The following is a 56973-nucleotide window of genomic DNA, read 5'->3' as shown; positions in this document are numbered from 1 at the left end:
TGGTATTTTTCAAAAATCCAATATGGCGGCCAAGGTCACGTGACCGCATGCGATTTTATTGGCAAATTTAAAAGACCTTAGGCCATGCTTGCTATACAAAAAATTTCAAATCGACTAGACCCCTAGGTATTCTGGAGAAGCCATTTTTAGATTTTTGGAAAATCCAATATGGCCGCCAGGTCATGTGACCAATCAAAATTTGTATACCCAGGTGCACGAGATCTCATAGGTACCTATTAGCCCCGCAAGTTTCAGAAGTTTGCGGTAAGCGGTGTTTGAGTTCTAGGTCGACAAAAAAAGAGCGGAAGAAAAAGAAGAAGAAGAAAGTTGAATTCCTACGAAAACAATAGGGGCCCAGCCGGTAGGCTTGGGCCCCTAATTAAAGCTGCAAGCAGCGTTTGCGGGGCCCAAGCGGTTGCCATTGTTGAAATTACTTGACACTGAAGGTAATACAGGGTTCTCAAAAATTTCTGAAGTGGGCGGAAATTTTAGAAAAGTAGGCGGTTAGCTTCAGTGTAGAACCAGATTCCCTGGGGGGGGGGTGTTTAGTATTTTTTTAAATTTGAAGACATTTCTGAGCAATTTCATGCATTTTGATACAGTGTATAAAAGTCTATTCTAACATACACACAGGGGGAGGGTTTCAGGAAGGGGGTCCCCCTCCCTGCGTGCAAGAATTTTTCTAAAATTTGAAGACATTTTGGTGTAATTTTATGCATTGTAGTGTATGAAAGACCATTTCAGCATAAGAGTGTTAAAGATATCTTTAAATGTGAAGACGTTTCTGAGTAATTTTATGCATTCTTATACAGTGTATAAAAGGCTATTTCAACATACACACAGGGGGAGGGTTTCAGCGATGGGGGACGGAAAGAAAGTTTTAAATTTTGAAGACATTTTGGAGTAATTTCATGCATTCTTGTACAGTATTAAAGACCATTTCAGCATACAGAATAATTATTATGATTGTCAATTACAGCATGTTTTCAAGGGATACAGTTTAAATAAAAAGTCCGAAAAATTAATTTGATATAACTCGGGCCTGTCGACTGCATTCAGTTGACAAGGATAATAGCAAAATTTCACCAGACTGTGTAGAATTATGTTTAGCTCATGGCTTGAACAAACATTTTGAAATACATCATAGAATAGGGGTTTTCAGAACCCAGAAAACGATCCGCTAGAATCCTGACCAGCCTGGCTATATAAAGTTTTTTACTGATTTAAATAAACTTGATAGAAAATACAAGAAAATGAGCTCTGCATGGCAGGGCTGTTAACACACAGCACTGGCATGAAGAGCTACAGTAAAATCAAAGTTTATCCAATTTGCATGAATTATAGGAGCACAATTTTCAGTGATTTTAATTCACTGTACTAATTTAACAATAAAATGAATCAGCGAGCTGATTATTGATTTTTTGGTAATGTTGAATATACTAGTAATTGAAAAGATAGCTAAATTTCAGTGTTTATGTTTGATAAAATCCCAAACTAACAACACCAAATGCCAGCCTGTACTACACTGTATGTCACAGCACCGGCAGTCAACTGTAACACAACAGTACACAGAATGCGATATTGGTCGACCTTACATTTGACACTGTGATCAACTTAGCGTTTCAAACGTATGAAAAGTGAATTTTTTGTTTATTTAGATTTGATCTAAAACCTCTCAAAACCAACAGAGAAAGTCCTACTCTTACGCAGGAAATCAAAGTTTTCACTTTTATGATGCACACAACCACGGCCCCCTCCACAAAACGTGGCGTTTCAAAAGTATGTAAAATGAGAGTCAGTATCTTTTGGTTGCTTTAGATTTGATCAAAAACCTACCAAACATATCAGACAAGGCCCTACACTTATGCAGAAAACAAAGCTCTCAAGTGTTGACTTTCTCTTCCGGGCTTGAGCGAAAGAAATTTTAAAGTCGGCTTCATTTGGAAATGGTTGGCTATTCGCAGGCATAACGTAATTGTATGTCTGTCAAATATTTTCAGCTATACCTGATGTGAACGTTGGAATAATTAAGCCTGTGATTGGCAAGGAAGGTTGACCTTGAGAACGATTCCCAGTATAGTACAACACGTTCACTGATCGCGGTACTACAGTGATAGCAACAAGTTTATGTGTAAATTGCTAGACTACATATAGCCGGCCACATTGACACTACTGAACTATTAGGCCTATCTCCGGCTGGCAAGACCACCAAAAAAATCAAAATATTGTTATCAAAACCAGAATTTCCGGGCCTGAGAGCGAAACAGTGGTGAAAAGTTGTCAGCCAAAATACGAAAGTAGCTGGCCAATTTGGCCGGCATCCGGCTAAAAATGAACACGCTGGTACTATGTGCAAATTTTGACTTTATTGCTTGGTAGCATGTAGGAAAGCAATCTGTCAATGTTAACACAAACAGAAACCATATAACTTGAAGGTACACAATAGATGCTCAGTGGCATATGGAACAAAGTAAACTGTGTTGCATTGAAATGATAAGGAAACGAATTGTCATGGTAAATAAAACAGTAAAAATGTAACTGGAAAAATACAGAGTGAATGCTCAATGGCATAAAGAACAATTTTAAGTATTCTCTGTTGTGTTGTAGTGTTACGGAAACAATCTGTCATGCTAGAAATGAACAAGTTATTGACAATGACATAGTCCCCACTTATAATAGTAGTATTAGTCTTGATTGGGCAGGGAAATGTGGTCATTAAGAAGTATCACTGGAGTGTATATGTTGAGATCTATGGGCACGTAGGTCTATGTCGTTGTTCCCAATTTGAAAAACATGAGGCATGTCTAAGTTATGGTTCTAAATTGTGAAAAAAAATCAGACCTCTAGCTGTATTGGCCAGCCAAGAAATACATATGCGCACAATGAGGTACAAGATGTGACGTGTTCAGGTCTAATATCCTATCGGAATTGGAGGGTATAGAACTTGTGGTTACTGAGTTATGCATATATATATGTATAATCAAGGTCAAAGGTCATGAAGGTCACGTGACATTTTGAAAAGAAATGGATTGCTAATTAATGCCTATATGCGAAAAACCAGACCTCCAGCCCTATTTGCTTGCCCAGAATTAAATATGTGCATAAGTAATGAGGTAAAGCATGTGTTGTCATAAGGTGCATGTCTATGTTATGGTTCTAAATCAGGAAAAAAAATCAGACCTCTAGCTGTATTGGCCAGCCAAGAAATACATATGCGCACAATAAATGAGTACAAGTTGTGACATCTTAAGGTCTAATATCCTATCAAAACTGGAGAGTAGAACTTGTGGTTACTGAGTTATGCATATATATGTACAATCAAGGTGAAAGGTAATCAAGGTCATGTGAGATTTTGAAAAAAATTGTATTGCTAATTAATGCGCATATGCCAAAAACCAGACTTCTAGCTCTATTCGCTTTCCCAGATTTAGATATGTGCATAATTAATGAGGTAAAGCCTGTGTTGTCATAAGGTCTCCCATCTTACTAAATAAAAAGGTCATAGCACTTATCGCTATCTAGTTATTGACATACACGTATATTTTAGGTAAAAGGTCAACAAGGTCAGATGACATTTGGTCAAAAAAATTTTATCCTATAGTTACCCCTATATAGCAAAAATCAGACATCCAACTCTATTGGCTTGCTCAGAATTAGATATCTGGATAATTAATGAAGTACAGTATGTGGCGTCATAAGGTCTTCTATCATACCAAATATGAAGGGTGTAGCACTTGTGGTTACTGAGTTATGGACATATATGTATATTTGAGGTCAAAGGTCATCCAGGTCACATGACATTTTGTGCAAAAAATTATACCACATGCTTATCCCCATATACCAAAAATCAGACCTCTAGCTCTATTGGCTTCCCCAGAATTAGATATGTTCATATTTAATGAGGTACAATATGTGGCGTCATAAGGTGTCCCATCATTCCATATACGAAGGGTGTGGCAGTTGTGGTTACTGAGTAATGGACAAATATGTATATTTGAGGTCAAAGGTGATTGAGGTCACGTGACATTTTGTGAAAAAAATTGCTAAGTTATCCCTATATACCAAAAATCAGACCTCTATTGGCACGCTCAAAATTAGATATGCAAATAATTAATGAGGTACAATATGTGGTGTCATAAGGTGTCGCATCATACTGTGTATGAAGGGTGTGGCACTTGTGGTTACAGAGTTATGGACAAATATGTATATTTGAGGTCAAAGGTCACCAAGGTCACGTGACATTTTGTCAAAATATCTGAGATATCTGCGTGACCGGATGGATATGACCCAATCTATAAGCCCCTGGACTTCATCCATGGGGCTAAAAACTGTGGCAGTGCATCGTTCTTTTTTGCAATATGAATACGATGAGAAAGTACATTTTTATTTTATTTGGCCTCATACATGGGATTTTATGCAGAACTGACTTATAAATGGGAGTCTATGGAGAAGTGCCTTATACATGGGAGTCTATAGAGGTGTAAACTAAAAAGTCCTCTAACATGGCCAAATTTGATTGCAGTGTGTAACAAATTGACGTACATCTGTATGGGGTAGGGTACTATCCTTGTGCAAAGTTTGAAAGAAATTGACCAGGGCATGTCTGAGATATCTGCGTGAACGGACGGACGGACATGACCCAATCTATCAAGTTGACAATTGCTTCTCAATGGTGAAAGTACAATGTGTATACTATGTAGTACCTGGTAGTATTTAGAAAAAGACTATCTATCAATCTAATATAAAAGTTAAAAACTGTTAAATGGAACTAACATTGTTTTGCATTAAATTGAGGAAAACAATGTCATGGCAACACAAACAGTAAAAAGTCAACTGGAAATCACACAGTAGCTGCGTCATGGCATAAAGAACAATTTAAAGTACGGTAATGTGTGTTATGTTGTAGAGTTTCACAAACAATTTGTCATGCTAGTAGAATGGAAAAGTGCACAATTGCTGTCTCTCTTTCTTTATGTCTGTGTATTTGCAACCCTCTGACCCTGTCTGTCCCTGTTGCTCTCTCAAGTCCGACCAAACAACAAAGCTGTGGGACTAAAAAGTTGACAACTGCTTCTGATGGTGAAAGTACAATGTGTATACTCTGTAGTACCTGGTAGTATTTAGAAAAAACAATCTATCAATCTAATATAAAAGTTAAAAACTGTTAAATGGAAATAACATAGTGTGAAATTGAGGAAAACAATGTCATGGCAACACAAACAGTAAAGAGTCCACTGGAAATCACACAGTAGATGCGCCAAGGCATAAAGAACAATTTAAAGTAATGTGTATTGTGTTGTAGAGTTTCACAAACAATGTCATGCTAGTAGAAATGGACAAGTGCACAATTGCTGATGTCTCTCTTTCTTTATGTCTGTGTATTTGCAACCCTCTGACCCTGTCTGTCCCTGTCTCTCTCTCAAATATGACCAAACAACAAAGCACAAGTAGTGTTTGATAGCATGTAGTTGCCAGGAAGTAAATCATCACGTTTACCTGAGATGAAATATAAACATCGATTGTTTTTAAAGTCTCCACAAATAAATGCTATGATATATGTCGATGCAAGACAAGTATTACAAAATAATAAAGCAGCAATCAACAAAATGATGGTAAACGATTCTTCAAAGGTCACATGACAGTAGGGGCATGATTTGGCAGTATCAGACTCACTTAGCGGTTAGCCTCTGGCTTCCTAAGCTGCCTTTACTACATCCAAGAAGACACAAACCAATAAGTAAGCTGGTAAGTTGGAGTTGGTTAAACGCCATGTCGTTAAATATGGAAGAGTTTTGTACTGGAAAATGTCAACGGGGTTTTGAATGTGGATATTTTAGCCGGAAAAGGTAGCAGTTCGGCATCCATATGGCGGTGGTTTCTAGAAAAGGAATGCAAGTGTAACTTATGCTGTCGTTTTTGTACCCGTCCTGAGGCAAAGTGAATAGTACATCTATATGAGTGAAACATTGCAGGATTATTTTGCCTTAATAATCTGCCCCTAATTGCAAGAATATAGATACTTTTCACCAGGTGTTGTATTTAGACATCATAAATTACATGTGTAGTATCTATATCTGAATTGACGAAAGTTTTATGGTAAATTGATGAAAGCCGAGTAATTATGGTTTTTGATAGCGTGTGACGAAGGCATCTTCTAAACAATCCTTCACTTATATCTTAAAGGGATACAGTTGTATTTCTTAGAGTTTCTCTGGCTACTCATGATGTGGTTTAGGTCTTGGGTGGTGGTGGTAATGTTATCGAGGTGACATTGAAGGTGGGTGTGTGCTCCAACAGGAGGTTTGAAACATTGATGAGGAAGTAGTCTTCCAAATCCTCAGCATCAGTTAGGAGGTTTTCCTTTTTATTGGTTTGCAAGAACTCATGTATAACGTGGTGTGATATGGTGAATGTATTACTACATCCTGTGATCTGCAAGGTTACTTGCATATTTTTTGACAGTGATGTTGATGCCTGTTTCATGTCGCAGGCAGTGCATCTGACTATTTGAGAGTGGAGAGGTTCCACTGGTCTTTTACGAATTTGTGCTTGCACATCACAATGGCTTTTTTATTGTGAGTGGAACATCAGAATGGCTTTTATTGAGCGAACATTTCCTGTACTTCTTTCAGTGACAGGTTGTTCATTTTGGATCTCAACAATTTCCCCAATGTCGTCAATAGGAGTGATGATAGTACGGGAACCTATTTGTACATTTTTGCTCTCAGCAAATGACTTAGTAATGACATATTCAAAGAGGTATGACTGGTGACGTTTTAGATTTGTTTCTCCCCAGGTATTTGCTTCAATGGACCCAGTTTTGTCTGACACCATGTACTTCGTCAGCGTTAGTTGGGTACCATCTCGTGCTGTTTTGAGTTCAGCAACTGCATTAGAGGTGACTTTGGCTCTGATAGTAACCTGTAAAGAAAGAGAACGTAAAAAATGAACAGTTGCTGATTACATGTTTAAGGTTTCTCTAGAGTGGAAGGTGACATAGGCACTGCATGCATATCATCAAGCTGAAAATTATATCAATTCATGTATAGAACTGGCCACTTCCATACAAGGGGATTGGTAACTTTGTAGGAAGGACAGTAAACTGTGTCAGTACATTGCAATTTGGTAGGAAGGAGGGTAAACAATAAACATATTGGAAATTGTATATTGACTGTCACTTGCAGCAATGTGTGCACTAATGGTAACAGCAATCTGACAAGAAAGTTACAAGAAACAGATTTTTGATCAAAAATGACAAGAGTACAGATGTTGAGATTTTAGGATATTTTGAATATTTCTTAGTAAGATTATGCATAGGGAGTGTACATCAAATATCAATGCAAACTGGAGAAAATTATTTTGTGACTGTAAGGCAAAAATAAAAAATATGTGATGTTGTGATTACCTGACCTACCCCAATTTCATCCCCCCGACCCTAGACTTTTTAGAGCTTCGTAAACCCGGAAGTAAAAATAATGATATGAAAAAACGTGAAACGCATGAAATTACAGCTAATTTTCAATCGGGTTCGAACCCACAACATACAGCATCAGTCGCCTAGCATGAAACTAATGTTAGTTCGATTTTGATACTTGTATCTACTTCAATAAAATGTTGTTGAAACAATACCACGCGTAAATTTCCGTACGCTGACTTTGCATATGAAAGCCTATCAGCAAGTTGAGAGTTACGTTCACAAAAGTTCGTTGCCCTAGCCCGATAAGGTTTCTGTGTCACATCATCTCTGCACGATCGAGAAAAGGAGACAAACTGAAGGTTTTATGCATTATAAGAATGTCCATAACATTGAAAATAATTCTGATCGCAAAATTGACACGAAACATTGGACTTAATATTGGACTTGAATGGTACAGAAACGTGCTCAGTGCAGACTGAACAAGCATTGAAGCAAGCTGTGGTGTCAATGGGCACTGTGGGCCCGGTTTTTTAATTCAGTGAACAGACACTGACTCATTTTTCAGAGCAAATAAACCCTAAAATTAACTGTCGGTGACAACCAACCTTTCTGTTTGTTATTTTCCCCATTCTAAAATGACTGAAAAAAGCAACTGGAGCAAATCTGACATCGAGAAAAACTCAACTCCGCATTCAAGTCAAAACAAGGGATCTGACCCTCTAAGTTGTTCGTTTTAGCTCTACTGAGTCTGCGCACAAAACTACAAGACCAGCTAGGTCACTACAAAAACACAGCTCACTGGTTTGCAAAGGGCAATGTTGATCCAAACTTACAGTAGTGAGGGTCCGAGGGATGATATACGTACAGTAAAAACGTGACAAACAAGCACATTATTTTTTTTCAGAAGATACAAAACATTCTTTTATAAGTACAATAGATTTTTTCTTGGCTTGTGTAATGCAGACAGTGCAGTAAAAAATGAAAAAATCCCTTGAAGGTACAGTGGGAATGGCTGGCTGTTGTTAATTTTGATGTTTGAATGTACATTAAGCCCTATGAAAGCAAACTTACAGAATATGTGCAAACAAACATACAGAATATTTAAGCTTGAGGGAATATGCTACCATTTTTAGGGATATTAAAACTTATGAATATTAATGAGCCGTCCGCCACTCTTGGAAGCCCTATACATTCACAACAGTGACACCCAAATTTGTTGACTTTGAAAAAATCTTATAGAGGATTATGTTTGGAGCCAGCAGCTTGGATTGTGTAAGCAAGTGATTTATGGCTTGTAGAATATATATCACAAGTGACATCACTGCATCATTAAAACTTACATAAGATGTCCTCAAATGTTTCAGTTAAATCCCCCCAAAATTTTAAAATCCCCCTGAAAAATTCCAGGAGAGGGGGACCAATCCCCCCTGGTATAGTATCCTAGATGAAACACTGCATTGATGACAGTAAAATATTCTGTTGTGTCAGTTCTTACAAGTCAGACTTACCTGTGGATAAAGAGTTCACTCCTGTCAAATAATTGTAATTTAGCCATATCAATGTCTGTGGCAGTCTAATAAACCACAAATTTCAATTCTACTGATGAATATTTTATTTTAATAAATTGGTATTCAATTTGAGTGCGTTTCATGAGGAAATTGTTCACTGTTAGTTTGTTTGAACGCGTACAAAATGCACACTGAGAAATAAAAAAAAAAATGAAAAAAAAATTTCCCTACCTACCTACCCTATTTTTGAAAACCATGTAATCGGAACAGCACAATTTTTTTTTTTTGGCCTAATATATATACTTACAGCTTGGTCTGTGAGTGATGTACTCAGTACGTCTTTGATAGTTACTTCTTGCAGTGATGGTGGTTGTCTGTGTTGGAATTGGAGTGTTTTCTTATTGACTGGAAGAATGCTTGCCTTCCTGTTGATTTTAACATCGAACTGTTCGTTTTCAGAAGAAGTTGTAGTTTGAGCTGAAGTGGAAAATGAAATATTGTTATAGTAGTGGTAATAAGGCTAATGTGAGTGGTCACCTCTCCAATTCTAATTATGTCATACCAGTATAATGATGGTGCAAATACAGCGATCTGATTGGTCGAGATGCGAAAAGAACTGTTGTATATTCTCAGCTTAAGCAAAACTCTGTTTATGACGTTCAACGCCAGAATTTCAATATAGTGTTATGATTAGCAATAAACCACACCCAGCGATGGTATACCACTTGTTTTGACCACTTCACTTCACATATGCAGTCACTATCGCTTGTGCATATATGTTGTGAACTGGTCTAAATCTTGTGGTATACCATCACTGGGTGTGGTTTATTGCTTAAACATAAACTGGTTGCAGTGATGCTAAATATCATCTGAGTTTGTGTGTAGAAGTTGAAAGGTTTTTATTATGTAACACCACTGACATAGTGTATTGAGAATTGTCCAAGTTGTGTGAAGGAAAAATAGAGGTGACAAGATAGTCCCTGTCTAGAAAAGGTAGAAATGTCTAGAAAAGGTAGAAAAAGGGTGGAAATTTGATGAATTTTGTACAGATATTTGACCGTGGTATGTGTGTAATATTGGAAAAGCTGTTGATAAGGGTGTGATAGCAATGTGTAATTTGGATGGAAATTTTTCAAAATATCGTCAATCAAACTGGCATAAATGTTACTTCAAGGCAAATGTGGATATGTGTGTATGGAGGTTGTCATAGCAGTTGTGGAGGGTTAAAAAGTGTAAAAGTCAAAGGCAGCTCATGAAAAGTGGTGGAAAAAGTAGCTATAGAAACACAGCTAGTGTAATAGCTGCTCAAAGCACTGATTGCTAACATGACACTCACAAACAGCATTACTGGTTTACAGGGCTGTGTCAGGTAAAGAATTGTTTGAAAGAAAAGAGAAAAACACAGATGAATGAATCAGACTAATTTAGCCATGGAATTTGTTTAGTTGGATTGTCACATAACAAATACAGGTTTGAAGATGGGGGAAAATTGTCAAATGTAATTCAGTGAGACATGAGTCTGGATTCCCTGCGGGTTGTGAAAATTTTAGTAAAGTTTGTAATTGGATGCCAAAATATTTCGAAAATTTTGAAGACGGCTTTCATGTCCGAAGGTGACCCAAACTTGTGCACTACCAGTGCTGATAAATAATTATGCATAATACAAGATGATTGACTGGTTGAAGCTTTTGGATGATGTCATTTTAGTAAAGGGCTGTATTGGTGTTCTGTCGCATGTACTAAATCCATGAAGTTTCTGGTCCAGGTTCTTGTTAACAACTTGGCAAAATGAAAGGTTTAGTGGGAAAACAATGTTTACAATTGTTAAAAAAACTGTGTGAAAGTTTTCTTGCATTCTCTAAATGTTGAGAGAAAAAAACAGTGGATTGTGCTTTTTTTGCTACAAGGAAAATAGGGCAGGTTGCGGTTGATTGCGGGTGAATAAGTGAATGTCTTGTTTCTCATGAAATGAGCCAGTGATGACTGGAAATTGAGGTTGTAGGCGTACACATGTTTGTCATCCATGTTCGCAGTTCACGAGCGTACATTGCCATTGAGAGCTTGACAATCTAATTGATCGCGCATGAACTCTGTGACGTCTATTTACACGCAATGGACAGTGGGAAATATTCAAAAAAACGCGCCACCAACAGTAACTGTTTAAACCATGCGGAAAACAACAAATCCTCACACTACAACCTTCTCATCCCTATTTATAATTCCATACCCCATTAATCAACGAATCAGCACTCTTAGTGGCAAGGCAAAAGTTCAGATATACTTGCAATGCAAGTCCCATTGAAATCGACCGCGGAAGTCTGAAGATTTCGGAATTTTCACTTGCTCATTAAATATTCAAATGTTAATGGTCTTTGTAATGAAAAATAATATTTTACGTCAAAATGATGATAAATCCTTCAGTATACATGCTTTTTTTTGAACATTTTCATCGTTGAAGTTGGTATGTTTACATTGCAAGCAGTGGCATTCACTTTCTTGTTGGCGGTGACTCTGTCGAGGCCAGAACACATGCTGTCATTATTTATGTTATTGTTCATCGTAATTAAGATGCCCCTGATTGCATGGATGCATCAAAATGACACCATTTAAACGAATTCTCCCATTTTTGAAAGCTTATTTCGGCTGGTTACATTCTTTTTATGTGGTTTTACCCACCAGTATACGTGTCAATACGATCATACGGACTGCTTTGATGTCATCTAGTGGTTGTGATGTTTGACCCTATGATCTGAAGCGATGCATTCTCATTAATATTCATGATATTTTTCTCTGGCCACATCGATTTTTCCTCTCTTGCGACAAAAAACTATACTTAAAGCCCTGACAGTAGCGATTTTGTTAGGTTTCCTGTGTAATTTTTTCTCTGGAAATTTATGGTACACTCGGGGTTGCCTAGATACCTCTGAAACACTTTCGAAAAATACTTTCTACAATATATCTACAGTTCGTAGCGGGAAGGTTACAAGAGCAGACCTCTCAAGTTTACTTGATACCGACTTCTATCAGATATTTAAAAAAAATAAACAAGTTGCCATTTAATGAACATCACAACAACTAAACAAAAACAACCTCATCAACAATTAAAATCCAAAACAACGATGACAACAACACAATCACATCACAACACAGTGGCCAGCAAGGAGGACACAATACATTTGAGTTTACATTTTTATTACAATGAAGTGCTTCATTGCACTCAACAACACAATGAAGTGTCTGTTACTAGCATACTGCACTGGCAGAACTGAGTTTTATGTCATTCTCTTACTCTGAGCTCCTTTTGGTAGAGTTTTGGCAAGATCTGGCAGTCCTGGGTTGCTGAATACATTGTGTGTTTTGACCAGTAACTCATGTCGCTTTGCAGTATTTTGTACAGTTGCATACACCTGTTGAATTTGTTGATGTAACAATGAATACTTTCAGTTGCTTGCTCTGTTTCCATGCCAACAGTTTGCAGATTCCTGACTTTCCCACTATCGCTACAGTCAACACATGAAATTTCCTTGATAGATTAACATTTGGGAAGTTAACAGGAAACCAGTTGCCGAAAATTGAACATCTCATGACAAAGATCTCAACTTCATGTTTGCAAAGTGGTCTGTTTGCCATCATGAGATCATATACTAGACTGAATTTGTAAATTTCATACCATTATGTAGTGTTCTGGACAAAATCTGTCTGATGAAATAACAGTGAAGCGTTTCTCTAAGGGAAATCATGAACAAACTTCCTGTGCAAAACAACTGGATCAGCATTAAACGTGTGTAAAAACTTGCAAGTTGATGTAAAATGTATGACATCAGAAATGTTTAAAAAAAAAGAATTTGGATGATGACATCAGGGCAAAGTGATACCAATGCACCAGCAGAAGCTATACAAGCTATGGTCAACACATTGTTCACAGTCCATATAGTCTCATCGCTAGTTGCCATGCACAAAGAAGGACTTGTACCTCTCGATAGTTTCTGCCTTTTCCCACCAAGCTGTCTACGTCCCTTAGTTCCTCCCTTTTGGCCCTTCGAGTCAAGTAAATGGCGGAAATCTTGGTCACTGTTCTGTCAAAATCTGACTTGTTTTGCCATAGACATGTCATGCCTAAATATCCAGTCGTATAGGCTGCGGCGGCCCCAAACATCCACCAAAATTTTGTGCGTAGGAATCAGCCTTATCAAAAGGCGACGAGGTCTTAGTTTGACAAATACAGCAAGTGTTCTTCATTTTACAATCACTAAGAAGGAATCCTTCTTCGTGCACGTCAACTAGTCTTCTGAAACTAACTTTTCAATCGCGATTGCCCAGGAATCTGTACCCACGAGTTGGAGAACAATGGCGTGGTCGACAATCAAAAACAACTACTGCGCACGCGCAGATAACAAACCGCAATCCTGTTATTTCATTCCTCCAACCATTAGATTGCCGTCCCAAACGCCTGTGAGTTGTATTTTGTATGACATAGTTCGAAAGGCGTACAGTTGTAGTTTGTTTTTTGTTTTTTTGTGGATCTGTATAGCATGAACGATTCGAAGATTCATGTCATTCAAAAATTAAAGCCGAAATTCTAATTTTTGACCCTGTTTGGAAATTTTTTTTCCTATCTTTTGTTCGGTTTTGGATCGACGATACCTGGAAGAGTGTTGAATCCATTGCCAATGTGGAATCTTGTCTGCGTGCATACAAATAGTGTTGGATTATGGGTAAGATTGCGTACTGTGTCTGGAGAAGTTTCATGACTAGAAAGTAAGATAAAAGTTGAGGATACCAAAAGTAAAACATTTGCACACTTACCTACGGCTTTCGCGACTGACAGAAGTGAAACTGGGGTTTTTGTTTGCGCGGCATTGGAAATGGTGTGGTGTTTTTCTGTGACGAAGCACACGGTTTCGTGGTATTCATGTCTACCAGTTTGTAATGTGAAATTGAAATATCGTCCTTTCATTTTGGGACTTTGACGTAATGATGAAACATTGTGTGGATACCCGCGGATGTTAATGTACTCCTCATCTTGTGTTGGAGTCGATGTTGATGGGGTTTGTGTGTTGTCGGAAAATCGGAGCTTCTTGCGTGGCGTGTACATCTTAGTGGAAAAGAAGTTGTATTTGGCAGTCGTGGGAACGTTGACGAACTATATAGTAGTACGACCGGTGTAAGTTATATAAATGCGCAAATAGTACTCGTGTAAACGAGGAAAAATTGTTGTGTGTGCGAGGGCTGGTATGTCTGACTGGAGAAGTCATCCTTGAAATAGTCTTTGCGGTTAAATGTATGTTCTTTATGAAGAAGGCAAATGACAAATAAAAGAACCACCGGATGATGGAGTGGTATCGGAGTGATTTATGATTGTGAGTGGTTGAAATCAGCCGAGAACCACGTGTTCCCACCGAAATCATCGTAACAAGTGAACTACTTGTATCTTGTTGCTGTGGAAAGAAGCGGTGCAGTGCGCATCTTCTTTGAGTTTTGTAATTTTTCCTTTACCGCACTTTGTGAGTGTGTTGTTCAGTAATACAGCATAGTATATAGTATATTGTATTTCATAGCTATTACCGAGATAACATTTGGAAAAAAATGGCAGGGAACGGTAAAAATTATCTTTAATTATGGTCAAATAAGAAACACTTCATATATGTGTCATGTGTAATTTTGGTCATCCTCAACGGTGACGTTGAGAAGTTGTGAAATCTTTAGAGAAAATTGTGGTTAGGTGTGGGTTGTATCACAGGCATTGAACTCAATGCAAGGAAATATTCACTGATGGAGCAAGTAAGAATAAGGCTACGTTCACAAAGAACGATGGGTGGGGTGGAGGAATCGCGATTGAAATCTTTGTACTGTCAGACCCCGTCTATATGATCTAAATTGCGTGTGTTGTGTGCATAAAGACCATATAGTTCGTACGTTAAGTGATAACTAGTATTAGAAATTAAGATATTTCTTCCAGTTGAAGTCAATATGCGCCATATAGAATAATTTTGCGAATGGAAATATAATAATAGGGATAATAAAATGAAAAATATTGAAGATAATAGAGGAGTATGAAGAAATGAGCATTGTGTATCATAAAGTTCGAAAGTAGTGGACGTTTGGTGTTTATCTTTTTGATGAGAAATTATCTGAGGCGTCAATTACCGTCAAATAATTTGCAATTATTGGGATATTGCTGTACAAATAGTGTAGTACAAATTTGGTTGGAAGAATCTTGTGTGAGTTTTCTGTACTTGAAGGATGATTGGACAGGCTTATCATGTAATATCAAACGATGTTTCAAAGTAGTTAACGTCACGGTGAGATAGTAGTTACTGTGATATTGTTAAAAACTGATGTGGAATGCCATTTTGTGCTGTTCGCCAGCTCAGAATGCAACAGGTTGTGAGTGGGAGGAAATTTTCGCTAAAATCCGTTCACTGACATAATTACTGCGATATCGTAGTGGTTGAGCGGCTTGGATGCAGAATGCCAGAGGCAGACCCGTAGCTGGTGCGCCACCAACGGTGATCACGGGAATGCACAGGATGCCGGATGTTTAACGAAATCATAGCCGCCATTTTGATCGAGGTAAGTGGACTGGCACCACAGGTGTCCGGAGTTGCCGTGTACATGCATAGAGAGAATGGGAAGGTTTGACACGATTTTGCCCTCCGGAATCCTGTAGACAATAAAAATCCACGTATATCAACGCATGCAGTCAAAAAACTACCTCCTCCCGACAGATAAATACCTTTGACGTTTAATGTCCAACCCTGAGACGTGTTAATTGTTATTTAGTCTCTCTTTTGGCCTAAATTCCTGGTTACGTACATCCTCAGGCTGTTACGTACGTCAGCCATTTTGAACGGGGCAAATTACCCATGGTTCCAGCGCGCATAAGTGATGAACTCGTGACCTTTGCACGATCAAAACAAACGTAACAATGGTAAACTTTCCCATGACTTGAGTTTGTGCAAAACGCAAAGCTGGACGTTGTGTGCACCAATACTTGTAGCCCGTTTGATAGTGGGTGCGGGGTCACGGGTTCATGTCGAATGCTAATGACCCGCACTGCACTATGGAAAGAATCTGGTTATTAAAATGGCTGCCGTACGTAACAGCCTGATGAACGGGGTTACCAGATAGTTTTGGGCCGATATTGAGACTAAATGCTAGTTTGCCCACTTGAAACTTGAGCATTAAAGGCAAGAGGTATTTCGCTATCGGCGTAGACCTTTTATTTGACTCTAAACTCCTTATTTGTTTGGATTCACAGTCCGGCGGGCAAAATCGTGTCAAACCTTCCCATTCTCTCTATGCATGTACACCGGCAACTCCGGACACCTGTGACTGGCACAAAAGTGGTTTAAGTTTATTGATTTATAGATTGTTTGTTGTCAGCGGCGGAGTCTGATCAGGAATCCCTTCATGCTTGGGAGAGATTAAGGTAGAAGACAGTATGAGTGTTATTGATGTGAACGTACTCCATTCGGATAAATGGACGAAATTGTGGAATCGGTACACATAGCCCTGCCTATAGGCTAATACGGCTGTGTGTTCGCGGTGTTATACGGCCTTCACCACACGAGACCGTATGACCCGGGATGGAAGCACGGTCGACGGTAGCTGCAAAATTGTAGAGCATCGGTGAGGCGGTCGGCGATTTATGGTTTTTGCAACTTCGCTCACCAGTAGCACTACAATGCCGATGGCCCTGTAGAGGTGAAAATAGGCGCACCCCACTGGACTGTTCTGCCATCTATATCCGTTGCCATCTAAACTCCGTTTGACCTTTGACACATACATTTAGTCTGTTGGTTAAACCTTTAAAAGGCTCTAGAAATAGCATTCAGTTGTTTATGGTCTTTGAAATACCTAGTGTCAGGTTCAAATATTTTTTAATAGTGTGTGTATAGGGGAAAAAAAGTTTACCCGAAAATACAAGTTACAAGTGAGATTTTTGATCAAAATATGCTTTTTCGCATGTTTTTCCCGAAAGGAGGGAAATCCATTGAAGTGTGTGATCTTTGATATGTAATGAATGTTTTTCTGCATATTATTTTCTAGATATCAACAACTAATTTTTTGGAATGTGAAATATTGACAAAAAAGTAATTTTTTAACCAAAACTTGAAATTTTGAGATTTTTTCCCCCAAAGTGTAGATATCAGCACAGGTGCATTTTCTTTAACTCAATCACCAATATTTTTTACTGCAATATCTATTTTACTTACTGGCAATATAATCTTGATGACACAGTTTATCATTTTTACAAAAAAATAACTATTTCTAGGTTTGTACCCCAAAATTAAGATACATGTGCCAATGCATTGTGTACTTTTGTCATTGAAAGATATATATGAATGGTCTATTCAAAGTTGTCAGTAGGTAATTTTCTTTTCGGAATAGTATGTATGAACATGTATTTTTGACCAAAAATTGATTTTTCTTGCACACTTAGAAAAATTTACATGATCATGCCAATGCATTCTATGGTGATGCTTATTGAAGGATTTGCCCATACCCGGTATTCAAAATTAACAATAGTTTTTTTACTGTGCAAAATATATGAAATTTTTATTGCTTTCTCTTATGAAGATTTATTTCCTCTTCACTTGCCAGATAATGACCGTAGAATTTTACTAGTTTACATTAATTGAAAATCATCAAAGACGGTATAATTAATATTGAATGTGGTTTCATCTTTCAAAGGCAATCTGTCAGTTCATTCACTGTCACTGTCAATGTCTGAAGCGCTGTCATCTCCTTGTCCATTTTCCTCATCGTTCTGTGAGTTTGAACATGAAACACATTGACATAACTCTGTGCATACCAGGTCCACCTCTCTACAAGAACATCTTGACGAGCATCCTGACTTCTTGCGTTTACAGCTCACAAAGTTGATAACAGAATCTGGTGCAGTGGGAAGTGTCATCCACTGGATTGATACATCTGAGTCTTGCACTATCCATCCTTGTCCATGTGGGCTTGGTGCATCCATTTTGGCTTGCAAACATCACCTGTAGATTGCTGTTTGGTAGTTTGCACGCTGTGTATGCAATTTCAAACTATCTCTGTTAGCAGGGAGGGCACCATCATTTTGTGAACCAAGACAGAAGCAATTGTATCTTGCTTCATTCACATCACTGCACCGATTTTGGCCATACACATCACACACAAATGATTCTATTTGTGTAAACAATTCGTCAGAAAGTGTCCATGCTGCCCCAAGTTATTGGAATGTACTTGTATAGTTATCATTAGCCAGCAACATATTTGCCATCTTCTTCTTACCCTTGCCTTTGAAAGCACTTACACTGTCACAACCTGAGAACACATGAAGACCAACCAGAGCTGTGGCTTTGACAATGTCAAAATGGCAACAGATAGTAGGTTATTTAATAGTTGTTTGTGTGTACGCACTCCAAGAAATTTTCTCCAATACGTCAGAAGAACATGCTCAACTGTTAATGTTTCAAATACAATGTCGTCATCTTTACCCTTTCAATATGACCTGACCTGTCATGCCATTGATTTCAGATTGCTAGCTGGGCTAGCCTGGGGGATGAGGACATGATAGACTTGCCCAAACTGTTTAGGCATATTATGTCTGAAATGACACTGGTAAGTTTTAAAAATAAAAGAGGACAGTGCGATAGTCTATGGTATGAATTGAGTGAGCACTTGGTGGGAGTTAATGCCATGACCTTACCTATGATGTCCTTCATTGATTTTGCTAATGGAATGATTGCTTGATATGAAATTCAATAACTGGCTGGGCCTGCCTCAAGGTTACAGGTTTTATTGTAAATGTTACATCTAAATAGGGGAGTGCATGGAGTGTTCAGGCAATACTCCTGACAACGACTGGTCCGGAGTGATATTTATTTAAAAATAATGGATGGATTGAAGGAACTAGTGCGATGAATTTATGCTAGTAGTTTTGTCTTAGATCATACTATTGTTTGTTCAGTCATGGAAATTGTCATTTTCAAAGTATGTAGACCAATATTTCCAAAATTACAGGTGGTCTCAAAAAATGTCTTTCATGGAACCCAAGATAACTGTCTAAGGTGTAACACTCTGAAATTTGAGGTTTCATAGAGGTTTTATAAAAATTTGCTACACATCTTGGTGAACAATATACATGAAGAGTAAATGTATCCTATATATGTGTGAGTACTACGTAAGTCAAACAGTATTTTCACGCGGTAGGCGACTTACAGTTTGACTGTAGATATCATGTAAGAGAAAAGCTAAATTGCTGTGGTAATGTAAGAATTGCTTCCCTACTGGGAAAATTACCTGAATCATATTTTACATGGTGGAATATTGTCATAATTGTCTGCAAGAGAAAGATTTCCGTGTAGCTCACCCCATTTAATATTGTGTAGCAAAATTTGCTTATAATTATTGATGTCTTCATTTAGTATGAGCCAATAATAAGAAGTTATCATCATAGTTTAACAAACATTAAATATCCTTGAAATTCCAATCTGAGCTATAGTGTACTTCTGATTCTCCATCAATTTGCAAAGACTGTTTAGTACTCACTTCCATATTATCAACCAATGAATCTGTGTCATCATCAACAATTAAATCCTCATTAGTGCCATAAAAAACCTCTTCAAAATTGTCATCATCTTCTTCTGCTTCGTCTAAAGCTAAGTGATATTCATCACTTGTACTGTCAACTGCGGTGGGTTGATTTGGCAAGTGTTCACATGACAGGAAGTTACAGCCAGGTCCACTACATTTCCAGATTTCACAAATGTACAGCACCTCTTGGTACATGTAGATTTTTGTACATTTGCATCCACTTGTCAAAAATTGAACGTTGTTCTTAATTTTTCAAAGTTCTAATTAAAGTCCTAAAGAACTTCTAATTTTTCATTGTCAACTTTCCATCCAAACTCAGTTCTTGGGGGTATTTGTACATCATCTACTTTTGCATTGTCCCATAAACAGGATACTCGACATGACCGTTTCCAGTGATATTTCATTGCCTCATTCGATGGTTAAAATCCAACTTCAGAGTCTATTTTACTCGATATTCTATTTCAAATATCATCAAGCCATTTGTGATGAATGTCTAAAGTTAATTCATTACTGATGAATGATGTAAAATGTGCATTAGGCCTGTCATACCCATGAAAAGCAAATGAATGTTTCTTGTAGAACACACAGCCAACCAACGTATAAAAGACCAATACATGTAGCCTTTGATCCATTGATTCATGTGTATCACTAAGTATACTGGTCATGTGGCAATTTTCTGTTTCTGTTATAAACTCTGCATTCTTAAAAAATGTATCTAAAAGGCTGGCTTGCCATAACCACGAAAGTGAAAGACGTTGTCACATCGACTGTAGAAAAATAAAGTTTGAAAAAACTTGCCCTGCTAGTTGGTGGATTGATGTTAGTGAAAGTTCGTGCTTCATACAGGTCAAAAGTGTAGGCATATGGAGGTAAACATTATCAAATTGTACTGCTCTCAACTGTAGCAAAACATTTTTATCAACAGAATGCAAGGGCAAACCAATATAATCAACATCAGTATCAGTAAAATATATGAGAATACTCTGATACTGTGATCGGAGTGCATTGTACCATACTCTGGAGTCACTCTCTTCGTGGTTGGATTTGTACAGAGAAATTATTGATATGACACCATTTGCATCACTTTGTTTGGTTCTCTCAGTGTCTACTCTATCAAAGCCTCAGCTGTTACGATGTTCTGATGTCTTGAGATGTATGGCTTTGACAATGTCAACATGGTAATTACATAGTAGGTTTACTAATAGTTGTTTTTGTGTACGCACTCCAAAATTTTTCTCCAATTTCTCTGAAGAACATTGCTCAAGCGTTAATGTTTCAAATACCATATCATCGTCTTCACCTCTTTCGATAGCGTTAGGATTAAGGCCATGAAGTTGTGGCTGATCAAAGAAAATGGTATTTCATGGGTGCTCTCTTTACTAAAGTGTGGTTTCACCCACCTACACGGAAATGACACAAAATCCTTGAAGGTGTGATGAAATGCAAGTGGTGATGTGTTTATTAGAAAGAGTCCCTCAAAGACAAACATTGTACTTTAAAAATCCTTGGCAAATCTGAATAAAAAGCAGACGGGTGTCTTCCTTTCAATGTCTTACCTACACTAGTCTTGGTTTTTGTCCCTTTTCTAACAGGCCATCTACAGTGACTGTTGCCGTTGGGAGTTGAATGAACTGGCTGATGTCATGAGATTTTTTTCTGTAGAATAGAGTTGACCAATTTCTGGTCTCTGATTTGCATATTTTGTGTAATGGCGTGGGTTGATAGCAAATGTTTTCAAGTTTTTGCGTTGAACAGGTGCAAAGCTTTGAATTTGGGGAGAAAAGTATCATACAGGAGATGTAATCTTCCATTGATTTTTTTCCCCCAGCCCTGAATGTCAACAAATCTTGTGCATCTTTACCAGATGGTGTTTTCCTTTGAAAAAGATGAGAGACGGAGTCAGGAGAGTTTGAAGTTGTTTCATAAAGGACCACTGATTTTCTCAATTTGTCAATGTATGTTCTCACATGCATTTCTATATTTTTCATTGCAGACACTGACTGATGAACAGATGATGACTGTTTTGCTACTTGGAAGATTTGTTGTTTGATATTCTTTTGTAGTAATGCTCTGTGGGGGAGATAGAGTGTCAGTGTTGAAAGTGCTTCCCTACCCATTGAAAGCATTGCATCTTTGACATCTTTATTAATACACATCTCATGACATTCATTGACAGCAGCACACTTCCATTTTTTACCAGATAGGCTGGTAGCAAAACCACCATAACATAGATTGTTAATGACAGACTTGGGAAATCTCTTTAGATCAGCAAGATGTTGTGGTACAAGCGTGAGGTTATCCATTCTGTGGAAACTGTGAAATAATGGTGTCATTTCTTTCAGAGCAGCTGTACACAACTCAAAATTTCTATTCCTGATAGCTATGTAGAGTGTAATGTAGCTCATGATATGTCTGTGTATGAATCCATGCCAGAATTTCCAGGTACCATTTTTTTTTGTCATCATTTCCGTATATTTTTCAAACTCTTCCTCAAGGACAGAAATGTTAGCTTTCAATTTTGCTCTTATATCAGGAAAACATGATGGATCATCAAGAAGACTGTAATTTCAGGTTCACTCTGCATGCTATTGATACATGCCTCATAAATGTCTGTCTCAGAACTTCAGAATTTCTAATCTATAAATAAATTCCCACCCGTGAACAAGCAATCTATGACTTCTGTCAAAGTTAGTGGCTTGGATAACTGAAGTACATGTCTTGATCATATGGAAAATATTTACAAGGTCTTTCAGCCCCCAGTGTTTTGCCCAGAGTGCGTTCTTGCGTCTTTTGACGCAAAATTAGCAACAATGTCCTGCAAAAATACCAGACATGGGTCACAGGGACGCACTAAAATCAGGGCTAGAATTGTAAGTCCAGCGTCCACAGAAGACTACTTTTTAGCTACCAAATTACACACTTGATAGCCCATACAGTTATTGCTTCTCTATTGAGACAATGAAACATTTAAAATTTAGTCTAGTTTTTCGTCACAGTGTAAACACTATTCGAAAATCAATTAGTCATTACAGTCTACGATTCATGGTATGAGCAAGGAGATGTGTGCGTCCGACCACTGGGCCGTGCAGCCTTTGGGACAGAGTCAAATACCGGGCCACATATGATCCCAATAACCGGACAATGATTTCTGAAGCGAAAGGCTTGTAAAAAGAACCATGAACTTTTCACAAAGCAAATTTTATTGACCACCAACTTTGAATGAAACGTTTGCTTGTAAAGATATGCTAGTACAGTGAAGTACAGAGAATCAAATTTTCAGTCACTATAGTAGCCCGGGTACATGGCATCAAACGGAATTGACTGCACGTGTATTTCATATACCGGAAGCTCATGACTTCACCTAAAAATATCATCAACCCAACAATTTTGTTGAAACACTATATCTCTGACTTTCAAAGTAGTAATTTGCCTTAAATTTCCCCAGAAGGAGTTTCATAGAACTCTCTGATTGTCTGCAAGCCAGAGAGATCAAGGTCACCATGCTGAAATTCGTTATATAGTCAAGACCGCCTAGCTCGATTGTAGCTGATCTTAACAAGAACCACCTAGCTTGTCAAAACAGTGTTATTGCAATGTGCTATTGCTATCATGACGATCAAGCAGTTCTCTCAGATATGTGTGTTTTCAAACTATATTTTTGCAATTTTTAGGGAAATGTGTCAGTCATTGGAGCAATTATAAAAAAGAAGAGAACTTTATAGCAGTAATGAAAAAAACCAGGTTACAATGTGCAAAATTATTGTCTTCAACCACTTCTAGTTCTGAAGTCAAAGGGTATTGAAACATCTTCTTTATTTCTGTTAAACACATGTAATGCAGTAACTGGCAAGAATCCTCATAAAAGATAAATGTTCATGACATTGATTTTATCATGATGATGTCTTTTTTTACAATTCAAAATTGTAAATACAACCAGTTAAAATGACTTTGTCACAAACCATTATAGGAGACGTCCAGCAATTAAATTTTGAAATGAATGTATGTATTCATGATATCAAATTTTCCATGGAAAACAACAGCCATACATGTTTACAATACCTTTCTGCCCCGGTGACTTGACTGTGCTTTGCATTCTTTGCTCACACATTGACCCCCTATTGTAACTCAGTGTCTCCCTATTTTAACAATCATGGGACACTGTGTCCTAATTTTACTATTTCTGGGCAAAACACTGAGCCCCACACGAAGAGAGGTCTTTCATTGGTATGGACTGAAAGTTTTTCAATATATGCCAATCACCAGGATATGATAGAAGCCAAAAGAACGTTATTGCATATTGTTTCTTGAATTTTAACAAGTAATGGTATGTTTTGCCATTTCCAACAACAACTAAATAGTTGATGTACCGGTACTTGCCAACACCAAACTGAACATAAACCTTACTGAGGACAGCTTTTATGATTTCAATGTCATGTGCAGGCAAGGGAATTACGTCAGAATATACAGTATTTGATGCTTTGGTGTCATCTGTCACAAACATAGACATTCTGTGTTTCAGACTGGGAATGTACATGTCAAGGTTTACCTGATGGAGGGGATGTTTTTTGAGGGTATAGAGAAAGCACTCTAACTTTGTCAAATCTATTTCCCCTCAGTTGAAACGTGGAAATCCTGTAAAGAAAGATTATGTTGACCGCTTTCTTCATCAAACCCTGTAAAAGTAGTATTATAGTATTTTTCAATCAGTACTGGAGTAATTTTGTGATGAGAAGATGTGTGAGTGCTCTTATGGGCTATCACTGTACATGTCGGACAAAGAAGTTCATTGAGTTAAATATCATTCTCACTTGCTTGATTCATTTCTTTCCAGGAAGGCAGATTATTGTCTTCATTGAGGAATGTTGTAGAATCATAGAAGACACTTTCATTTAGCAATCGTCTATATACCTGTGCATCCTCATGATACAGAACTAAAAGATTAATTGGATCAGAGTTAGATAATAAATCAGCCCATATTTGCAGACCTCAAGGTACTAACCATCACTCTCCTTGTATATTGTTACAGGTCACGATAAGAAAAAACACAAAGATTAAATTTCTGGAACACCTGCACAATCAGCACTTTGTCTAATTTCATCATATCTGTGTTAAAAATCAATATACTTATCACAGCCATTGCTTTTCAGGAGAAATGATTCATAGTAGAGGAGTTGAGAAGTTCAACATCTTGTGTGTTTTTTTTCAAGGTTGTCCACAATTATCATTTGTCACTCTAAACATAACCTTGTTTTCAAGAGTCAGTAATTCTGCTGACATGGGTTTTCCAGCCTCATCACGATGACAATGTCTTAGAGAGTAATTTCCCTGTACTACAATAGCCCTATAGAAGGAGTCCTTATAGATAGTTGGAACAACAGTCAAGTATTCACCTAAAGTAGTCTGTAGTGACTGTCATCAAAATGGCGTAATGTCTTCATCAGTAAGAATTAATGAAGGCTTAATCTCTACTGTCGAAATAGATTTTCCATTGAACCCTCTTCCCATCTGATTAGATTTGACTGTAGCATATGAACCGAGTTCATCAACTTTATCGATGGATACTGTAGTGAAACACTGATTGCAAAGTTTGGGTCCTTCCTTCATAGTCTTTTCACATATGGCAACTTTGTATGTTTGGAGACTTTCACAAGTATGAAGTTTATTATTTTTTAGATATTAAGTAAAGAGCAAGCAGTCCTCCAAAGATGAACCACAGTGCCTGAATATTGTCCCAAGTTTTCTGTATGGAGGATTTGAATATGACACCATGGAATCTTCAAATACGCTTTGAAGTTTGACCATAAGCCACCTCATAGATTTTTTCAGTGTATCAAATGTTTCGCTTGACTACCTGTAATTATGATATTGTTTTTGCAATGTTGTCAAGTATATACATCATAAACTGTGGAGAACATTACTGCCCTCTCCTCCTCAAACTCATAGGCTACAGTTAGTACAGCAGATGCCTCAGCATGATCTGATGCAGTGTTTGTGGTTACACACTCAACATCCTTGTAACTACTGCAAATTGCACAGATAACTGGAGTGTTACCTATGACAAATTTGTAAAAGTTCACAGTAGTGTTGATGGCATAGGGGCATACTGTCAGGCAATCTATCAAAACTTGCTGCCATTTTGTGACAATTGAATAGTTGTTCATATGTGCCAATGCCACAGCCTTTAAAATCAGCCTTAGAAGAACACAAATTATAATTCAGTAAAACACATAGAACTATTTCAAATAACAGTCATGTTTGTTATTTGTAGTCAGAATTTTTTGTTTTTATCATTTTGCATTGTCAGGGCAAATTTGGCTAGTTTTGGTGAAACAATTTGTTTATGGAAACCTACTCTTCTCAAGTCGGAGATAATGAGCTAACCTGACCTGACCCGTGATGTACTTCATTGATTTCGCTAATGGAATGATTGCGTGATATATAACTGTCGAAGTAATTCAGGGCATTCTCGGCAGTGCATGGAATGTTCAGACAATACTTCTAATGATGACCAGAGTGATGTTTCAAAAAACTGTCCTGCTATGGTGGCAGCTTTCCTGTGAAGTTTTACCCATTGCACAACAGATTACTAGACATTGTTAAAATAAAATACTTTTCTTCTGAAGAGCAGATATAAAGCATTTTCCTTATCCAAAGAAAGAATACCAAGAGAAAGATTTATTTGATAATGAAAATAATTGCAATTTATGATTAAATGAGTAATATCAGAAATCTGTCTGCCTGGAACAACATAACTTTGAGTATGTATATCAAAGTTATCCAGGCAGACAGATTTTTAGCTTCTCAGTTTTATATACTGAGGAGCTATTGGAATTGCAAACCAGTATGGCGGCGTCAACTTTTACTTCCTTCTGTCAAGATTTGGCCAGTTCTATCTGGCAGCGTCAACTTTTACTTCCTTGTGTCAAGTGTGTCCATGTGTCATGTGATAAACTGATGGGGGCCAATTAACTGGCTGTCAACTTCAATGTGTTTGTGGTACATAGGGATAACTATGGGAGCAAAGTTTTTTGACAAAATGTCACATGGCCAGCCACTTCCTGTGTTAATTATGCACATACCTAATTCTGGGCTTAATGTTAGAGTTAGAGATCTGATTTGATGAAACTTGCTATATGTATTTGGAGCTACTATGATACAACATTTTTGAGAGTCTTTAAGCATTTTTACTTCTGCCAATTCCGAATTTGCATATTTCATGAACTTTCCCAATTAGGATATATATCTGAATTAACTTGATTGTAGTTGTTGAAACTTGCTATATACATCAAAGATACTGTAATATAACATTATTGAAAGTCAAAAGACATTTTTACTTCAGCCAATTTCTAATTTGCATATTAAATGAATTTTCATAATTAGGGATATTTATCTGAATTGACTGGATCAAAATTGATGAAACTTGCTATGTACATTAAAGACACTGAATACAATATTATTGAAAGTTATCAAGCATTTTCTCTTCAGCAAATTGCTAATTTGCATATTTAATGAACTTTCCTAATTAGAGATATATATCTGAATTAGCTTGACCAAAGTTGACAAAATTTGCTACATATATTGCAGATACCATGATACACCATTATTGACAATCATCCAGTATTTTTACTTAAGTCAATTGCTAATTTACATATTTAATGAACTGTGCTTATTAGGGATATATACTGGGATTTACTTGATCAAAGTTGGCAAAATATGCTATGTACATTGATGATTATACCTGGTTAAAACAATATGGAAAGTCATCTCACATTTTCATGTCAGCTATTTTATAATTTGCATACATAATGAGCTTTCACAGCTCGGCATATATGGCTTGAAGGACTTGGCCAACAGTAATTACACTTGCTGTATAAAATGGTGATAAAATGACAGCAGTCAAACAACTGTAATAGTTTTATTTGAGCTAATTACATATTTGTATACTTCATGACCTTTTAGAATTAATCAGCAGTGATTATTTTTCATTATGTTGATCATAATACTGTCAATGAAGTTGCAAACATGTGCCAAAGGTTCAAATTTACATATAACTGCAATATGTAATGAAACACGTGAGCATTTTCAGTTCATATCTGGTTGCTATATAGGGATAACTATGGGATACAATTTATTTCACACAATGTCACGTGACCTCGATGACCTTTGACCTCAAATATACATATTTCTCTGTAACTCAGTAACTACAAGGGCTACAGCCCTCATTTGGTATGATGGGACAGCTAATGATGACACATCCTGTACTTCATTAATTATGCACATATCTAATTGTGGGCAAGCCAATAGAGCTTGAGGTCTGATTTTTTAGTCCCCACGGACACCGTCCGGGGGGACTTATAGGTTTGGTCATGTCCGTGCGTCCGTGCGTGCGTCCGTCTGTGCGTCCGTCCGTCCGTTCACGCAGATATCTCAGAGATGCCTGAAGCGATTTCATTCAAACTTGGTACAAGGATTACTTCATATGTCATACAGATGCACGTCGATTTGTTTTGTGGTACGATCCAATATGGCTGCCAGGCGGCCATTTTATTACGATTTTTTCATGTACAGAGCCATAATTCAGGCATGTTTCAACTGATTTTATTCAAAGTTGGTACAAGGACATTGACCAATGTCTTAGATATGCATGTCAATTTTTTTTGTGATACGATCCAATATGGCCGCCGTGCGGCCATTTTGTTACGATTTTTTCATGTACAGAGCCATAACTCAGGCATATCTCAACCGATTTTATTCAAAATTGGTACAAGGACATTGACCTATGTCATACATATGCACGTCAATTTGTTTTGTGATACGATCCAATATGGCCGCCAGGCGGCCATTTTATTACGATTTTTTCATGTACAGAGCCATTACTCAGGCATGTTTCTACAGATTTTATTCAAAGTTGGTACAAGGACATTGACCAATGTCATAGCTATGCACATCAATTTGTTTTGTGATACGATCCAATATGGCTGCCGTGCGGCCATTTTGTTACGATTTTTTCATGTACAGAGCCATAACTCAGGCATATCTAAACCAATTTTATTCAAACTTGGTACAAGGACATCGACCTATGTCATACATATGCACATTGACTTGTTTTGTGATACGATCCAATATGGCCGCCGTGTGGCCATTTTATTACATTTTTTCATGTCCAGAACCATAACTCAGACATGTATCAAGCAAATTTATTCAAAGTTGATACAAGGAGATTGATCAATGTCATACATATGCATGCTAATTTGTTTTGTGATACGATCCAATATGGCTGCTGTGCGGCCATTTTGTTATGATTTTTTCATGTACAAAGCCATAACTCAGGCATATTTCAACCGATTTTAATCAAAGTTGGTATAAGGACATTGACCTATGTCATACATATGCACATTGATTTGTTTTGTGATTCGATCCAATATCGCCACCATGTGGCCATTTTATTACATTTTTTCATGTCCTGAACTACAACTCAGACATGTATCAAGCGAATTTATTCAAAAGTATTTTTATCACAGACCTAATGAAGAGGACTCTATCCTCTCTGAGGACCTATAATCAAAGCACCCATTAACAAGTGGGGACTGTGTCATCAACGATGACTTGTGGTATATAGGGTAACTATGAGATACAATATTTTTTTGACAAAATATTATGTGACCTGGGTGACCTTTGACCCAAACATACATATATGGCCATAACTCAATAACCACAAGTGCTACACACTTCATATGTACTATGATGGGAGACCTTATGGTGCCATATCCTGTACCTTATTAATTGTGCAAAAATTTAATTCTGGGGAAGTCAATACAGCTAGAAGTCTGATTTTTTGTATATAGGGAAAACTGTGGGATACAATTTTTGTGGACAAAATGTCACATGAATGTGATGACCTTTGAGCTTGATTTCACAAATACTACTGTAGCCTTTCATCTTTTTTGCATATTTATTTCTCTATTGCCCCTGCACACCGAGATGTCTCGAAACCCGGTCATCGCTGCTGTGCAGCTATATTTTAATCTGCTTTTAAAATACCGCCAAATCAAGGTTTTTGTTATAAACCATTACACAGTGACAAAGTAAACACTCTACAAACAATATATATGAATTTGTCAGTTGTCATCATTGATGAACTTAGCATGGTTGGTAACAGTTTATTCAATTTTATTAATCTCCGTCTTCAAGAAATGAAGGGAAATAAAGATATTTAGTGGTGTGTCAATAGTGTCTGTAGGTGATATGTTGCAACTCAAACCTGTCATGGATGGATGGTTTTTGAAAATCTACACCAGTGATATAACCCTTTATCAATAAACCTCTGGAAAGAGTACTTTACAGTGCATGAACTGACTGGTATTATGCGACAGAAAGATGATAAACAATATGCAGAATTACTTAATTGTCTCAGACTTGGCCAATGTACACCAGAAGATATAAACCTACTTCAGCAAAAGGCTGACGAATTTTTTGGTCAAGCAGATCAATGTGAACATGCAATTCACTTGTATACTATAAATGTAAATGTTGAAAAACACAATGAAGCAATGTTCACTAGAGTGCTGACAGAGAAATAACTGTGGCTCGCCTGCATTGCAATACAGTAAATGGCACTTACTCACTTTACTAGTCGTCTGATAATAGACCGCCACATACTCCATCAGGACAGATTGGTGTTAATGTATGCAACTTATATTAATGAGCTGAATCATGCTGTATATACAATTAAATGTATCTAACACAAATCTCGTGTATCCCATATCCCAACCCCATGCCTCCAAGTCAATTACTGCTTACCAACAACAAACTACTTCAACCGGTCTCACATTTGAGGAGCTTCAGTACCCTTGACGCTATTTTTCATACTGTTCACATGAGAAAGCTGGTGGCCTTGCACTTGTACTGTATAAGTCTCAGTAAGCTGTTATACTCAGTCTGAGTACTCACATTTGTAAGTCAGAATTGGTTTTGGAACTCAGAGTTTATGGTTAGAGGTACTCCTATATACTTGATGGATTATGTTAATATTATGATACTCTGAAATTATGATCTCAAAGTTACAACATTTGGAAAGAAGAAGTGCTTAGAAAACAATTGTGACCAACCATCTTTAATAAATTCAAAAGTCATAGAATGATTGTAAAGGCATTGTGTAACAGGGCAATGGGGAGAGAACTCAAAGTGTATTCAAACTCTGGAAAGTTACACAATCTTTGTATTTCATTTCAGATGCCTCGCAAGAAGTACTGGAAGAAGAGTAGAATGTGTAAAGAAGGGGATGCTGGCCTCTTAAAAAACAGCACAAAATCAGAGGATGCTGCCCTCCTAAACTATCGCGGCAAACCAGAGGATGCTGCCCTCTTAAACAACAGCACAAAATCAGAGGATGCTGCCCTCCTAAACCATTGCAGCAAACCAGAGGATGCTGGCCTCTTACAAAACAGCACAAAATCAGAGGATGCTACCCTCCTAAACAACAGCGACAAACCAGAGGATGCTGCCCTCCTAAACAACAGCAGCTATGAATTGCCAAAGCAGTCAGAAACCTTGAATATTAACAGTCAAACAATACGTGAGAAATTAAGCAATAACACTTGCAATGAGACTCAAAAAGAATGTGAGACATTGGATAATAACACTCCAGTACAGTGTGAGAAATGGAGCAGTAACATTTTACCTAAAAATACAACTGCCAAATGTGACAATGGAGTCTGCAACCAACATGAGATACTTGCTGACATGCACAAGAAATCTGTGACAAGCAAAGTAAGTACCACTGTGACTGTGTTAAAAGAAGCAAATTCTTGTAGGCATGATTCTAGTAATATTTCTGATGAAGTAGTTGATGTTACTGGTACAGGTAAAATCAGAAATAGTGTTGGTAAATCTGATACATTAGAAAAGTATGATACAATGAGTATTGTTGAAAGACACATGGAGACCAAAGTAAGTACAAATGTACAAGATGCAAACAATGGAGATGTAGTATTGATAAGTGACATAAAGAAATCTAAATTTCCCTTTTGTCCACTGACAATAAGTGTTTGTCAACAGTTGTGTGTAAAACTTGGCATACAGTATAAAGGTAATGTTGGAATTGTTGACAAGGTTCATAATATTGAAGTGGGAGAACCATGGAAAATTAAATCAATTGAAGGTGATGGCAATTGTTTGTTCAGAGCATTATCATATGCTATCAGCGGAACTGAGGATAATCATGAAACAGTAAGATTGGCTATTGTAAATCACATGATTCTGAATAGTGAAGTATATGATGGTTATATGAGGGAGGAATTCAGTTCTGTTTCAGACTACATAAGTAAGTCAAAAATACAACAGCTTGGTGTATGGGGAACAGAGACAGAAATTCTGACCGCTGCCGAAATGTTTGGCATAAACGTATACACTTACAGTGCAAATCAGTGGCTGAAATTTTCTTGTAGTCTAATTAATGAGACCAATATTGATACTGGTGAAGCTATATACCTTAATCATCTGAACCAAAATCATTATGAATTTGTGAAGTGTGTCAGTTTGCCACATTCTGGAGTGTGTTCTTTTGCAAACAATTGTGACCATGTCATTGCTAGTGTTACTTTGACCAGGAAAGTAGTATGGCACAAGCAGCAGATTTCAACTGCTGCATTTCTGAGAGTAATAACTACGAAGGAGATGATGTTATTGATGTCAAGACATTATGTGACAGTCTTGATGAACCTCAGAGTGAGCAAAGTGTAAAATCAATGAAACGAAAACGTATCGGTGAAAGGTTGCGTAAGAAAATAAGGCGAGAAAAATATGAACTGGAAAAAAGTATGAAAAGTGTAACAAATATATCTTATGATGTAAAACATAGTAAAGCTGCTAGAGAGTATGAGTTATATCATGGAAATTCAGAATTTCGTGAGAAAAGAAGACAGAAAGTCGGATGAAATACTGTGTAGACAAGGTATACGAACAGTCGAAAAAGGAACAGAAAAATAAAAGGTATCGAGAAGATATAGAGTACAGAGAAAGTCGAAAAGAGCGAGAATCAAGAAAATATCTTCAAGATGTTGAGTTTCGAGAGGATAAAAAGGCAAAATTTGTGAAAAGATATCAGCAAGATGCAGAATTCAGAGAAACAAAGAAATCACAGTTGTCAGCAAAGTATAAAGAAGACCATGAGTTTAGAGAAGCTAAGAAAGCTCAGTGTGCATCACACTTCAAAGAAAAGTATCAGCAAGATTTTGAATTCAAACAGGCATGGATAGCTAGATTTGTTGGTCAGTATAAAGAAAATCCAGATTTTAAACAACATGTATTGGATAAAAGTAAGACAAATAGGCTAAATGCTAGACTTAAGTCTGAAAATATAGAACATGTTATTGTTGCTTTCAGAAAAGAATTGTCAAATGTTCCAAATTGTGTTTGCTCTGTTTGCAATAGACGGCTGTTCAGAAAGCAAGTATTGCTATGTACAAAAAAGACATATTGTTCGAAAGCAGGGATTTGTGAAACCATCGCGAACAAATGTATAACGGATGAATATGTGCATACATGCAGCCATTTGTGTGTGGAAGATTGTCCAATAAAGAATAGTGCAGCTAGTAAATTGTGGATATGTTACACATGCCACAACAAGCTTTTACAGGGACAAATGCCAGCTCAAGCTGTTGCAAACAATCTTGAAGTAAAGCCAATCCCATATGAACTAAATTGCCTGAATGGTTTAGAGCAACACTTGATTGCATTACACATTCCATTTATGAAGATGTTAGCTTTACCTAAAGGTGGACAGAATGGTGTTCATGGACCTATAGTATGTGTGCCATCTAATATAGAGAAGGCTACTAGTATGTTGCCTCGATGTGAGACAGATGATCAGATGATAAAGGTGAAACTGAAACGTAAACTTAGTTATAAAGGTTGTTACCAGTATCAGTTTGTGAAGAAGGGTCATGTAAAGAATGCTTTGGAATACCTGCAGAGGAATAACAAGTTGTACAGGGATATAAATTTAATGTGGATTGGGAAAACACACTTGAAAAACAAAAAGAAGATAATTCAGATTCTGATGAAGATGATGGGTTGTTAGACACAGACAATGAAAATGAACCTGATCAAGATGTTCATGGAATGTTTGTTGACACCTGTTTTCAACCAGTTGATATAGGTCAAGATATTCTTGATTATCACTTTGAGGATATTGTTTGTGTTGCACCTGGAGAGGGTAATGCTCCTGTTAGACTTTTGATGAATGTAATGAAGCGAAATGCTTTCCTGTTTTGTTTCCAACTGGTTCACCAACATTTCATGATGATCGAGAGGTTAAGATAACATTAGGTCGATACCTGCAAAGTCGTTTAATGAATGCGAGTAACAGGTTTGCAAAGAGTATAGATTACATATTTTTTGCACAGTATCTTGCAGAAGTAGAACAGGTTGTGTCAAATGTGTCAATTGCCTTGAGGAAGGGAAGTGCTCATGCTTGTGGTAAAAAAGTGACCAGTGATGTTCTAACAAACAAAGAGTCTTTGAAGGAAATTTTGAAGTGTGATGAAGGTTACAAATTTCTGAAGCCAATCAGAGGAACCCCTCCTTATTGGCAAGCAACACAGAAAGACTTGTTTGCAATGATAAGACAACTAGGCATACCAACTTGGTTTTGTTCCTTTTCTGCTGCTGACCTAAGGTGGACAGAAGTGGTTGAAACAATACTTCGTGAGCAAGATGATACACGTAATGCTAGTGATCTTGATTGGTCTGAGAAATGTGCTATTTTGAGGGCAAATCCTGTAACTGCAGCAAGAATGTTTGATCACAGATTTAATTGTTTTCTAAATGAAGTCATAAGGTCACCAGCAAACCCTATTGGAAAGATAAAAGATTATTTTTATCGAGTAGAGTTTCAACAGCGTGGTTCACCACACACACACTGTTTATTTTGGGTTGAAAATGCTCCAAAAGTTGACAAAGATTGTGATGAAGATGTTGTTGGATTTGTTGACAAATATGTAACATGTGACATGCCATCTGGGGATGAGGATGAGGAATTGCATGAGATTGTAAAGACAGTTCAGACACACAGCAAAAGGCACTCAAAATCATGCATGAAAAAGGGTACTGCATGTAGATTTAACTTCCCAAGACCTCCTTCCAAGGAGACATTCATATGTCGCCCAGGTGACAGTGTAGATAGTGAAAATAAAGATGATGATGAAAAGTCAGAGACTGATAATGTTGTACCAAATCTGGCGAATGAATTTGGAATTGAAGTACCACAGGTAGAGCTAGACGATACAGCAATTGGCAAGATGATCGCTACAAAAATCTTAGAAAGAGTTTGGGCATTTGTCTGTGACGAGAAGAAGGAATTTCAATCTGTGGATGCATTATTTAATGCAGTTGGAATATCGCAGGATGTGTTTGAGAAAGCATATGCGCTTCGTTCAAAGAAGACAAGTTTAGTTTTAAAACGTAAGCCGAATGACCTCTGGGTCAATCAGTACAATGCTTATCTCCTTCGTTGCTGGAATGCAAATATGGATATCCAGTTTGTTGTAGATGCCTATGCCTGTGTTGTGTATATTGTTTCATACATCTCAAAAGCCGAAAGAGAAATGGGTTTACTGTTGGAACATGCTCAAAGAGAAGCTACTAAAGAGGGCAATTTGGATGCAAAATCTGCACTGAAACAATTGGGTAGTGTATATCTGCACAATAGAGAAGTAAGTGCTCAGGAGGCTGTATATAGAGTTTGTGGATTGAAGCTAAAACAATGCTCACGGAAAGTTCAGTTTATTGCTGTAGGAGAAAATCCTATCAAGATGAGCTTACCCTTCAGTGTAATACAGAAAAAATTGAAAGGAGAACAAATCGATGAAGATTCAATCTGGATGACAAGTATTGTTGATAGATATAAAAAACAGACCAAACAAGAAAGAGTTTAACTATATGTGTCTTGCCAGTTTTTGTTCAGAATATAGAATTGTTTCAAGTACAGAAATGTCCAATGTAAAAAGTAGGAAACATAAGATGCCTGTTGAGAAGTTGCAAAATGGTGCAGGATACATGCAAAAGAGATCTAGAACTGAACCAGCTGTAATTAGATACCCAAGATTTTCAGAAACCAAATATCCTGAGAAGTATTTTCAAAGCATCCTGCAACTTTTCCTGCCCTATCGTGTTGAATCTCAACTGAAACCTAAGACTTTTGAAACATATCAAGATTTCTATTGTAATGGTGCAGTGAAATTTCAAGGTGGCTGTTTGGAAAAGGTGAAAGTGATAGTAGACAGCAACAAAGCTTTATTTGAGAAAGATACTGATGCAATTGATATGGCTGAAGAAATGTTGGATATGAATGGTCCATTAGAGGATGCATGGGCTGAAATATGTCCAGAAAGTGAATTAGAAAGAATGGAATGTCTTGAATCACGTAGAAATTGCCTTGATAATGATGATTTTGATGAGGCAGATATTCCTGATTTAGTGCAAAAACCACGTGGTGATTGTCATGTAGAAGTTTCCACATCTTCACTACCAAGAGTAAAGGTTGAAGCAATGCTACGATCATTGAACAGGAAACAATCTGAAGTGTTTTACAAAGTTAGGAAATGGTGTTTAGACAAGAGCAATGGCAAGCATCCAAAGGCATTTAATGTATTTGTTAGCGGTGGTGCTGGCACTGGCAAAAGCCATTTAATCAAAACAATTTATTATGAAGCAACACGAATACTGGCACGTATATTGCCAAAACCTGATGATGTTTCTGTACTATTAACTGCACCGACAGGTGTTGCAGCGTTTAATATTGGAGGCACAACTTTACATAGTGCATTCTCAATTGCTGTAGATTCAAAGTTGCCGTATCTACCTCTGCGTGAAGAAAAGATAAACACTCTTCGTAGTAAATTGGAAAATCTTCAAATTTTAATTATCGATGAAATTTCCATGGTAGACCGCAAATTGTTGCATTATGTTCATGGAAGATTAAAGCAAATTAAACAAACTTGCAATTCTACTGCATTTGGAAATGTATGTGTCATAGGAGTAGGGGATTTTTATCAACTGCCTCCTGTAAAAGGCAATCCATTGTGTATTGACAATGAAGCAGTTAGTTTATGGAAAGATAATTTCCGCATTGTAGAATTGACAGAAATTATGAGACAGAAAGAGTACGAATTTGCAGAGACACTGAATCGATTGAGGGTTAAAAAGAAAAGTGACGAATTGGCACCAAAGGATTTTGAGATGCTGCAAAGCCGTGTAACTGGCGAGAAATCTGATGCTATTCACATATTTGGTACCAATGCTGAAGTGAATAATTGCAATGTTACAATGCTTCATTCTTTGTGTACAGATCCTGTGTGCATTGAGGCTGAAGATTACAGTAGAAATGCTACAAGTGGCAAAATGGAAAAAATAGAAGGACATCATGCCAAAGTATACAGAAAGGATTTGGCAAAGACTCTTACAATTGCCATTGGTGCCCGAGTGCAGCTGACCCACAATATTGACATATCTGATGGACTGGTAAATGGTGTCTTTGGAACTGTGTCTCACATTGCATTTACCACTAGTCAATGCTTTCCATCAACAGTGTTGTTGTATTCGATGATGCAAAAGTTGGTGTAAATTTACGTAGAAAAAAGTCATACCATCAGATATGGAAGAAAATAGCACCCCTATTGAACCTCATGAAGTTACTGTCGCACACAACGGCGGAATTAGGAAACAATTCCCAGTGAGACTAGCCTGGGCGTGCACTGTCCATAAAATCCAGGGAGTGACGAAAGAAGAAACAGTTGTTAGCTTGAAAAAGATGTTTGCAGCTGGACAAGCTTATGTAGCTTTAAGTAGAGTGACATCATTGGATGGACTTGTCATTGAAGATTTCCAACCATCTTCAATATATTGTAATGAAAAAATTACAGATGCCATTGCTGAAATGCCACCATTTCTCAGTGAGCCAGATTTAACATTTGAGGGACGTTTTTCCTGCTCCTTGATATTGCATAACATACAAGGGCTGTGCTCACATATTGAAGATATTCGTAATGATAGTCTATTTATGGAGTCTGACTGTATTTGTTTGACAGAAACATGGTTATCTGATGATCAACAGCACTTTGATCTGGAATTAGATGAGTTTACATTTAATCATCAACCAAGAAGTAAATCATATGACCAATATAACAAGAATACTGCAGCTTGCTCTCTCAGTGCCATGGTGGTGTTGGAGTATATTGGAAAACATCAATGTCATGTGAAATTTTTCATCCAGGTATCTCTATTTGGAATGTATAACATTTGTTTGAATGATGTAAATGTGAAAGTGGCCATTGTATACAGACCAGCATCATATAGTGCCCCTACATTTAGAAAATTCTTACTACTTTTGATAAAAGAAATGGACAAATATAAACATACAATAATAATGGGTGATTTTAATGAAAACTTGTTTGTCTCAAAGTCAACAGTTGCTTTAATGGAAGAACATGGCTTCAAGCAATATGTCTATCAAGAAACCACAGAACTTGGCACATTGATTGACCATGTTTATGTGAAAGGTATTGACAGTGTAAAAGTTGAAGTTATACCAAGATATTTCAGTTTTCATGAAGCTGTTAGGGTTCAAATTTGTTGAATTGTGCCGTCCCAAAGGAAGCTCTCTGCAGCGGGAGCTTTGGGAGTTTGGTGCTAGACGGCCTCCCAATTTGTTTATTTATTTATTTATTTATTTTATTTATTTATTTATTTGATTTATATATTTGTTTATTTATTTATTTTATTTATTTTTTTAGGACATTCATAAAGTATGTAATGTATGGGGTGGTCACTTTGCATCAGACAGGGGAATTTCCAACAACATCAGAAAAAAATTGTTAGGGTTAGGGAGGTTACAGCTTATTTGGTAATACATGTGGAGGATATTTAAGAAATATTTTATAGAAAGTGTTTTCATCCACGTAGATGGAAACTGACCACCTTCCTGTATATAAGTTAAGGACTATGATGGAAAATGAAATTAAGAGATATGGCTATGACGGACTTAAGAATTGAAATAAGTGCATGCAAATATTGTATTTGTTATGTGATTTTTATGTATTTGACCTAAAAGAAATGCTTTTATTTAGATGTTGCCATTAGGTGCTATAGATACTCAAATGAAATACAGAAACTTCTTGACCTCGCTGATGTTCCCATAAGACTAGATATAACTGGACTACAAAGGAGATTTTGTTTGAATATCACATGAAACTTGTCCAATAATCATTTTAATGGAAGGAAATTCAGTTTCAACTGGTTTAACGCTAACAAATTTATTTAGGTGATGTATAGTGAGAAAGTATTGTGGTCGCTGCAGTATAGTACTCTAATGTTTATTTTATTACAACCAATGTTGACAAAGGTTAGTCACTAATAATTAATGATGCAAAACTGTTGCATATTCACAATAGTTTTGTTGCAATGCAGCCACTGTACATTCTAGATGAACTTCTATAGATCACCTACTGCATTGATATCTGAAAAATGAGTTTGACTGTATTACTCTTAATGAGTGAGACATGGGAGTGTCCGAGTCCACAAGCCATTGATCTTTTCACAATGACCTGCATACAATTACAGATTTGTCTGTAGTATGTGTGTTGTCAAAAAGGTAGACATTGTACTGCTCCAAATTGAACGACTGCTTCTTGAAATAGATGATTCCAAACGGAAAAGACTACTGATGTTTGAAATAGCTGGCCCAAACTGGAAAAGTGGTGGCCTTTATAGTCAGTAATTTAGAGCCCTGTCTTACTTAACAATACATGTACATACTTTATGAATGTTCCAAGTTTGCAATATTCTTTTGCATTGTTGGCTGTAGACTTATTTACTTATTTATTATATTTATTATTTAATTTTCAGAGCTATATCCTATAGTAAGCAAAGAAATTTAATAAGGTGTGTTTACAGGTCCACATTGCAAGTGGTAGCTAATGTATGAGTTCTTTTACATGAAATACTGGAAATGATGTCTGTTGAACTTGTGTGAAAAGATGTAGCAAACTCATGGATGTGCTGACGCAGTTTGTTGTATTTTTCAAGGAATTTATCTTAGAAGCATGAGCATCTGACTTACTGATTGTCAAAGCTGTCAGAGCATGCTATCAATGTGTGTGCCATACAATGTTAAACATTACATAATGAACAAAATGTTTGCCAGTTGTAATATCTGTACAAGTTGTGGCTGGCTAGAGAATAGTCTTGCTTTCCAGACCTTATAGGCGTCACTTTGACATAATATCATAGTAAGGTGTACTGCAAGCAGTTGGGAGTATGACTTTAGCATCAAGCTGCAAAGTGAGAAGAGTGAGTCACAAAGCAACAAGGATATGTGGCGACTACAAATATTCATATTTTAGGATATTTATAGCCACCAATTTAATAGAAAGAGAATGGAGACACTTGTTAAAACCGTTGTGCATATTCAAGACAAGGCACTTGTAATAACAACAAAGAACAAGATAAATCTGAGTGTTTAAGAAACTCATCGCAAGTGACTTTTACACAATCAACTGATATATCAATGATTCATAAAGAACTTTCAGGGATTCCTTCAAGTTATTGACATACTAGAAAACTGCTAACACTGGACAAACACCATAGCTAGTTCAACCCAACAAATGGAGCTGTACAGCACAGTTGAAGAAAGCAATTGATTGTTGCAGAGAAAAGGTCTTGATAAAGTGTGTGAGATACAAGCACATTGAAGTTATTGCCTTTTTTAATATGTGGAAAAAATCATGCTACATTAACTTGTTGGCTGGTATGGAAAGCATTGCTACGATACATACAAAAACAATTACAAGATGATGTCTAATGCCACAGCAATAGAAGGGAGTTGCTACAAGACAGTGAAACAGAAAATAGAGATGGAAGCTGCCACTTCATGTTTTGAAGTGTCAATGTCTCGTGCTTCAATATAGGGAGATTAGGAAACTATGACATTATATACCATATCATGAAATACTTTGCAGAATTTTCATCAATTAAGTACATTGTATGGTTACATGGTCATTGGTTCTTGAAAGAAAAATGGTTTATATATTTGTCTGACATATGGTGCATATCTTTGCCAGGTGTCAATCATGTGCCAATTACTTCGTTAGTTGAGTTTCAAAAGACCTCATTTCTGTAGATGGTAATCTATTGTGAATGAATCTTTATTCTGTGTTCTGTTTGTTGTGTAAAAGTCTGAAACCATTCATATTGAAGGTTCAAGGAATTTCCACACAGCAAAGAACTGAGGATATAAGTTTATAAATGTACTATGGCAGACTCACATGTAGTTTCTCAACATGTAGTTTAAAGGGTCAGAACAGTTCAAAACAAAGTAAATTCACATTTTTTTGCCAAGTTATGACATATAACCATGCTTCATGGTCTCTCTATATTTTCAAGGAAGTCTTCAACTTTGTTCATAGTCTGCAACAATGTAGTCTTGACAAGTACAATGTAACTGATATGTAATCACAATGCAGCATGATTCTATGCTGCTGGAATCAACCTGACATGTACACTTCTTTTGGCTTTTAAATCAACCTGGGCATGCTGATATGTAATATTTGAATATAGTGCTGTGCCTGCCCAATTCACATTATCTCAATGGAATACATAATTGGTAGTCTGGAAAGCAAGACTAGCTGGAGCATGGCTTAACGTGACTGGAATCTTCCAAAAATTATCAGAGAAAAACATAGACAAATTGTTAGCTTACTTGGTAATGAAATGTGTATGTGATATTTATTTATTTGACCTGAAAGCCCTGTATTACTTTACGATACTTGTACATACTTTATGAAAGTTCTAAGTTTACAATATTCTTTTGCATTGTTGATTGTAGAATTATTTAGTTATTTATTTATGTTTATTATTTAATTTTAAAGACTATATCCTGTAGTTTGCAAAGAAACTTAATAGGGTATGTTTACAAACCCACATTGCAAGTGGTAGCTGATATATGTCTGCCAAACCTGTGTAAAAAGATGAAGTGTAACTCATGAACGTGCTGACACAAGTTGTTGTATGTTTCAAAGAAGCTATTTGAGAAGCATGAGCATCTTACACACTGATTGTCATAGCTGTCAAAGCATGCTATCAATGTGATTACTCTACAAATGTTAAACTTCCTTTTAATGAGAACAATGTGTGCCAGTGTTAATATTTGTACATGTTGCAACTTGCTATAGCATAGTCTTGCCTTGCAGACTTTGGCAGCTTTGCTTTGACATAATATCATAGCAAAGTGTAAGTTGCAAGCAGTTTGGAGTGTGACTTTAGCATCAAGCTTCATTTTGACAGGAGCGAGTCGCAAAGCAGCAAGGTGTGGAGACTACCAATATCATATCTTAGGATACTTATACCCAACAATGTAATAGAGAGACAATTGAGACAATTAACGAAACCATTTTCCATATTCATGACAAGGTGCTTGTAACAACAACAGAGAAGAAAAATCTGACAGTGTCAAGAAACTCATCACAAGTGAACAAGTTACTTTAACAAAATCAACCGATGTATCAATCATATATGAAGACTTCCATGGATTCCCTCAAGTTATTCACGTACTGGAAGATTGCTCACACTGGACAAGCACCATAGCTAGTTCAACTAATAAATGGAGCTGTACAGCAAGATTGAATAAAGCAATTGATTGTTGCTGAGAAAAACTGTTGTTAAAGTGTCTGAAAGACAAGCACATTGAAGTAATTGCCATTTTTATTGTGTGGAAAAACTTGTTAGCTGGTTGTGGAAAGTTCTGGTACGATACATATAAAGAAGAATTACAACATGACATCCAGTGAGACTACAGTAGAAGGTAGATGCTATATGACAGTGAAACAGAACATGAGATGGTAGCTGCCACTTGATGTTTAGTGTCAGTCACTGCTTCAGTATAAGGAGATCACGAAACAGACATACTACACCCTATCATGAAATGATTTGCAGAATTTTCATCAATTAAGTACATTGTATTGTCACTTGGGTATTGCTTCTTTAAAGACAGCTGGTTTATAGTTTGTCTTTCAAGTGGTGCACATCTTAGCCTGGTGTCAATCATGTGATTGTGTGTTGACTTTGAAAGACGTCATTTTTGTAGAACATTGTAACAGTTTTGTCACATGATATTGGATTATCAATGACTCTTTATGTTCTGTAGTGTTTGTTGTGAAAGTCTGAAACCATCTAAGGTTCAAGGAAATTTAAAACTTAAGCACAGAACTAATGATGTAAGTTTTGTAAATGTGCCATGGCAGAGTCACATGTATTTTGTGAACATGTACTTCAAAGGATCACGACAGTTCAAACAAAGTCAATTTTCTGTTGAGAGTTGATGTTTATTATATGTTTCGCAGTTTTTGGCCAAGTTATGATATATAACCATGCTTCATGGTCTATGTATATCTTCAAGGAAGTCTTCAACTTTGATGGTAGTCTTAACAAGTACATGTAGGCTGTAACTGATATGTCATCACAATGTCGCATGACTTATGCTGCTTGAGTCAACCTGACATGTACATTTCTTTTGGCTTTAGTTATAAATGAATATTAAACCTGGACACAGTGATGTATAGTATTTGAATATTGTGCTATGCCTGCCCAGTTCACATTATCACAGTGAGATGAATTGGTAGTCTCCACACCATCAGTTGCTTTGCTTTTGAACTTGACAGCCACCCTGGTACTGCCAATGGTGCAAGTTTTCTGTTTATTGTTTAAATTGCATCAATGCAGCAAACAAAGTCTGGAAAGCAAGACTATCTAGAGCATGGCTAAAGCTACAGGAAGATGATGCCACATAATGTTATGATGAGTTCAAACAGGCTGTGTGACTTGATACTAAGTGTGTGCTTTTGTACAGTTTCCAAAGGCTGAATACCATGGCGATATTATATATTAAGTTATACCATACAAGTATATTGATGGCACAAATGCAGCTATCTTATTAGTCAACACATGGAAAGAACTGGTATATTCATGATATAACACAGTTGGCACATTTGCGAGCCATGGTCGGAATTGTTACAGCCATTGGAACAGTGCAATATGACTTTCTGCAGTCTTGTTTATTATGAGCTACTCAATGATTGTCTACTGTGAGGAAGAGTTTATGTCATCTGTTTTGTGCTTTTTATTAGTACTGTATTATGAATCTTCAAGTAGAATTAATTGTAATGAATTGATATATTGTTGGTATTAAAGAACTTGTACACATTTATGTAATAAAGATTGTGGTGTAGTATTCTTGCAAGCCTTAATAATATGGCTGTCCACCCAGTTTAATATATGAAGTGAAAATCTCATCGTTAGTCAAGGCTCAATCAGTTGACATCAAATCTTTTGTCCTGTTATTTTCTTAATGCATACTTTACAAGCAGTGAGTTTCTCTCATCAAGGATGGTCTGAGACAGCACTCCCTGTTCTATTATCTCATTCACTGAACTTGATATATGAATTCATGGACTTTATAACGTTGATTGCGTTATGGAAGTAAACGTGTGCTATTACAGTATTCTACAAAATCAGATTTGTGCTTGTTGGTGAGAGAAGTATTTTCAAGGTTGCATATGGTAGCAGTTTGCAAATGTGTATAAGTGAACAGTTGAGAAATATAAATTTACAGATCGTTCAAAAATTTTAAATTAAACTTTGGCCGTAAGAAGTTTTGTATAGCATAAAACCAGGATTGGGTATTTCTCCAAAATCCCATATGGCTGCCCAACCACGTGACCGATCTGAATGTCTTTTGCAAACTTCAAAGAGATCATTCTAAGGATGACACGAGTGGAATTACAGCTCAATCGATGTGTGGGTTCTAGAGAAGAAGATTTTTGAAGATTAAATTGGTATTTTCAAAAATCCAATATGGCGGCCAAATCACGTGACCGATCCAAATGTCTTTCGCAAACTTGAAAGAGATCACCATAAGGATGACATGAGTAAAATTTCTGCTAAATCAGAGTTTTAGTTCTGGAGAAGAAGATTTCTGAAGATTGGTATTTTTCAAAAATCCAATATGGCGGCCACATCACGTGACCAATCCATGTCTTTTGTAAACTTAAAATACAACGTGACCAATCCAAATGTCTTAAAAGACATCACTCTAAGGATGAGATGGGTAAGTTTCAGCTCAATTTGTAATTCAATATCACGGCCAAACCGTGTAACCGATCCAATTGTCTTTCACAAACTTGAAAGAGATCACTCTAAGGATGACATGAGTAAAATTTCAGCTCAATCGGTGTTTAGTTTTGGAGAAGAAGAATTTTGAAGATTAAATTTGTATTTTTTGCAATATCCAAGATGGCCACCAAACCATGTTACCAATCCAAATTGCTGTCGCAAACTTGAAAGGCCTCACTTGAAAGATGATACATGTGAAATTTCAGTTCAATCCATGAATTGGTTCTGTAGAAGAAGATTTTTAAAGATTAAATTGCGCATTTTGCAAAATCCAATATGGCAGCCAAACGATGTGACCGATCAAAATGCTTTTCGCAAACTTGAAACAGATCATACTTAAAAAGATACGAGTAAAATTTCCGCTCAATCTGTGTGTTGGTTCTTGAGGAGAAGATTTTTGAAGATTAAATTGCAATTTTCGCAGAATCCAAGATGGCGGCCAAATCATGTGACAGAACCAAATGGCGTTTACAAATTTGAAAGACATAAATCTAAGGAAGACATGATTGTGTAAAATTTCAGCCTAATCGGTGAGTTAGTTTTGAAGAAGATTTTTGAAAATTAAATTGGTATTTTTCAAAAATCCAATATGGCAGCCAAATCACGTGACTGATCCAAATGTCTTTTGCAAACTTGAAAAAGATCACTCTAGGGAAGGCATGTGTAAAATTCGCAAACTTGAAAGAGATCACTCTAAGGATGACATGAGTAAAATTTCAGCTCAAAGGGTGTTTTGGTTCTTGAGAAGAAGATTTTTAAAGATTAAAAGGGTATTTTTCGAAAATCCAACATGGCGGCCAAATCACGTGACCGATCCAAATGTCTTTTGCAAACTTGAAAGAGATCAATCTAAGGAAGACATGTGTAAAATTTCAGCCTAATCAGTGTTTTGGTTCTGGAGAAGAAGATTTTTGAAGATTAAATTGCGATTTTCGCAAAATCCAAGATGGCGGCCAAATCAGGTGACCGATCGAAATGTTTTTGGCAAACTTGAAAGAGATCACTCTAAGGATGACATGAGTAAAATTTCAGCTCAAAGGGGTTTTTGTTCTTGAGAAGAAGATTTTTAAAGATTAAAAGGGTATTTTTCGAAAATCCATTATGGCGGCCAAATCACGTGACCGATCCAAATGTCTTTTGCAAACTTGAAAGAGATCATTCTAAGGAAGACATGAGTAAAATTTCAGCTCAAAGGGTGTTTTTGTTCTTGAGAAGAAGATTTTTAAAGAAAATCCAATATGGCGGCCAAACCACGTGACCGATCGAACCGCCTTTTGCAAACTTGAAAGAGATCACACTTGAGATGTTACATGTCAAGTTTCAGTCGAATCGGTGTGTTGGTTCTGGAGAACAAGATTTTTAAAGATTAAATGGGTATTTTTCGAAAATCCAATATGGCGGCCAAACCACGTGACCGATCAAAACGCCTTTCGCAAACTTGAAAGAGATCACAATTAAGATGTTACATGTCAAATTTCAGTCGAATTGGTGTGTTTGTTCTGGAGAAGAAGATTTTTAAACATTAAATCACGATTTTCTCAAAATCCAATATGGCGGCCAAACCACGTGACCGATCAAAACGCCTTTCGCAAACTTGAAAGAGATCACACTTAAGATGCTACATGTTAAATTTCAGTCCAATCAGTGTTTTGGTTCTAAAGGAGAAGATTTTTAAAGATTAAATCACGATTTTCGCAAAAATCCAATATGGCGGCCAAACCATGTGACCGATCAAAACGCCTTTCGCAAACTTGAAAGAGATCACACTTAAGATGTTACATGTGAAATTTCAGTAGAATCGGTGTTTTGGTTCTGGAGAAGAAGATTTTTAAAGATTAAATCACGATTTTCTCAAAATCCAATATGGCGGCCAAACCACGTGACCGATCAAAACGCCTTTCGCAAACTTGAAAGAGATCACACTTAAGATGTTACATGTGAAATTTCAGTCAAATCGGTGTTTTGGTTCTGGAGAAGAAGATTTTTAAAGATTAAATGGGTATTTTTCGAAAATCCAATATGGCGGCCAAGGTCACGTGACCGCATGCGATTTTATTGGCAAATTCTTAAGACCTTAGGCCATGCTTGCTATACAAAAAATTTCAAATCGACTAGACCCCTGGGTATTTGGAGAAGCCATTTGTAGGTTTTCGGAAAATCCAATATGGCCGCCAGGTCACGTGACCAATCGAAATTTGTATACCCAGGTGCACGAGATCTCAAAGGTACCCATTAGCCCTGCAAGTTTTAGAAGGTTGCGGTAAGCGATGATTGAGTTCTAGGTCGACAAAAACAGAGCGGAAGAACCAGAAGAAGAATATTGAACTCCTACGAAACCAATAGGGGCCCAGCCGGTAGGCTTCGGCCCCTAATTAAAGCTGCAAGCAGCGTTGGCGGGGCCCAAGCGGTTAATCATGTGACCGATCCAAATGTCTTTTATAAACTTGAAAGACATAAGCCTAAGGATGACCTGAGTAACATTTCAACTGAACTGGTGTTTTACTTCTCAAGAAGAAGCTTTTTAAAGAGTAAATTGGTATTTTTCGAAAATCCAATATGGCGGCCAAATCACGTGACCGATCAAAATGCCTTTCGCAAACTTGAAAGAGATCACACTTAAGATGTTACTTGTCAAATTTCAGTCCAATCGGTGCATTGGTTCTGGAGAAGAAGATTTTTAAAGATTAAATCACGATTTTCGCAAAATCCAATATGGCGGCCAAACCACGTGACCGATCAAAACGCCTTTCGCAAACTTGAAAGAGATCACACTTAAGATGTAACATGTAAAATTTCAGTCGAGTAGGTGTGTTGGGTTTGGGGAAGAAGATTTTAAAGATTAAATCACGATTTTCGCAATAATCCAATATGGCGGCCAGACCACGTGACCGATCAAAACGCCCTTTGCAAACTTGAAAGAGATCACACTTAAGATGTTACATGTCTAATTTCAGTGGAATCGGTGTGTTGGTTCTGGAGAAGAAGATTTTTAAAGATTAAATCACGATTTTCGCAAAATCCAATATGGCGGCCAAACCACGTGACCGATCAAAACGCCTTTCGCAAACTTGAAAGAAATCACACTTAAGATGTTACATGTAAAATTTCAGTTGAATCGGTGTGTTGGTTCTCGAGAAGAAGATTTTTAAAGATTAAATCACGATTTTCTTAAAATCCAATATGGCGGCCAAGGTCACGTGACCGCACGCGATTTTATTCGCCAATTTTTAAGACCTTAGGTCATGTTTGCTATGTAAAAAATTTCAAACTGACTAGACCCCTAGGTCAGCAGAAAAAGGCATTTTTAGGTTTTTGGAAAATCCAATATGGCCGCCAGTCACGTGATCAATCACAATTTTAAGGATAACATGCACTAGTACCCATTAGTACCTATTAGCCCTGTAAGTTTGAGAACTTAACGTTAAGCGGTTCCTGAGATCAAGAGGGGCAAAAAAGCGGCGGAAGAAGAGGAAGAAGCGGAAGAAGAAGAAGAATATTGAACTCCTACGAAACCAATAGGGGCCCAGCCGGTAGGCTTGGGCCCCTAATTAAAGCTGCAAGCAGCGTTGGCGGGGCCCAAGCGTTAACATGGTTGAAAAATCTTGCACTAATGATATTATGTGCAAAATTCGAGCTTGCAAAAGTAGGATTTTGAACATCATCTAATAGTTACTGTACGTTTCACTTGGAATTTAATATTTTACGGAAAATCCAATATGGCGGCAAAACCACGTGACCGATCAAAATGCCTTTCGCAAACTTGAAAGAGATCACACTTAAGATGTTACACATAAAATTTCAGCTCAATCGGTGTGTTGGTTGTGGAGAGGAAAATTTTTAAAGATTAAATCATGATTTTCCTAAAATCCAATATGGCGGCCAAACCACGTGACCAATCAAAACGCCTTTCGCAAACTTGAAAGAGATCACACTTTTTTATGTTACATGTCAAATTTCAGTCGAATCGGTGTGTTGGTTCTGGAGAAGAAGATTTTTAAAGATTTCATCACGATTTTCGCAAAATCCAATATGGCAGCCAGACCACGTGACCGATCAAAACATTTTTTGCAAACTTGAAAAAGATCACACTTAAGATGTTACATATCAAATTTCAGTAGAATCAGTGTGTTGGTTCTGGAGAAGAAGATTTTTGAAGATTAAATCATGATTTTCGCAAAATCCAATATGGCGGCCAAACAATATGACCGATCAAAACGCCTTTCGCAAACTTGAAAGAGATCACACTTAAGATGTTACATGTGAAGTTTTAGTCGAATCGGTGTTTTGGTTCTGGAGAAGAAGATTTTTAAAGATTAAATGGTATTTTTCAAAAATCCAATATGGCGGCCAGGGTCACGTGACCGCATACGATTTTATTGGCCAATTTTTTAGACCTTAGGCCATGCTTGCCATGCAGAAAATTTCAAATCGACTAGACCCCTAGGTATTCTGGAGAAGCCATTTTTAGATTTTTGGAAAATCCAATATGGCCGCCAGGTCACGTGACCAATCGAAATTTGTATACCCAGGTGCACGAGATCTCATAGGTACCTATTAGCCCTGCAAGTTTCAGAAGTTTGCGGTAAGCGGTGTTTGAGTTCTAGGTCGACAAAAAAAGAGCGGAAGAAAAAGAAGAAGAAGAAGAAAGTTGAATTCCTACGAAAACAATAGGGGCCCAGCCGGTAGGCTTGGGCCCCTAATTAAAGCTGCAAGCAGCGTTGGCGGGGCCCAAGCGGATAACATGGTTGAAAGATCTTGCACTAATGATATTATGTGCAAAATTCCATCTTGGAAAAGTATGATTTTGAACATCATCTCATAGTTACTGTACGTGTCAGTGGGAATTGCATGTTTTACGTAAAATCCAATATGGCGGCGAAATATGAAGGATGTAGCACTTGTGGTTACTGAGTTAGGGACATATACTCATATTCAAGGTCAAAGGTCATCGAGGTCACACGACATTTTGTCAAAAAAAATTGTAAAGCTTAGTTATCCCTCTATATACCAAAAATCAGACCTCTAGCTCTATTGGCTGGCTCAGAATTAGATATGCGCATAATTAATGAGGTACAGGATGTGGTGTCATAAGGTCTCCCATCATACCAAATATGAAGGCTGTAGCACTTGTGGTTACTGTGTTATTGACATATACGTATATTCAAGGTCAAAGGTCATCGAGGTCACGTGACATTATGTCAAAAAAATTGTATTGCTAAGTTATCCCTATATACCAAAAATCAGACCTCTAGCTCTATTGGCTGGCTCAGAATTAGATATGCGCATAATTAATGAGGTACAGGATGTGGTGTCATAAGGTCTCCCATCATACCAAATATGAAGGCTGTAGCACTTGTGGTTACTGAGTTATGGACATATACGTACATTCAAGGTCAAAGGTCATCGAGGTCACGTGACATTATGTCAAAAAAATTGTATTGCTAAGTTATCCCTATATACCAAAAATCAGACCTCTAGCTCTATTGGCTGGCTCAGAATTAGATATGCGCATAATTAATGAGGTACAGGATGTGGTGTCATAAGGTCTCCCATCATACCAAATATGAAGGGTGTAGCACTTGTGGTTACTGCGTTATGGACGTATATGTATATTTGAGGTCAAATGTCATCGAAGTCATGTGACATTTTGTTTAAAAAATTGTTTTTCGTAGTTATCCCTATATACCAAAAATCTGACATCTTGCTCTATTAGATTGCCCAGAATTAGATATGACTCTTACATAGGCCAGAATAAGCCATTTGTATAGCTTAGCTGCAGAGGTATAGGGGAGGTCAAAGGTCATTGAAAAATCAGAAAAATAATACTTTAAAAATTTTCTTCTCAAAAACTGCCTGGTTAATTTCCTTGAAATTTATTATATAGCATCTAGTAGTGTGGCCTATAAAGTTTGCGAAAAGATTTTGGTGTTAGTTCTTGAGAAGAAGTTTTTGAATGATTAAATTGCGATTTTTCGAAAATCCAATGTGGCGGCCAAATCATGTGACCGATCCAAATGTCTTTCGCAAACTTAAAAGAGATCACTCTAAGGATGACATGAGTAAAATTTCAGTTAAATCGGTGTGTTTGTTCTGGAGAAGAAGATTTTTAATGATTAAATTGCGATTTTCGTAAAATCCAAGATGGCGGCCAAATCATGTGACCAATCCAAATGTCTTTCGCAAACTTGAAACAGATCACTGTAAGGATGACATGAGTAAAATTTCAGTTAAATCTGTGTGTTTGTTCTGGAGAAGAAGATTTTTAATGATTAAATTGCGATTTTCGTAAAATCCAAGATGGCGGCCAAATCATGTGACCGATCCAAACGTCTTTCGCAAACTTGAAGGAGATCACTCTAAGGACGACATGAGCAAAATTTCAGTTAAATCAGTGTTTTGGTTCTGGAGAAGAAGATTTTTAATGATTAAATTGCGATTTTCGTAAAATCCAAGATGGCGGCCAAATCACGTGACCGATCCAAACGTCCTCCGCAAACATGAAAGAGATAACTATAAGGATGACATGAGTAAAATTTCAGTTTAATCGGTGTGTTTGTTCTGGAGAAGAAGATTTTTAATGATTAAATTGCGATTTTCGTAAAATCCAAGATGGCGGCCAAATCACGTGACCGATCCAAACGTCCTCCACAAACTTGAAAGAGATCACTATAAGGATGACATGAGTAAAATTTCAGTTTAATCGGTGTGTTTGTTCTGGAGAAGAAGATTTTTAATGATTAAATTGCGTTTTTCGTAAAATCCAAGATGGCGGCCAAATCACGTGACCGATCCAAACGTCTTTCGCAAACTTGAAAAAGATCACTCTAAGGATGACATGAGTAAAATTTCAGCTAAATCTGTATGTTGGTTCTGGAGAAGAAGATTTTTAAAATTAAATCAGTATTTTTCGAAAATTCAAGATGGCCGCCAGGTCGCGCGACTATTGAAAATTTCTATACCCAGGTGCACGAGATCTCATAGGTACATATTAGCCCTGCAAGTTTTAGAAGTTTGCGGTAAGCGGTGTTTGAGTTCTAGGTCGACAAAAAAAGAGCGGAAGAAGAAGAAGAAGAAGTAGAAGAAGAAGAAGAAGATTAAAGCTGCAAGCAGCGTTGGCGGGGCCCAAGCGGATAACATGGTTGAAAGATCTTGCACTAATGATATTATGTGCAAAATTCGATCTTGGAAAAGTATGATTTTGAACATCATCTCATAGTTACTGTACGTGTCAGTGGGAATTGCATGTTTTACGTAAAATCCAATATGGCGGCGAAATATGAAGGATGTAGCACTTGTGGTTACTGAGTTATGGACATATACTCATATTTAAGGGCAAAGGTCATCGAGGTCACGTGACATTTTGTCAAAAAAATTGTAAAGCTTAGTTATCCCTATATACCAAAAATCAGACCTCTAGCTCTATTGGCTGGCTCAGAATTAGATATGCGCATAATTAATGAGGTACAGGATATGGTGTCATAAGGTCTCCCATCATACCAAATATGAAGGGTGTAGCACTTGTGGTTACTGAGTTATGGACATATACGTATTTTCAAGGTCAAAGGTTATCGAGGTCACGTGACATTTTGTCAAAAAAATTGTAATGCTAAGTTATGCCTATATACCAAAAATCAGACCTCTCGCTCCATTGGCTGGCTCAGAATTAGATATGCGCATAATTAATGAGGTACAGGATGTGGTGTCATAAGGTCTCCCATCATACCAAATATGAAGGGTGTAGCACTTGTGGTTACTGAGTTATGGACATATACGTATTTTCAAGGTCAAAGGTCATCGAGGTCACGTGACATTTTGTCAAAAAAAATTGTATTGCTAAGTTATCCCTATATACCAAAAATCATATCTTTAGCTCTATTGGCTGGCTCAGAATTACATATGCGCATAATTAATGAGGTACAGGATGTGGTGTCATAAGGTCTCCCATCATACCAAATATGAAGGGTGTAGCACTTGTGGTTACTGAGTTATGGACATATACGTATTTTCAAGGTCAAAGGTCATCGAGGTCATGTGACATTTTGTCAAAAAAATTGTATTGCTAAGTTATCCCTATATACCAAAAATCAGACCTTTAGCTCTATTGGCTGGCTCAGAATTACAAATGCGCATAATTAATGAGGTACAGGATGTGGTGTCATAAGGTCTCCCATCATACCAAATATGAAGGGTGTAGCACTTGTGGTTACTGAGTTATGGACATATACGTATTTTCAAGGTCAAAGGTTATCGAGGTCACGTGACTTTTGTCAAAAAAATTGTAATGCTAAGTTATGCCTATATACCAAAAATCAGACCTCTAGCTCTATTGGCTGGCTCAGAATTAGATATGCGCATAATTAATGAGGTACAGGATGTGGTGTCATAAGGTCTCCCATCATACCAAATATGAAGGGTGTAGCACTTGTGGTTACTGAGTTATGGACATATACGTATTTGAAGGTCAAAGGTCATCGAGGTCACGTGACATTTTGTCAAAAAATTGTATTGCTAAGTTATCCCTATATACCAAAATCAGACCTTTAGCTCTATTGGCTGGCTCAGAATTAGATATGCGCATAAAATCCAAGATGGCGGCCAAATCATGTGACCAATCCAAATGTCTTTCGCAAACTTAAAAGAGATCACTCTGAGGATGAGATGAGTAAAATTTCAGTTAAATCGGTGTGTTTGTTCTGGAGAAGAAGATTTTTAATGATTAAATTGCGATTTTCATAAAATCCAAGATGGCGGCCAAGTCACGTGACCGATCCAAACGTCTTTCGCAAACTTGAAAGAGATCACTCTAAGGATGACATGAGTAAAATTTCAGCTAAATCTGTATGTTGGTTCTGGAGAAGAAGATTTTTAAAATTAAGTCGGTATTTTTCGCAAATCCAATATGGCCGCCAGGTCGCGCGACTATTCGAAATTTCTATACCCAGGTGCACGAGATCTCATAGGTACCTATTAGCCCTGCAAGTTTCAGAAGTTTGCGGTAAGCGGTGATTGAGTTCTAGGTCGACAAAAAAAGAGCGGAAGAAGAAGAAGAAGAAGAAGAAGAAGAATATTGAACTCCTATAAAACCAATAGGGGCCCAGCCGGTAGGCTTGGGCCCCTAATTAAAGCTGCAAGCAGCGTTGGCGGGGCCCAAGCGGTTGCCATGGTTGAAAGTACTTGCATTGATGATACAATGTGCAAATTTTGAGCTTCCATGTGTTTCATGTGTAGAGAAATCTTTAGACTAGTTGTTAACACATGTGAAAATACATTTATAAGCTCACGCATCTCAATTCCCATGTGAAATGATTGTGAAAAGTATGCTTGACAGAGAGAGCGAACAAGCATTTTAAGTACAATTGATGTAGAGCATCATAGCTCATTCTGGAAATTTACCATGTGTCCTATGTGTTGACAAATCCTTTGACTAGTTGCTATAAGTGAAAATTTCCTGTCAAAGATCATTTTTCTCATTTCCCATTTACATGATTTTGAAAAGTGTGTCATAGACAAACGGGAAATAGCATTACAATAAATTTCCACTGATTGTCTGGTCACTTGTCAGCCATACAGACTGATGTGATGACAAGAAAAATAAAAATTTTGTCTGTCATCCTCGTGCCCGTCAATTCAGATCCGCCGCGTCAGTCTTTATTCTGCTCATGGGGAAATAATTAAAAAACAAAATAAACACAAAAAACTCGGCGATAGTATATGTATAAAACAGAAGGATAAAAAATAATTGACACTTATATTCCATTGAGAACTGTACTCATATTAACTCTTATATTGCGCTGTCAAAACTGTGCAAATGCTGCGCTTAAGTTAATCAAAGAACTGTTGTTATACACAAATAATTAAGCAACACTGCTGTGCAGTCTGCGTGCATTCCTATGATGTTGTCATGTTTAACTCCGTGTTGTTGATTGAAGAATAAAAAAAAATTACAGTAACAAATTCCTGCCTCACCACATCATTTTATGTCTAGGCGAACCAGCATTTAAGCCAAATTGATGTATACCATCCTAGCTCATTCTGTAAATTTAATATGTGTCCTATGTTTTGATATATCCTTGAACTAGTTGTTATACATGAAAATTTCGTGTCAAAGATCATTTTCCCCATTTCCCATTTACATGACTTTAAAAAGTGTGTGTCATAGACAAATGGGAAATAGTATTACAATAAAAGTCCATTAATTGTGTGGTCACTTGTCAGCCATACAGACTGATGTGATGACAAGAAAAATAAAGTTTTTTTTCTTCCTCTGCGTCCTATTTTCTGCTAATGAGGAAATACATGAAAAAAACTGCAAAAAATACATCACGATAGTGCATGTATAAAACAGAACCGTACAAATAATTGACACTAACATTCAGATCAGAACTGTATACATATTTCACTCTTATATTACTCTGTGAAAACTGTGCAAATGCTGCACTTAAACCGCTGAACTGTTGCTGTACAAAATAAATAAAGCAACACTGCTGTACATTTGTCTCTGCGTGCATCATGATGTTGTCATTTTTTCCTGCGTTGTTGATTGAAGAATGAAAAAAGAAACCTGCGTCACCACATAATTTTTGAAATATGTCTAGAATAAGAAAGAAACGTTTTATTTTCTTGGCGTAGTACTAGTTGTTTTAATGACCTGTACACTATGAATTTCAAAATGTTGGGTAGAACAAAAGGGTGTTCTTCAAAACCTGAAAATTCAAATATTAAAATGCAAAAGTTACTGGCAATAACAAAGTATGGAGTTGTTACTCAGGAAACAAATGCTAAACATCGTGGAAAAGTTGAAAACTACAGTCTCTTTATAAGATTACAAGTTTTGCAGTAAGAAGAGTGGGTAGCTGAACAAATCATAACAGCCTTGAGTACGAATCCTCCTTTTTAAGTGTCAAATAATACTAGTCCTGAGGCAAAAGTTAGGCGTATGCGATGCAGCTATATTTAAAAGTTACAAACCTGTAATCGCTATCAATGCTGTACTGCACATATCGCTACAGACAACGGCACGAAACCTGCTTCTGCATACAGTTTTTCAAACGAATTAGATATCCATTCTCATAGCAGTTCAAAAGTAAAATACTCTTAGACTTGAGAAATGTGTGCATTATAGACTTTCGATAAATTTGCTTTACGCTGAAATTAGCATGGAGCTTTGGTAGCTCTATGAATTAACAAGCGATGCTCGGACCACAGGCGTGTTGTTTCTGGGTAGTTTCTATAAGTGTAGTTTATTCTACGTTCCGACGTACTCTTCCGTAGCCTAATCACCAAGGTAAGAAACAGAATTATCCGGCCTGCAAAGAAAACTGCCCTTTCTAGTCGAAAGATAAACATGATTCTACAGTCAGTTACCTCGTTCGACGGGGAAGGCTCTCTACTGTCCAAAAAACACTCTCATGTCACGATCAAATGAAAACTTTAGGGGAAATCTGCCGTGTTTTCACCAACTAGCCATTTCTGGCGTCCACCGTTGTAATAACGCAACTCATTATCATAATTGTACGCCGTCCGCATCGCTGATTGGTCCGTGAGCAACGCCATCAACGGCATCAGACTGAGATTCACCACTTTCTCTGTGTAGACACCGTCCATTATGATAATGAGTTGCGTAATTACAACTGCGGACACCAGAAACGCCGAGTTTGTCAAATCACGGCAGATTTCTCCTAAAGTTTTCATTTGACGGTGACATGACCGTGTTTTTTGGACAGTAAAGAGCCTTCTGCGTCGATCGATGTAACTGACTGTAGGATTCGTGTTTATTTTTCGACTAGAACGGGCAGTTTTCTTTGCAGGCCAGATAATTCTGTTTCTTACCTTGGTGATTAGGCTACGGAAGAGTACGTCGGAACGTAGAATAAACTACACTTATAGAAACTACCCAGAAAACATCACGCCTGTGGCTCGGACACTGGCAGCGCACAGCGCATCGATGACACTTGGGTCAGGGGTCATCATCAAAAACGTCAGTGCCTATTCACGGCCAGCTTGATATGAATCATGCCACGGATCGCGACAATCACGGATCATATATCCAAATGTTCATGTCTAATACGTAAAGAGAACCCGAAAATATAAAACACATAATGATTTGATATGGAGAAACATCATTTTGTTTCACTGACGGTCAAGTTAAATGCTCAAATATCGCGACAAGACTTGCACATTTGCACAATATGAATGCGGAAGTACGTCGACTGTACTCTGCGGACGAGCGAGCGCCTTCTCTGA

The 56973-nt window shown here is 37.2% G+C and overlaps 1 protein-coding gene and 1 long non-coding RNA gene across 3 annotated transcripts; one reads left to right on the top strand and one right to left on the bottom strand.

Annotated features, from left to right (window-relative positions):
- Nucleotides 1-2347: 2347 nt before the first annotated feature.
- On the bottom strand, nucleotides 2348-13304 carry LOC139125987 (uncharacterized). The gene is made up of 3 exons (XR_011550423.1): nucleotides 12899-13304; nucleotides 9233-9402; nucleotides 2348-6921 (listed from the first exon to the last, which is right to left on the bottom strand). It is a non-coding gene; the product is annotated as an uncharacterized lncRNA (long non-coding RNA).
- Nucleotides 13305-15446: 2142 nt separating this feature from the next.
- On the top strand, nucleotides 15447-39398 carry LOC139125804 (uncharacterized). Of its 2 annotated transcripts, none has more exons than XM_070691893.1 (3): nucleotides 15447-15498; nucleotides 30742-31278; nucleotides 36857-39398. In XM_070691893.1, exons 1-3 carry the CDS (start codon nucleotides 15463-15465, stop codon nucleotides 36920-36922), a joined length of 639 nt encoding a protein of 212 aa, XP_070547994.1. In that variant the 5' UTR covers nucleotides 15447-15462; the 3' UTR covers nucleotides 36923-39398. The 2 variants fall into 2 exon arrangements, with proteins under 2 accessions (XP_070547994.1, XP_070547995.1); XM_070691894.1 differs by lacking the exon at nucleotides 15447-15498 and adding an exon at nucleotides 24735-24886 and having other exon boundaries at nucleotides 36857-37116.
- Nucleotides 39399-56973: the final 17575 nt, after the last annotated feature.

The sequence above is a fragment of the Ptychodera flava genome (genome assembly GCF_041260155.1).
Source record: "Ptychodera flava strain L36383 chromosome 3 unlocalized genomic scaffold, AS_Pfla_20210202 Scaffold_26__1_contigs__length_13983176_pilon, whole genome shotgun sequence".
In the NCBI taxonomy this organism is placed as follows: domain Eukaryota; kingdom Metazoa; phylum Hemichordata; class Enteropneusta; family Ptychoderidae; genus Ptychodera; species Ptychodera flava.
This window is presented reverse-complemented; position numbering and strand designations above follow the sequence as displayed.

Bases quoted from the DNA above. Each gene is read 5' to 3' on its own strand.
- LOC139125804 (XM_070691893.1), top strand. From the start codon at position 15,463: ATGTTTAACGAAATCATAGCCGCCATTTTGATCGAG. The intron at 15,499-30,741 runs GTAAGTGGACTG...ATTTCATTTCAG, and splicing joins TAGCCGCCATTTTGATCGAG to ATGCCTCGCAAGAAGTACTG. The intron at 31,279-36,856 runs GTAAGTACCACT...CTTTGTGTACAG, and splicing joins AGAAATCTGTGACAAGCAAA to ATCCTGTGTGCATTGAGGCT.